The sequence below is a fragment of the Triticum dicoccoides genome, chromosome 3A (assembly GCF_002162155.2).
Source record: "Triticum dicoccoides isolate Atlit2015 ecotype Zavitan chromosome 3A, WEW_v2.0, whole genome shotgun sequence".
NCBI lineage: Eukaryota > Viridiplantae > Streptophyta > Magnoliopsida > Poales > Poaceae > Triticum > Triticum dicoccoides.
Window position 1 is genome coordinate 464,092,673 of NC_041384.1, and position 71,211 is coordinate 464,163,883.

The 71,211-nt window shown below is 45.4% G+C and overlaps 2 protein-coding genes across 2 annotated transcripts; one reads left to right on the forward strand and one right to left on the reverse strand.

Moving 5' to 3' along the window:
* The first annotated feature begins 49,578 nt into the window (after positions 1 to 49,578).
* LOC119268577 lies at positions 49,579 to 54,252 on the forward strand. The gene is made up of 8 exons (XM_037550233.1): positions 49,579 to 49,799; positions 50,230 to 50,912; positions 51,872 to 52,060; positions 52,150 to 52,241; positions 52,691 to 52,750; positions 52,870 to 52,939; positions 53,245 to 53,448; positions 53,602 to 54,252. Exons 2-8 carry the CDS (start codon positions 50,247 to 50,249, stop codon positions 53,983 to 53,985), a joined length of 1,665 nt encoding a protein of 554 aa, XP_037406130.1. The 5' UTR covers positions 49,579 to 49,799; positions 50,230 to 50,246; the 3' UTR covers positions 53,986 to 54,252.
* A 1,158-nt stretch (positions 54,253 to 55,410) lies between these two features.
* LOC119268578 (probable receptor-like protein kinase At2g42960) lies at positions 55,411 to 59,104 on the reverse strand. Its single transcript, XM_037550234.1, has 8 exons — positions 58,755 to 59,104; positions 57,458 to 58,226; positions 57,280 to 57,384; positions 56,853 to 56,975; positions 56,557 to 56,727; positions 56,339 to 56,468; positions 56,038 to 56,247; positions 55,411 to 55,927 (listed from the first exon to the last, which is right to left on the reverse strand). The coding sequence occupies exons 2-8, from the start codon at positions 58,114 to 58,116 to the stop codon at positions 55,841 to 55,843; spliced, it is 1,485 nt and encodes a 494-aa protein (XP_037406131.1). The 5' UTR covers positions 58,117 to 58,226; positions 58,755 to 59,104; the 3' UTR covers positions 55,411 to 55,840.
* Between the last annotated feature and the right edge of the window lie 12,107 nt (positions 59,105 to 71,211).

Below are 71,211 nucleotides of genomic sequence, written 5' to 3' on the forward strand. Positions count from 1 at the left end.
CGCTCGGGCCTGACCTAGTGATCTCCGCATTCCCAGCATCTATTTGAACGAATCCACTCCTCCGCGGCTAATGTGCTTTACCTAGTTACCTGCTCAGCTGACGCCAACTAATGGAGCTGCTCCCAAACGGCACGACGCTTGCGCATGGGTCCGTCCCTGCAACGTCGACAAACCTGGATGGCTGAGCTCTGGCCGCGGCAGCCCCGCATAGCGTCACCTCGTCAAGCCTTCGGTGCCTCACTACCCTTCGGAAGCAACCAACGGCTGACCGTCAATTGTTATGGCAACCCCTTGCTTTTTCTATGATGGACCTGCAGGACCTCCTGAAGGAGCTGCATCAGGCGAGGCTCTTGCTGTGTCTCCTTCGCTCTCGTCCGCGCGAAGCGCTTGCATGTTAAAGGGGGGGTGCCTGAGCATCGCGACTCAGGGCTCCTACTAGCTCTCCAGCCCTCACCCTCTGGCCTTGACCACGGCATCGCGACCTGGCATACTAGCGATGGCTGAGACTCGCTCGAGGGCCGGGACCCGAGGACGTAGAGCAGAAAGGGGAGCAAAGGCAAGAGGGGAGAGACACACGAGGACCTTGCCGAGCAACCTCGCGCCTGTCGATGCACGGACCCGGCCACACACCAGAGAGCGGCCCCTGATCCTCGAGATAAGTTATCGCCCGGACGCGCCAGCTACCGTGGCACCATCCCTGCACCTAATGCTATCCCATGTTAGCAACGTCGCTCCCCTTTCTCACCGAACGACGGCTGCTTGGGCGCCAAAGGGGACCTCCTGAGCATCGTGACTCAGGGGCTCTTACCGAACTCTGGGTCGCTCACCTCCTGGCTTTGACCACGGCATCACGACCTAGCATACCAGCGACGACTGAAGCCGCCTTGGGACTGGGACCTGTCAGCGCAGAGCACCAAGCCCTCGCGAGGTTCGAAAGGGAGGACCGAGCTAAGACAGGATAAGCAACTCGCACAAATCTACGACAAGAGTTATATTAACAAAACAGGATCACAGGCACCTTACAAGCCCCCACGGGGCGCGTTTTTGGTTCCTCGCAGGGAACAGATCCTAAAGAGACGCAAACTGCGCGCATCGCTACAAAAGACGCCATCATCAACAGTGGGCCATCAAGAACCGACGCCAACCCCATCCAGATCAGAGTCGGCGGCGGCCTGACGAGCCTGCCCTGCTCCGGGAGCGGCGCCGGCTCGGGGGCTCGTAGCTGTCGTCGCTCGTCTCCAGAGTCGTGAAGGGCTCGCTGGAGTTGCTGGAGCCTCCGACGTCCCCACCGCCTGAGGAGCCGCCAAGGGAGCGATTGGCGAGCCTAGTCCTTGTCGCAGCAGGGCCCTGGCCGCCTTCACCGGGGCAGCACTCCACCCGGCACCCGTTCGTGTTGAAGACCTTGAGGAGCATCACCGAAGCACCGTCGTAGTCCAAGTGGACCACGAAGATGCCACTTGTCCTGCAAACCCGGGCAATCTCTCTCCAGCCCCGGGTCATGTAGACCTCGCCTGGGGCAACGACCGCGACCTCTGCCTCGGTCGCGAGGGTGCTGCAGCCGGCATGCTGCAGCCAAAGCTCCAGGGGCTCCCCCTGCGGGATGACGGAGGCGAAGAAGGGAGGAAGGAGGATCCAAGACTGAAGAGGAATGGCAACGTGGAGCACGAACTCTTGGGAGGAGCCCTTAGTGTGGGCCCCAGGGGGGACGACCCACACCTTCATGACCTGTCGGCGCCGACGACGGCGCCGCCCGTGGCGGTCGGCATCAGCTCCTTCGGGGCCCTCGACGTGGGCGTACAATGGTAGCGGGAACCCCGGCGGCGCCCGCTCGCCCCAAGGCCTCGACACCACCTGAAGGGCCCCCTCGTCCGGGCCACGGTGGACATGCCGTTTCTTCGGCGGAAGTGGGTCTGGTCCCTCTCGGGGAGCCTTTCCCTTCTCTGCCATTGATAACCGGCGGATCGGAGCCATCGCAGCAAGACGGAGCAAGAATCGGGAAGAAGGAGAAGCAAGGAGGGATGGACTGGAAGGGCGCGCGACGTTCTGTACTTATAGCCGGCGGAGGCCAACCGCCGACCTCCATGATCGCAGGTAATCATGACCCGTTTGCATGCGGGGACTTGTCCAATCCGTGCAGTTGCCGAGGCGCCATGGGGAAGTGGAGGCGCCCACGTCCAGTCAACCGCCACGCAGCACCCAAGGCCGCAGGCTGTTAGGGCCCACGGCGCTTCGCTCTTGCCCTTCCGCCTCCCTGCACGGCCAAGTCCGGGCGCGCCTTGGGCCTGGGGGCTACTGTCGGCGTTCTGGGAACAGGGGTCCCCAGACATGTCTGCCTGCGGCCTGCGGCGTGGCTCAAAGGGGGGCCCAGCACGGCCCATCTTCACCAACTCAAACTCAAGACCCTCACGAGGGGCCAAGCCTCGCGGGGCGGACGACACGGAGCCTCCTCAGGCACGGCCTCATCAGGCAGGCTCACGAGGAGGCAGAGAGATCAAGGCGGGGTACCTCACGAGGTGCCCATGACGCAAGCCATGACGACTCAGGGCGCCAGGCGGGTGCCAGCCCGCGCAGCGTCCTCCTTTCCTCTTTGGTGCAAAGGGGGCAAGCGCAGCCGCGAAGTACCGAGGCATCAGGCAAAGGTTGCCATTCCGGTGCAACGAGACCAAGACCAGGAGGACTACGAGATGGAGGTCACCGTGGAGCCCAAGACGGCGTCATCACCAGAGCTTTGCGCAGGCGAAGACTACTTTTGTCAGGATAGCTGATGCTTGCTGTCCCCCTTCAAATTAGCCCGCCATTGTTGGCTCCCTTCCCGCTCAATATTTGGGAAGAGGACCAGGGCCTCTATAAATAGGACCACCCACCCACACAGCAAAGGGGAGAGGTCGGCCGGTTGGAAGCAGAGAGAGAGAGAGAGAGAGAGAGAGAGAGAGAGAGAGAGAGAAAGGTGACTGAACTCCTCCCAGCAGTTCATCGCCCCAGCCAAGAACAGACCCTCGCAAGGCTGTTCTTCCTTGTATTGTTCATCATCATCAGCCCAAGAGGCAATCCACACACCACACACTGGAGTAGGGTATTACACCACAACGGTGGCCCGAACCAGTATAAATCCTGTGTCTCTTGTGCTGTTCTTCCCATAGCTTTGATCCTAGCGTGGCAGAGGGGTGCAGGTAGGTAGGAGGCGAAATCTCCGCGCGCACCCCGGTGTTCGAACCTCAAGGGTCTGCCGGAACCCGAAATCCGACATAGACAATTAGCAAACTATTGTGAACATCACACGTTTGTCTCGTGTGTTGAACCCCAAAAGGTCTATGAGGCGCTCGAAGATCCGGATTGGCTCAATGCCATGCATGAAGAACTCAATAACTTCGAGCGCATCAAAGTGTTGGTGCCCAGGCCTACGGGGAACCACAATGTCATTGGAACCAAGTGGATATTCAAGAACAAGCAAGATTCTCATGGGATTATCATTCGCAACAAGGCTCGTATGGTAGCACAAGGCTACTCCCAAGTCGAGGGTATTGACTACGGTGAAATCTTTGCTCCCGTTGCTTGTCTTAAATCCATTCGCATGTTAATTGCATATGCTTCTCATCATAACTTTAAGTTACAACAAATGGATGTGAAGACTGCTTTTCTTAATGGTTCTATTAATGAATTGGTATATGTCAAGCAACCCCCCGGGTTCGAGGATCCCTACTTTCCTGATCACGTGTATCAACTCGATAAGGCACTCTATGGCCTTAAACAAGCCCCACGTGCGTGGTATGACCACCTTACCGAGTTGTTACAAGACCATGGTTTTGAAGTTGGGCTAATCGACCCCACTCTTTTTACTAAGAAGGTCAAAGGGGAGTTGTTTGTGTGCCAATTATATGTTCATGATATTATCTTTGGTTCCCTTAACAAAGATTTCAATGAGGAATTTGCTGCTCTCATGACCTCAAAGTTTGAGATGTCTTCCATGGGAGAGTTGAAGTTCTTTCTTGGGTTCGAAGTGAAGCAAGGGAGAGAAGGAACCTTCATCAACCAAGCCAAATGCACTCAAGACATGCTCAAGAGATTCAAGCTAAGTGATGTCAAGCCGGCTTCCACTCCCATGCCCACCAAGTGCCAACTTGACATTGATCCCAATGGTAAAGCGATGGATCAAAAGGTATATCGCTCCATGATTGGCTCCTTGCTTTACCTTTGTGCATCTAGACTGGATATCATGTTGAGTGTGGGAATTTGTGCACAGTTTCAAGCCGCACCTAAGGAAAGTCACTTTGTGGCGGTCAAGCGAATCTTTCGATATTTGGCTCATACCCCAAACTTTGGCCTATGGTACCCAAGAGGAGCAAACCTCAATCTTGTAGGTTATTCGGACTCGGATTGGGCGGGAGACAAAGTGGATAGGAAGTCCACTTTTGGAGGGTGCCAATTTCTTGGTTGCTCTTTGATGAGTTGGTCTTCCAAGAAGCAAAGTTGTGTGTCTCTCTCGTCCACGGAAGCGGAGTATGTGGCTGCCGGTAGTTGTTGTGCACAACTTTTATGGATGAGGCAAACTTTAAAGGATTACGGTGTCACTTGTGACAAAGTGCCTCTTTGGTGTGACAATGAAAGTGCCATCAAGATTTCTCTCAACCTGGTGCAACACTTCAAGACAAAGCATATTGAGATTAGGTATCACTTCATCCGGGATCACATTAGGCGAGGGGAGATCGAGCTCAACTATGTCAACACTCATGATAACCTTGCAGATATTTTCACGAAGCCTTTGATGAAGCAAGATTTCGCGAGTTAAGGCATGAGCTAAATATCATTGATCGAGCAATGTGACTTGAGCCCTTGCTCACCCCACCACACTCAACTTGTTGTCTAGTTTAGGTATAGGCATGGACATAGGGGGAGTGTTGTTCTCTCAATGAACTTTCCCTCCCCCATAATGCATAAACTAATCAAACTCTTTCACTTTAGCCATTTTTGATGGTTCTTTTACTTCAAAGATGAGTGTTGGTCATGGGCCCAAGGTTAAAATCTTCGCGGCGCCATACCTCTGAACTCAAACATAGGTGGCCTTGGCCACCGCCCTCTCTTGGAGAGGTGCGTGTCTCTGTTCTTTTGTCGGTTTTGTGTTTGTGTGTGTTCTGGTCTCGGTTTCTTCTCTTGAGCTAAGCCCTTTTTGGTTGGTCCTTTTTGCGGCAGAGCGGTACTACCGCTGCGTGTGCGGTACTACCGCTGACAAGGGTCAAGCGGTACTACCTCCCACCCCAGCGGTACTACCGCTACGGGGCGGCCGATGGGGGGGTCATGTCGGGGCAGGGGGAGTTGTTTCTCCCCCATACCCATTCGCCCCTACTCGTCTTCCTCGTCGCTCCAGCGACCTCTCACCGCAGGAGGGGCCCGGTCGGCCACTGTTTTCGTGCCGTCCCTCTCCATTTCCTCCGGTGGAGTCGATCCCCACCACGTCCTCTAGCCATGGATGCCGGTATTGCCCCCGTTCCCGTTCTCTATTTGCCTAGAACTTGCATCTAGTTTTTAGGGGCAATAGGCATTGTTCTTCTCGTCTTTTGGCTAAGGCGAGGCTTGAGTAGGATGGAGATGGCATCTAGGCCCTGTGGATTGAAGTTTGGTAGGTTTATTTTTGAATTTGGCATCTCCGGTAGTGCCGGATCCATCCACGGCAGTAGGGAACCTCCGTTCCCCATCTGGCGCGGTACTACCGCCCTCCTCGAGCGGTACTATCGTGTAAGCGGTACTACCGCTTATGGGTCGCGGTACTACCGCTGGATGCCTTATTCCATCTTTTCCTATCAAGTTTTGATCCGTGTTGTGTTGTTTCGTGGCTTATGCTCTTTTCTTTCGTGTTGTTTCTTCTGCTCGTGTGTTTGGTTCTAGGTGGTGATCTTCCTGAGTAGCAGGCCCGCCGTGTCAACCCCGGTCGTGCAACGTCAAAGCGCAACCGCACTTCTGAGTCAGCAGGTGGTTCGTCTAGTGCTCAACCGCCGCCAGCAGGCGCAACCTCAAGTGCTCCACTGCCACCTCAGCACACGAAGAGATCAGCAAGAAAGCCAAAGGGAAAGACTGTGACTGAGATGACTGCCAAGGAGTTTTGGGCAAGGCGTCGCCGCAACCCCTATGAGGAAGACCAAGATCCCACTTTGGTCAACCGCCCGTTCTGGAACCGCTTTCAGTTCGCCATCTTCTTCTATATGCTCAAGGCTAAGAAGAATCACTTTGTTGATGTCCGTTCCACCGAAACCGATCCTATGGAAAAGGATCCTGAGTACTTTGGCGAAGCCCTTCAGATGTGCACTCAGTTGAACATTCTCAGAATCATGCAGTTCAACAAGGACTTTGATGTCGATTTGATATGTCAATTCTATGCCACTGTTCATCTTGGAACTGATGAAGAAAGGACTCTGACTTGGATGACGAATGGGAAGCTGCTCACTGTCAAGTGGAAGGCCTTCATGGAGTTACTTGGGGTGGAAGATCTCAGACTTGAGAATCCAGTCAGCTTTCGTCCTCACCGCAATGACACCTCCACTCACAAGCAAGCTCTCTGGCCCTACTGTACTGAGAAGGTTAACCCCAAGACTAAGAAGGTAACCTATGAGCTGCCTACCTATCTAGACATACTTCACCGTGTCTTCCGAGAGACTCTTTTCCCTCGCATTGGGAATCTGGATATGGTCCACTCCTATCTCGTGGACATGCTTCTCTTCTGCCAGCATGAGAAGGAAGCAAACACTGGAGAGTCCCTGGATATCTCTCATGTTATGTGGTCTGAACTTCTTTCCGCCATTTCTAAGCGCAAGTGCCCGATTTATGGTCCATTCATCATGCTGCTCATTGAGAAGGCCTGGGCACATCACTAACCCAGGACTATGCTGGAAACTGGAGAGTTGACTTCTCATGATATCAAGCGTCTGAGGAAGAAGGACAATTGGGACACCCAGGCCTCTCGTTCTGGTGGCCCACCTTCTGAGGTTAACATGGAGACCAAGGACGAGGCTGAGGCTGATGAGGATGAGGACTATGAGCCCTCTGGTGTGGAGCCCTCATGGGCTAAGAAGATTAAGCGCCAGATGAAGAAGCTCTTCTGCATGGAGTCTCATGGCCAGTATATCTCTCATGTCTCTGAGAAGAAGGCCCGCAGACGTCACAAGGAGCTCATGCAACAGTTGGGTGCCACTGTTAACAGCGGATCTGAGGAGAGGATCACTGACGAGGAGGAGTGGGTTCAGCAGCATTGCCCATGGACCGATTCAGACGCCGAGCAGTTTCCGACCAACGACAGCAGTGCAGACGATCCCGCTGAGATGTGATGTTCAGCTTGCTATCACTTGGAGCCATAGCAACACTTTGCCCTTCTGGTGTCTCGATGCCAAAGGGGGGGAGAGTTTAGGGATTTGTGTTGTTGCCGTGTTGCGAGTGTGTCTTTGTCTTTGTCTTTGTGGTTTGTGGTGTCTTGTGTTTTCTCGTCATTTGCTTGGTTTGGTTTGGTGCCAGTGAGACCTAAGTTCTAGACATATGGTGTGAGACATATGCTACCTTTCTTTACCTTTATTATCTATATCTATCTAGTTCTATGGTATCTTATGAGTTGCATGCTTATCCTGTTATATACCCTGCTCTCTTGTATTCCTTGCTTAGATTGTTGGACTATAAAATATAGGGGGAGTGTTGATCCTAATGTGTGTGTCTTGCATTCCAAAGGCACTACTAACTAGGTGCACACATTTAGGGGGAGCCTGTCTATATTTTTTAGTTCTATTTACGTTCATGACTTATCCTTATGTACATCCCTGGTTGTCATCAATCCACCAAAAAGGGGGAGATTGTTAAGGCATATCTCTCTTGATGTAGTTTTGGTGATTGATGACAACATGTTTGCAGACTAATCGTGTGCTTTGAGCATTTCAGAGTTTCATCCTTTGGCACGAGACGATTTCTTTCCCCTCGGAGTGTTATTCAAGACGGTGTAGCTCTTTCGTTTCTATTTTGGTGGACTAGTTTTCTTAGGAGGCACCGTACTATCAAGAGGGGGTCCGCTTTGGTTTAGATTGGGTGGAATCAACATGTACACATCCTGTTCACACCCTCTAAGCCTTTCCGCTTCAATGGAGTGCTCATTCCCCTTCCTTTGTGCTTGTTTTGGGTCCCAGCGGTAGTACCGCGGTCCCCAGCGGTAGTACCGCTCAAGAGCCACAGGCGGCAGTACCGCTCCGCAGCGGTAGTACCGCCTGTGGGTCCTCAGCCGTAGTACCGCTGTGGTACTGGGCTCCTACCGCGTCGATTCGAGGGGGTCGCCTCTCGTGTCGGATTGTGCGGCACTAAGCGCGACAGTAGATGCGGTAGTGCCGCTCAAGAGCGGTAGTACCGCCCTACCACCGCGGTAGTACCGTACAGCGGCCCGAACGATAGTCCCAATGGTAGTACCACTGCCCACAGCAGTAGTACCGCCCTCTGCGGGGCTGTTCAGGGGGGTAATGGTTGGATTGTTTCCCCCACTATAAAAGGGGGTCCCCTTCTTCTTCATTGACTTACCTCTTCCCCCCAAAACTCCATTAATGCTCCAAGCTCCATTTTCGCCCGATCTCTCTCCCTAGCCAACCAAACTTGTTGATTTGCTCGGGAGTAGTTGAGAAGGCCCCGATCTACACTTCCACCAAGAGAAATTTGATTCCCCCCACTAATCCCTAGCAGATCTTGTTACTCTTGGGTGTTTGAGCACCCTAGACTGTTGAGGTCACCACTGAGCCATAGTCCATTGAGGTGAAGCTTCGTGGTGTTGTTGGGAGCCTCCGATTAAGTTGTGGAGATTGCGCCAACCTTGTTTGTAAAGGTCCGGTCGCCGCCTCCAAGGGCACCAATAGTGGAATCATGACATCTCGCATTGTGTGAGGGCGTGAGGAAAATACGGTGGCCCTAGTGGCTTCTTGGGGAGCATTGTGCCTCCACGCCGCTCCAACGGAGACATACTTCCCCTCAAAAGGAAGGAACTTCGGTAACACATCCTCGTCTTCACTGGCTCCACTCTTGGTTATCTCGTACCTTTACTTATGCAAGTTTTTAGTGTTACTTCCCTTGCTTGCTTGTGTGTTTGTTGTTGTTGCATCATATAGGTTTCTCACCTAGTTGCACTTCTAGACAACCTACTTTGATGCAAAGTTTAATTTGGTAAAGGAAAGCTAAAAATTGTTAGTTGCCTATTCACCCCCCCCCTCTAGTCAACCATATCGATCCTTTCAACACGGTCGTGCCATGAATTTTGCATAAGCCGGTTGTCCAAACAGGGCGTGATACAGGCTTTTGATTTTGACCACCTCAAAGGTTAATTTCTCAGCCCTGGAATCATGCTCATCTCCAAAAGCTACCTCCAGCTCAATCTTACCTACTGGGTATGCCGACTTACCAGGCACCACTCCATGAAAAACAGTGTTGGACGTCTTAAGACTTTTGTCAGTCAACCCCATGCGACGAAACGTCTCATAATAGAGGATATTGATGGTACTGCCTCCGTCCATGAGTACTTTAGTAAATTTATATCCACCAACCTGAGGCGCCACCACCAAAGCCAGATGACCCGGATTGTCAACCCGGGGAGGGTGATCCTCCCTACTCCACGGAATAGGCTGGTCAGACCATCTCAGATAACGAGGAACCGCTGGCTCAACAGTGTTGACCGCTCTCTTATGAAGTTTCTAGTCCCTTTTGCATAAACTGGTGGTGAACACATGATACTGCCCACTGCTTAGCTGCTTTGGGTTACTCCGAAACCCGGATTTCTGCTGCTGCTGACCTCCTTGGCCAGATTGCTGATTATAACCACCTTGATTACCTTGAGGGCCCTGGCCATGAAAACCGCCACCGCCTGAATTGCCGCCCGGGCCATGAAAACCGCCACCGCCTGAGCCGCTGCCAGGTCCATGATTACCGCCGAACATGTTAGAATTCTTGAAAGCCTTCATGATCATACAGTCTTTCCATAGATGGATGGTCGGCTTCTCACCGGTGTCATGTCTTGGACAGGGTTCATTTAGCAACTGCTCGAGGGTGGGACTTGACCCGCCTGACCAAGGAGGTGGCCTCGCCTTACGTCGTTGATTGTTGCCTTGCGCATTCGCCACAAACTCCGAGATGCCTTCGGCCTTACGTTTATTATTACCTCCTTGATTTGCCGGGTTATGCTGAAGACCCTTAGCGTTGCCATTCTTCTTTCCCTTCCCTGTCTTCTCTTCATCAGATGCAGGATCCTTGGTACTATCTGAATCAGCATATTTGACTAGAGCCGCCATCAGCTGGCCCATGTCATTACAATCGCGCTTGAGCCGCCCTAGCTTCTGTTTCAGAGGTTCAAAACAGAAATTTTTCTCCAACATTAAGACCGCGGAGCCGGCATCCATTTTATCAGACAAATGTATTATTTCCTTCACCTGGCGCACCCAATGGGTCGTGGACTCACCTTCTTCTTGCTTGCAATTAGTCAAGTCCACAATCGACATGGGGTGCTTGCATGTATCTTTGAAGTTCTGAATAAATCGGGCTTTTAACTCGGCCCAGGAACCAATGGAATTAGGGGGCAGTCCCTTTAACCAAGTGCGGGCCGTTCCATCCAGCATCATAGTGAAGTACTTAGCCATTGCTGCGTCACTGACCTCCAGCAATTCCATGGCCATCTCATAACTTTTGATCCATGCCCTGGGCTGTAAGTCGGCTGTGTAATTAGGCACCTTCTGAGGCCCCATAAAATCCTTTGGCAAGCGCTCATTCCACAGAGCCGGTACCAAGCAAGGGACACCTCCTATCCTTGTGGCCACACCTGCTTCAACAGAGGTCATCGGATAAACCAGAAAAGCTTGGTGAGCCGCCTGCTCAGCTGCCTGTTGAACCGCCCACTCAGCCTCTTGGCGGATCCTATCCTGGTCAACCAAGTTAACAGCTCCATCATGCGCCGGGTCATGACTGCGCGGCTGGTTACGGCGCTGGGCGTTGCTTGACATGGCTGTTGAATCCATATGCCTGCTATAGCTCGGGCTCCGGCTTGGGCGAGGGGTTGAATGTATCCTGTCTCGACTATAAGAGTATGCCTCTTGTTGTGCCAGAGCTGTGTGAAGGAGTTCTCTGACCCTTCGCGTTTCGATCACCGTCGGAGAGTCGCCCTCCATTGGAGAGCCACCAAACGCGCCGATGTAGCGATCAGATTCTCCAAAGGGTTAGAAAAATGACTCGGTGGTGTCGGTGTACGATGAGGCGGAGCAATATTCACATGAGGGGGTTCCATAGTCCGTGGCTGAACCGGCGCCCCAGCCTCGGGTGTTGCAATCCGATTCACCTCTGGCGGGTTACTGGGACCTACACTGGGTGTGTGGAAGAGGTTCCTAGGATCGTAAGTCAGAGGCAGACGTGATTGAGTCTTCTAGTGCCTTCTCCTCATGACCTTGTTTGATGCATTCAGATCCATCGTGAGACGAAAAGCCTCTGATTGAAGCTACTGAGCCCGAGCATCCAAAGTCGCCCGCTCTGCAGCCATCCTAACGTCCTCTGCCACCAGGTTTTCATTGGCTTGTGCTACCTCCTTGCGTAACCGTGCCACCTCTGCATCATGCTGAGCCAGATCCGCCGGTTCAATCACGGCAGTCAACAGGGCCGTCATCCTATCCATGAGATCCATCAGCACCTGAGCCGGGGGGCGCACGGGGTCTCCTAACCCGGCCGCAGCCGACCCAGAGGTTATTGCTGCCGCAACCGTAGAGTTTTGAGCGGGCTGTGTACCAGCCATGAAGATCCCCGCTCTGTTCGGCGGCTAAAATGGGTCCGGAATACTGCTACCAACGGAACAGCCCCCAAGCCTGCCATCTTGTAGTTGATACAATGAATCCGTCTCACCTGTGGACGACTCGTCATCAGAATAGATGGTCGTCTCACTGCCATCCACAGATCCTTCAGAAAGCTCCCCTCCATGGATGCAACCCACGAAGGCACGCCTCGCGGCGGGCTGAGTCCGGGCGGGTCTCACACGCTGAGCCGTCTCGATGAGGTCGGTGCAGATGTCCAGCTCAAGGCCCGGCTCGCCGATCCGGCCGATGAAGACGTGGATTCCGCCGAAGGGGACCCGGTACCCGTACTCAATTAAGTCGGCGTCGGGGCCCCAGCCTGCGTCGTTGATGTAGAGCTTGCCGCGACGACTCTTGGCCATCCGGCCCACAGCGTATCCCTTGAGCCCTTCAAAGCTTCCCTTCAAGAACTCAAATCCACCGTGTGCTGGCCCCACGGTGGGCGCCAACTGTCGTGGAATTGTCATGGCAGATGTCCTAGTGAAAGGACTTAGTCGTGGAGCCATCACAACTAGGAAGCTTAAAGGGGTTAATCGGGACAAAGGACATGAGAGGTTTATACTGGTTCGGCCCCTTGCGGTGGAGGTAAAGCCTAGTGCAATTGATGTGGTATTGCTAGGTTTTGATGACCAAGGAGCGAATACGCTTGCTTGGCTCTCGATATGTTGTTTTTCTTCCCCTAAGCCGCCGCCAGGTCGTCCCCTTATATACACGGGTTGACGCCCTGCGGCCTACAGAGTCCCGGGCGGCTCGTACAACGTGTCCGGCTCGGTGACATCTCTTACATGCATTGTATTACAAGTCTATTCATACATGTCAGTTTATACTTACGGGCTTTAATCCGCCTCTGGGCTTGGGCCTATTATAAGCCTTATTGTAAACTGTCACCTTGTATACTCTTCGGGCTTCATTCACGTAACCCGCCGTTGTGGTTGACCCGGCCCCTCCTAGGCGGGTCATACCTGGTAGTCATATCCCCAATAGCTGTCGTTTCTTAAATTTTGGGGTTGTGACGCTTATGTGAAAAAGTTTCAACTTGATAAGCTCAAACCCAAATCAGAGAAGTGCGTCTTCATAGGATACCCAAAATAAACTGTTGGGTACACCTTCTATCACAGATCCGAAGGCAAGATCTTTGCTCCTAAGAGTGGATCCTTTTTAGAGAAGGAGTTTCTCTCGAAAGAAGTGAGTGGGAGGAAAGTAGAACTTGATGAGGTAATTGTACCTGCTCCCTTATTGGAAAGTAGTTCATCACAGAAATCAGTTCCACTGATTCCTACACCAATTAGTGAGGAAGCTAATGATGATGATCATGAAAACTTCTGATTACAATCGTTCTAACTATCATTACAGTGCTCGGACTATTTTATATACATGGGGGAACACTACAGATCATATGGTGGTCTACTAGGAATTTTGATCGGTGGAAGACTCCACGATATCCGCTCCAGCTTCGTCTTCATAGTCATCATCACTACCATCGGGGTCGGAGTCGGTGTCGTCGATAATGATGTAGTCTTCAGAACGAATCTCCTTGGGTTCGTCGTCTTCTCCTCCTGGCGCAGGGTCTCCCATAAAAACTCCTAGCTTCCTCGTGAGATTGTCATTCATCTCCACAAGTATTGTCATTTCCTCCTCATAACCATCACGTGTAGACTTGAGTTCCTCTCCTAGCTCTGTGATCCTGGTCATCGCCTTCTTCAAATCTATCATGCTGGCGCACATCTGGTTCTCCTGGTGACGTATGTGATGATTTAACTCCTGGATGAATGCTGCAATGGACATGTCCTTCCTGGTGCTGACCATCTCCCATTGCTCATCTCGGCACCCACATATCTGGTAGATAGTGTCCTTAAGCTCCTTGTGGTAAACTTCGCCGATGCATCCCATGGCGATGTGGGCTGCCATGCTCTTTCCTAGACTCCAGGTTGGTGCATCAAAGGAAAACTTTATGGGCTCAGTGACTGGCGTGAATGTCCTTCCTGGAACTTGAACTCGAATCATCCAACATTCCTCTTCTGGTAGTGTGGCGGTGTAGGTCCCGGTGAAGCTTGGTATTCCGATGTTCGGGTACCTAGTGACTTCCTTCAAGTGTCGTCCAAACGGGGTGTCTTCATCCGGCTGTGCAAACTTGCTCCTTGAGTCTGCCATCCTAAAGAGTAGAAAATGGAGAGAAGAGTGATCTATGGCTCATATTAGTGGTCATGTCCTACATTCAGCGTGTGCTCTGATACCATCTTACAGTGACCCTACCTCAGACGGTCAAGTCTCTATGTTTCAATGTCATCCCTGGATCGGTAATGCTGACACACACAATACTTGAAGGATTTATAACAGAGTAGCAATCACACACTTATTACATCGAATGTTTCAAAAGAGAACTTATTACATTAAATATGGCTTAAGGCCATCTAAAAAAACTAGCAGCGGAAGACTTGGAAGATAAAGTGAGTCCATCAACTCCAACGGCATAGCTAAGTGCACGACAACCGACCTATGGCACCTTACTCGTCGTTTGAAAAGTCTACAACATTATACGTTGCAACCCGAAAACGGGTCAGCACATGGAATATGCTGGCATAGTAACACAGTAGAGCAAAGAATAGATAGATGCTATCACTACATGCATGTATGGCTGGTGGAGGCTCTATGGTTACAATGTTTTTGCGAAAAGTCAATTTTTCCTACAACAAAGGAATATATTTTATTTAACTATCATGGTAGTTGAAACAACATTGAGAATGGTACCCCCATCTCAATCCCAATTAAAAGTAATTATCAACCCAACAAATTAATTTAAAGTGATGAGATCCATAGGATACTTCAATAACCAGATACTCAAGATGTCCATAACCGGGGACACGGCTAATCATGATTAGTTTGTACACTCTGCAGAGGTTTGCGCACTTTTCCCCACAAGACTCGATCTCCTCCGTTGGATTTCTCGCACTACAAGGTGTTTGAGAAACGGATGACCAAGACACGGTCTTTCAAAAGCATTAACTCTAACCCCGGGTAGACCGTACCAACCTACATCCCCAACATCTGCTAGTCTACCATTGGAAGAGGTCATGCAACTTACTCCATTATGCTAGAGCCCATAATAGCTTGTGGCTCCACACGGAAGTTTCAAGCATGAATAATCTTATGATCCCTTTGAGCCTGGGTGGCGGACCATAGGAGGATCACACGGTATAACCCCGGGATCTCCTAGGACAACACTGGTATAACCCCAGGTGCCCACAAGCAATCCACCCAGATGTGTATTATAGTTGCCACCTTAAGTTGAACCATTAATTAACAAACTGACATCTTTCATGGATACTCTCAAACCCAAACCACGTCTATGAGCATAGCATGGCAATATAAGCATAACGTAGAAGTAACTCCCAAGGGTTTGATAATAAACAGGGCAATAGGTTCTATCTCATCAACTACTTCCCAAACCCACATGTTAAGAGTTCCTGCTCATGCAATGTGGGAGGGTTGAAACTAATGCATAAAAACTGGGTATGAAAGAGTATGATCAATGTGTTACTTGCCTTGCTGACGATCTGCAAATCCTAAAGACTCGTAGTAGCACGCTTCGCACTCCGGGAATTCTATCGCAAACAAACAATAGCATACATAAGCAATTAAGCAAAGATGCAAGGGGAAAACTTCAAATAAGAAGATCTAACCAGGAAGTTCAGCTGAAGAACTCCGGTTTGCAAAAAGAATCAAATCAAACGGAGCAACGAAACTCAAGCTACGAAAGAAACAAGATCCGATTACTAATCTGGACTAAATTCAAATTTTACAATACCAAAATATTGTTCAAGTTGGTTAAACAGAAAGATGGCTTCGAGACGAAGATCTGGGCGCTTGTTTCACCCGATTTGGATAAACGAGCGAAAAGATAAACTAAAACAAAGATTAGGGCAGAAATCACGATCAAAAATAATCACGGAAAAACCCTAGAAAATAAAACGAGACAAACAGGCTAACGAACGAACGTTCGTTGTCTGCGCTAACTGACGAACAGCGTTCGTTAAAACGAATGTACGGACAAACGTCCGCTATTTAACTAAACCGAAGAAAAACCAAACAAAAACCGATCTAGAAAAAAATAAAACCAATCTAGGGTTTCTAAAAAAACGAACGGTTAACTGAAAAGAAAAAACGAACGGCGGCGGCGATGATGGATACCTCCAGCGGCGGGGTCGGCGGCGGACGGCGGCGGCGGCGGCGCGCTAGGGTTAGGCGGGTGGGGCACGGCGTGACTTGGGCCTCGGGGCGGCTGGCTCAGGCGGATTATAAAGGCCTCCAGGCGCAGTGTCCTGGACGGACACGACCCGTTAGGTCGGTGGCTTTTTTTAAAATAAATCCTGACATGGAAAAAAAATAAAAGAAATACTAAACGGAGTCCAAAAATCCTGAAATAAATTTTCACAGTCCTATAATAATATTACGGACAAAGTAAACATTTATTTGGGCCTCTAATGAAATTTTAAAAAATGCATATTTTTCCTAATTCAAATAAAATAGCAACAAAAATCCAAATAAAATTACTAATTTGATTTTAATATTTTTCCTCTAATATTTCATTTATTTTTGGAGAAGTCATATTATCTCCTCTCATATATTTTAATTAGAAATATTTTCAGAGAGGAAAATAATTAAAACCAAAATGATCCTTGTTTCGATATTTGATAACATTCAAATATGAAAAACATGAAATCCCCAACTCTCTCCATGGGTCCTTGAGTTGCTTAGAATTTCGAGGATCCCAAAGCAAAAAAATGCAGAAAAAATATGATATGCATGAATGATCTATGTATAACATTCCAAATTGAAAATTTGGGATGTTACGATAAAGATCTTCGTAGAATATGTAGGAGCCAATATGAGCATCCAGGTTCCACTATTGTTTATTGACCGGAGAAGTGTCTCGGTCATGTCTACATAGTTCTCGAACCCGTAGGGTCCGCACGCTTAATATTCGATGACGATTTGTATTATGAGTTATGTGATGTGATTTGATGACCGAAGTTTGTTCGGAGTCCCGGATGAGATCACGGACATGACGAGGAGTCTTGAAAGGTTCTGAGTGGTTCGGGTATTTTTCGGAGTACCGGAGAGTTATGGGAATTCGCTGGGGGAAAGTATTGGGCCTTCATGGGCCTTAGTGGAAAGGAGAGAAGGGCCACAGGGGGAGGTCGCGCGCCCCCCCATGGGCTGGTCCGAATTGGACTAGGGAGGGACGGCGCCCCCCTCTTTCCTTCTCCCTCTCCTACTCCTTCCCTCTCTCCCCTCTTGGAAAAGGAAGGGGACTCCAACTAGGATTGGGAATCCTAGTTGGACTCCCCCTATAGGCGCACCCCTCCTAGGCCGGCCTCCTCTTCCCCCCTCCTTTATATACGTGGGCGGGGAACACCCAAAGGCTCTCCAAGATTTGTCTTAGTCGTGTGCGGTGCCCCCCCCCCCTCCATAGTTACACACCTCGGTCATATCGTCATAGTGCTTAGGCGAAGCCTTAGTCCGGTAACTTCATCATCACCGTCACCACGCCGTCGTGCTGACGGAACTCTCCCTCGGCCTCAACTGGATCAAGAGTTCGAGGAACGTCACCGAGCTGAACGTGTGCTGATTGCGGAGGTGTCGTCCGTTCGGTACTTGGACCGGTTGGATCGCGAAGACGTTCGACTACATCAACCGCGTTACTAAATGCTTCCGCTTTTGGTCTACGAGGGTACGTGGACAAACTCTCCCCGCTCATTGCTATGCTTCTCCTAGATAGATCTTGTGTGATCATAGGTAAAAAAATCGAAATGCTACATTCCCCAACATTTTGTTCCACTCTTGCCGCCGTAGTTTCCGTCATACCGGTGTTATGTTCCTTGATTTTGCGTCCCTAACACGATGAGGGGTATGGGACCCTCCTGACAGTTCGCTTTGAATAAAACTCTTCCAGCAAGGCCCAACATTGGTTTTACCATTTGCCTAATAACAACTAAAACTTGCATAGGGACTTGTCGGCCCCCGAGGTCCTTTAATCAACCCCGGGCCAGTGCTCCACATGAGTGTTGGTCCACCTACCTAGCAGTCGGCGGTGCCACCTTGGGGCAACTCGATGGTATTTTGGCTACCGTCCACTTTGCATAGACGGTGTTGTCCTGAGAACGAGATATGTGCGGCTCCTATCGGGGTATCGACGCACCGGGTAGCCTTGCTGGTTTTGTTTTACCATTGTAGAAATATCTTGTGCACCGGGATTCCGAGTCTGATCGGGTGTCCCGCGATGGAGGATTGTCTCCGTGGATCGTGAGCTTGTCATGGGCTAAGTTGGGACACCCCTGCAGGGTTTAAACTTTCGAGAGTTGTGCCCGCGGTTATGTGGTAGATGGGAATTTGTTAATATCTGGTTGTAGAAGACTTGAAGTAAACTCTTTTAAAATACACCAACTGTGTTTTGTAGCCGTGACTGTCTCTTTTCGGGGAAGTTCGAGAAGAGAACACGATTGGGTTATGTTTGAACGTAAGTAGTTCAGGATCACCTCTTGATCTTTTCTAGTTGGCGACCGTTTGCGTAGTTTCTCATCTTACTCTGGTATTCATAAGTTAGCCACCATACATTGCTTAGTCGTTGCTGCAACCTCATCACCTTACCCCTTCCTTACCCATTAAGCTTTGCTAGTCTTGATACCCATGGTAATGGGATTTGAGTCCTCATGGCTCACAGATTACTACACCAAACAGTTGCAGGTACAGGTAATGCGATGATCATGACGCGAGAGTGATGTTTATTGTTTTGGAGTTCTTGTTCCGCTTCTTCTTCGTTCGAGGGATAGGTTCCTGGTCGGCAGCCTGGGCTAGCATGATGGATGTCGTATGAGTTTATGTTTGTGTTTCATCCATAGTCGGATGTTGATCTTATGCATGATGGATTGATGTATTCTTGTGGTGAAAGTGTGTTATATCGACTAGAGGGGGCTGAATAGGCGATTTTTATGAAATTCTTCACTGAGGAATTTGCCGGTGAGGAAATTCCTTAGCGAAGAACTACTAGCAGCGGAATAAGTACTCAAAAGTAAACATAACAGAATACAAGCATAGTCATCATGATGAAATAAAGACAGACACAGAGTACATGAAGCGTAAGCACAAGATAACACAAGATGAAGACAAACAGACTGAAGAAATTGAACTGAGGAAATTGAGAAAGTCTTCAGTCAAAGTCTTCAAACACAGATATGAACAAACACACAACACAGTTATGAGGAAATGAACGAGTTGAGGGAATAGAACCAGTAAGCTTGGTGAAGACAATGATTTGGTAGACCAGTTCCAAATGTTGTCTCAGTTGTACGTCTGGTTGGAGCGGCTGAGTATTTAAACTCGAGGACACATAGTCCCGGACACCCAGTCCTGAACACGCAGCTCAGGACACCCAGTCCTCACCGTATTCTCCTTGAACTAAGGTCACACAGACCTCATCCAATCAGTCGTGGTAAGTCTTCAGGTGACTTCCGAACCTTCACAAACTTGGTCACTTGGTGATCCACAATTCCTCTTGGATGCTCTAGACCATGACGCCTAACCGTCTGGAAGAAGCACAGTCTTCAAAGGTAACAAGCGTCGGATCCACGCAGGATCAATCTCTTCAGTGATGCTCAATCACTTGGGGTTTGTAGGTGTTTGGGTTTGGGTTTTTCCTCACTTGATGATTTTCGCTCAAAGTCCTCGGAGGATGGGTTGCTCTCAAATGACAAGTGTCAGTTTCTATCGGAGCAGTCAACCAGCTAGTGGTTGTAGGGGGCGGCTATTTATAGCCTAGGGAGCAGCCCGACATGATAAGACATAAATGCCCTTCAATGATATGACCGTTAGATGGAAAGATATTTTGGGACAGCTGGCGCATAGCACAACAACGGTCGAAATTGTGAGTAGCAAAATTCTCAGGGCTATCATGTTCCTCACTGTGTAGGAAATCCGCACTGGCGAATTCCTAACTCCTCAGTCAGAACAAATTCCTCAGAGACCAGAAGAACTTCGTCTCTGTCGCTGAAGAATATGACTGGACTGTATGAGATTTACATTGGCTTCATTCGAAGGGATTGGTAGGTGTAGGATTTTGAGTTGAGCATCACATGGAAATTTTTCCTTAGTATTTCCTCGACCCCCTTTAACAGTACGGTGTTTCCTATGACTCAAGAAAGAGAAAATGAAACTACGAAAACAAAAGTCTTCATGCTTCATGTTCCTCGAATGAATACCAAGTCTTCAAGGTCACACCAATTTCTTCACTTTCAAAGTCTTCAGAAAGTCTTCAGAGATTCAAAGTCTTCAGTCGAAGAACTTCATTTTTAGGGGTCGACTTTCTCTGTAAATATCAAACTCCTCATTGACTTATAAACCTGTGTACACTCACAAACGCATTAGTCCCTTAACCTATAAGTATTCAATACACCAAAATCACTAAGGGGCACTAGGTGCACTTACAATCTCCCCTTTTTGGTGATTGATGACAATATAGGTTAAGTTTTCAACGGGGATAAACGTATGAAGTGTAAATACTGATATTGAGGAATTTGATTGCAAGATATAGAAGAACTCCCCCTGAAGATGTGCATAGTGAGGAATTTGCTTTTGAAGCAATGCACACTTGAAGAGTTGAATCATGGAGATCTCCCCCTATATCTTGTAATTCATACACGCATTTGACATATAACAGTGAAGAATTTGAAATGCACGATGAAATATGGTGACTGATGTAATTCAGCATGCGTGCAATAATATTAACGAGGAATAAGCATGCAGAAAAACGTCTCAAGAGTATCAGAGCACCATCGGGTTTAAGTTTACAACTCGATCCAATAAAGTCTCAGAAGAACGAGAGTTGTAACTTGAAAAAATGCCCATATAGAAAGACCCGCTTGAAGACTAACTCAAAATTCTCCCCCTTTGTTATCAAATGACCAAAAGAATCAAATATGAGGACTAACGCCCCTGAAGAATATCAAGTTGATGAAGGAGCGCCAGCGTTGTTGGGGTCGTTTGTCGTAGTAGGTGTAAGTGCATCTAGTGCCACCCCTAGTTGGTTTTGGAGTATTGACGACAAACCTAGTTGAGGGACTAATGTGTTTGTGAGAATTGCAGGATAACACAAGTAGAAGTCCCTCATTGATTCGGTTTTCCTACCAGAGATGACCCCTAAAAATGTATGAAGACATTGAAGTCAAAGGTGGTATGTGAAGACATTCACATTGAAGACTATGACAAGAGAAGACATCGCGTGAAGACTATGGAGCGCGAAGACTTAGCAGTTTCGTCGTTTTGTGTTTTTCTTTGTTGAGTCATAGGAACCACCGTACTGTTAAGTGGGGTCCAAGAGAACCAGTCAGAATGACTGAAGTGATGCTTAACCAAAATCCTATATCTTCAATTGAAGACTATGAGAGCAAATCTTGTCCAGAGTTGGATAAGTCAGCTTTGCTTGTAGCCCAAGTAAAGTTGTCGTGTGTGTTTGAAATCTGACCATTGGAACACGTGTCAGTTCCTTAGTGACCCAGGGTCATTTCGGACAAATCAGGTGAGGTTGCCTAGTGGCTATAAATAGCCCACCCCCTACAACCATAAATGGTTGGCTGCTCAGAGTTAGAGTACGGCTTTTGTCGTTTGAGAGCAACCCACCTCGAAGCCTTTGAGAGAGAATTCCTTGCGAGGATAAAGCCCTAACCACCCAGAGCCAAAGAGTGTTAGGCATCACTTAAGTCTTCTTGTCTGTGTGATCTGAAGACTTATTACACTTGAGGACTGTGAATCCTCCAGCCGGTTAGGCGTCGCGTTCTGAGCATCCAAGAGTCATTGTGGATCGCCGGTGAACGAAGTCTGTGAAGGTTTGGAAGTCTACCTTGAAGACTTACCAGAGTGATTGGGCGTGGACTGGGTGTCCTTAGCTCAAGGGGAATAAGGTGAAGACGAGGTCTTCTGAGTTGAATGTCAGCCTCCCTAACCAAACGTACAGTTGTCACAGCAACTGGAACTTGTCAAACAAATCATTGTCTTCAACGAGTCACTGGTTTCATCCTTCCCCTCCCTTTACTTACTGTTGGTCCTTGTGAAGTCATTGTATGATTGCATCACCATTTGGCTTCACTCAGTGATTACTTGTTCTGATTGGCTTCACAATATCTTCCTACCTGATCCTTACTGCCTAGCTGCTATTAGTCATTGTGCTTTCACTTCATTGAATACTTGACTATGGTTTGCCTAGTGTAGTCTACCTTCCGCTGCATGGTAATAGGTTTATTTCTATCATTTGTCTTCGAAACTTACATGTTTTGAAGACTTTCATAAAATCGCCTATTCACCCCCCCCCCCTCTAGTCGATCACTATCACTTTCAATTGGTATCAGAGCAAGGTACTCCCTTGTTCTGTGTGATTCGGTTTAACCACCTGGAGTTTTAGCTATGTCGACTGCAAGGATAATTAAAGTCTCCGCTGCGTGCCCCGTCTTCGATGGACTGAATATCCCTACTGGAAGAATAAGATGCGCATGCATCTTAAAGCCATTGATGTCGACCTATGGTATATCGTCAAGAATGGCGTTCCCAAGGCTGGAGAAGGTGTCACTGCTGCTGATGTCAAGAAGTTCGTTCAACTGGACTCCACTGCCAAGAATATCATCTGTGGTCATCTGACCAAAGGACAGTATGGCCGCGTGAGTGCTCTGGAAACATCTAAGCTAGTCTGGGACTGGCTCTCCAAGGTCAACGAAGGCGTCTCAACCCAGAGAGATCAGAGAATCAGTGTCCTTCGCAACCTCTTCAACTGCTTTAAGAGAAATGACAATGAGAATGTCCAGCTCACGTTTGATCGACTCACTGACATCACAAATGAGCTTCAAGCCCTCGGCGCTACTGAGATCACCAAGCATGAAGTCGTCAAGACACTACTGAGATCACTTGATAGTTCGTTTGACACCCTAGCCCCGATGATTCAAGAACGTCCTGATTTCAAGACACTTGATCCGTCTGACATACTTGAGAGGCTCAACTCACACGAGTTTCAGCTTTCTGAGAAAAGAGACATCTACGGTCCCAACTATGGGCGAACTCGTGCCTTGAAGGCAAAGGTTGTCTCCTCATCTGAAGAAGAATCTGACAGCAGTTCTGATGATCCTGAAGACATTGGAAAGGAGCTTTCTATGCTTGTGAAGAAGTTCCAAAAATTCACCAAGAAGAAAGGCTTCAGAAAGTCTTCACTATCAAGCTCAAGGAATGATGAAGCTTCTGCTCATGACTACAAGAAGAGAACATGTCACAAGTGCAAGAAACCTGGCCACTACATCTTTGAGTGTCAACAGTGGGACAATGAGAACAACAAGAAGAAGAAGGGCAAGGAGTATGACTCTGACGACAAGAAGAAGAAGAAATACTCAAAGTCTTCTTCCAAGTCTTCCTCCAAGTCTTCACCACACAAGAAGAGCTCATCTGGCAAGGCACGTGCGTATGTTGGCAAGGAAATGGATTCTGAGGAGGAGTCCACTTCTAAGGAGGCGGAGGTGGAGTCTGAGGAGGAGTCCGATTCTGGCGTTGCGAGTCTGGCTACAGCATACGTTGCAAGTCCATCTTCAACACTGAAGACAATGACTTCGTCACCGACACCGATGCAAATGACAAGGACTACTCCGCTCCTTCCTACTGCTTCATGGCACGCGGTGCCAAGGTAAATACACGCACCACTCACTATCAAACATCTAGTGACGATGACTCTGATTGTGGTTCCAAACCCAGCTACAAAACACTTGCTAAAATTGCAACTGAACAACAGAAAGCTATGGAACACATTCAAAGACTGTTAGACAAAAGCGATGATCTGTTAGACGCTGAAATGACTCGATCTCAGTCCTTAATGAAGACATAAAAAATCTTCATGTTAAGTATGAGGAACTTGAAAGTCGTCATGAAACGCTCTCAACAACTCATGAAAGGCTTTCCTATGATTATCTTCAAAGGAAGCAAGATCTTGAGAAATTGAGAGCGGCTCATGAAGATCTTCAAAAGGAAAACGAGTCACTTCGCGTCGAACAGATCAGTTCAGCTCAGGAAGGATTTGAACCACCATGTCTTAAATGCATTGAGCGTGATAATGCTACTTCTGTTGCTGAATGTTCTACTGCTGCTACTATTGCAATATCTTCAACTGTTGATGTGGTAACTAACCCCTCTGCTGAGGATACCACTACTATTGTTGATGAGAATGCTAGGTTGAAGACACTGCTTGAAACAGGAATGTACAAAAGTCTCAAAGGGCATCATACACTATGTGATGTCCTTAAAAGGCAGATCCTGAACCGAAACCCTAGGAAAGAGGGTGTTGGGTTCGAAAGGAAAATGAATGTTGATGGCTCTTACTGGAAACCTGAGCAGTACCCCAAAACCACATGGGTTGCTGCAAAGGAACCTTTAGCAGATCCATCCACCCTATCTGGCTTCACTTGTGCTAATCCCATTGTTATTGATGAATCCTTTGATGCAAACTATAAACTGTTTAAGAATCAGAATGGTGAAGTGTTTGCCAGGTATATTGGTACTAACTGTAGGAATGGACTGCCTATGAAGAAGATCTAGGTGCCGAAAAGGTGTTTGGAGAATCTTCCTATGAATGTCATCATGACACCACAGGTGAAGAAGACAAACCCCGGACCACAGGCTTCATACGGTCCAAAGGCCTCATACAGATAGAGGACTCACCTGAGTTGCACTAACGCGAGAGGACTCACCTGAGTTGCACTAACGCAAATGTTTTGCAGGGAAACCATACTCAGGCCTGTGAATATGAGCGCGTTTCATCAAACCGCCATGTTCATAAGACCAAGAACTATTCTGCTTATTCTTATGAGTACTATTGTCCACCTGCAAGACTTTTTGCTAGGGCTCCAAAGCCAAAGTTCTCAGATGCTGCACTTAGACTCATTGCTTCGAAGCCACCCTTGAAGATGTGGGTGGCTAAGAAAGCTTAACTCTCTTTTGCAAGGAAAGGTCTCCAGCCGAAACCCAAAATCGTCTGAAACTATTGCTGGGGACCTTAAACATCTTGTAGGGCGCAAGATCAAATGCCCAAATGGTATTATTATGAACTTTGTTCCTGAATCGCTTGCTACTTGCCCTATCAATCCTAATCTCTATCTAAGCTTTAATAATCCACTGGTTCATCAAATGTTTTTGCTTCACAATTCTCTTCGTGAAGCCTATCCCCCTAACTGCACTGTAGGGTACGACACCAGCAGCTTCAGAATGGATTATTGATAGTGGGTGTACCAATCACATGACTGGCAAGCGAAGCCTTCTCACGGACTCAACTTTACGTCCATCTGACAAAAGTCACATCACATTTGCTGATACTGGTAAAAGCAAGGTATTGGGTCTAGGTAGAGTTGCAATCTCAAATGATCAACACATGATAAAGTCATGCTTGTTGAATCCCTTGGTTTCAACTTAATGTCTGTCTCAATGCTTTGCGATTTAAACATGATTGTGATATTTGGAAAATATCGCTGCCTTGTCCTAATGGAATCTGACAAATCTCTAGTGTTTGAAGGGTATCGGAAAGATGATTTGTACGTGGTAGATTTCTCAGCAGTACCACAACTTGTCGTATGTCTTCTAGCAAAAGCTTCTGAATGCTGGCTCTGGCATTGAAGGCTAGGGCATGCTGGCATGAGGAACCTCCACACCCTTGCAAGGAAGAAGCATGTCATAGGCATCGAGGGCGTCAAGTTCAAGGAGGATCACTTATGCGGTGCCTGTGAAGCAGGAAAGATGACGAGGGCCAAGCATCCCTCGAAGACAATCATGACAACGACTCAACCCTTCGAACTGCTCCACATGGATCTTTTCAGTCCCACTCATTACTCAACTCTTACTACTACTGCTTGTCTCTATGGCTTTGTCATTGTTGATGATTATTCAACATATACTTGGGTGCATATAATCCTCTATAAGACTGAAGTGCAGGATGTCTTCAGACGCTTCGCCAATCGAGCAATGAACAACTATGGCGCCAAGATAAAGCACATCAGAAGTGACAATGGCACTAAATTCAAGAACACTAGCCTAGATACATATCTTGGTACCTTAGGCATCACACATGAATTCTCAGCTCCGTACACGCCACAGCAGAATGGCGTCGTCGAACGCAAGAATAGAACACTTATTGAGATGGCCCGTACGATGCTTGATGAATACGAGACTCCAAGAAAATTCTGGCCGGAAGCCATTGATACTGCATGCCATATCATCAACCGTGTTTATCTTCACAAGCTTCTGAACAAGACATCCTATGAGCTCCTTACTGGCAAGAAGCCAAATGTCAGTTACTTCAGAGTATTTGGCGCTAGGTGCTGGATCAAGAATTCACATCACACCTCAAAATTTCCACCAAAAGCACATGAGGGTTTTATGCTTGGATATGGAAAGGATTCGCACTCCTACAGAGTCTTCAACCTTTTTCACTATAAAGTGGTTGAAACAGTGGATGTGCGGTTTGATGAGACGAACGACTCACAAAGAGAGCACCTGCCAAATGTGCTAGATGAAGTTCCATCCGGTGAATCAATCAAACTTATGGGAACTGGAGAAATCATACCGTCTGAAGCTCAGCCTGAAGAGGAACTTATCATCTCCGCACCTAATCAACCTGAAGACAGTGCTCAGCCTGAAGACAATCCCTCTAACGATGACAATGATCAGCAAGAGCAAAATCTTCGTCCTGTACATCCTCGTGTTGCAAATGAAGTACAGATTGAGAGAATAATTGATAGCATCAATGCACCTGGTCCACTCACTCGTTCAAGGGCAACACAACTAGCAAATTTCTATGGGCACTTCGCATTCGTCTCAATATCTGAACCCAAGAAAGTTGAAGAAGCCCTCATGGAACCTAAATGGATTCAAGCTATGCAAGAAGAGCTTCAACAGTTTGAGCTGAATAATGTATGGGAACTGGTTAAGCGTCCTGATCCTCGCAAGCACAATATAATAGGCACCAAATGGATATATTGCAACAAGCAAGATGAGCATGGTCAAGTTGTCAGAAACAAAGCTCGTCTCTTTGCTCAAGGATACACTCAAGTTGAAGGGATTGACTTCGATGAAACATTTGCTCCTGTGGCTAGACTTGAAGCCATACGCATACTGCTAGCCTATGCAAATCATCATAACATTCTTCTGTATCAAATGGATGTGAAGAGCGCCTTTCTCAATGGCAAGATTGAAGAAGAAGTGTATGTTGCACAACCGCCTGGCTTTGAAGATCCAAAACATCCTGACATGGTGTACAAGCTCAACAAGGCACTGTATGGCCTCAAACAAGCCCCTCGGGCTTGGTATGACACACTCAAAGACTTCCTGAAGAGCAAAGGCTTCAAATCTGGTTCCCTCGACCCCACTCTCTTCACGAAGACATATGATGGTGAACTGTTTGTGTGCCAAATATATGTGGATGGCATTATCTTCGGCTGCACCAATCAGAAATACAGTGAAGAGTTTGGATATATGATGCAAGAGCAATATCAGATGTCCATGATGGGTGAGCTGAAGTTCTTCCTTGGTCTTCAAATACGTCAGCAACGCAACGGCATCTTCATATCTCAAGAGAAGTATCTCAAAGATTGCCTAAGGAAATTTGGTATGCAAGACTGCAAAGGCTTCACGACGCCAATGCCAGCCAAACATCATCTGGGCCCCGACGAAAATGGTAAAGAGTTCGATCAAAAGGTATACCGCTCCATGATTGGTTCTTTACTTTATCTATGTGCATCTAGGCCAGATATTATGCTTAGTGTTTGCATGTGTGCTCGATTCCAAGCGGCACCAAAGGAATCGCATCACTTAGCTGTGAAGCGAATTCTTCGATATTTGGCACCCCAACACTAGGATTATGGTATCCAAAGGGCTCAAAGTTTGATCTGGTTGGATTCTCGGATGTTGATTATGCTGGTGACAAGGTGGATCGCAAGTCTACATTAGGCACATGTCATTTTCTGGGACGATCACTTGTATGTTGGTCTTCAAAGAAGCAGAACTGTGTATCTCTCTCCACTACTGAATCTGAATACATTGCTGCTGGATCTTGCTGCGCTCAGCTTCTATGGATGAAGCAAACACTCAGAGACTACGGCATTCATCTGAAGCAAGTGCCACTCTACTGCGACAACGAAAGCGCCATCAAGATTGCCAACAACCCAGTTCAGCACTCAAAGACGAAGCACATTGAAATTCGTCATCACTTTCTCAGAGATCATGTTGTGAAGGAAGATATTGATATCATGCACGTCAACACTGAAGAGCAATTGGCAGGTATCTTCACCAAGCCCTTGGATTAGAAGAGATTTTGCAAGTTACGGTGTGAGCTAAATATCTTGGAATCCTCAAATGTCCTGTGATCAGGCACACATCCTAACACTTATGCATATTGATGACTTAGATGTGCAACACATGAAGTAAAGTATATCTTCAATCAATGAAGACATACATTCTAAGTGTGAATACATTAATGTGGAATTTGACTTCAGAGCGCCACGATAATTGTGCGCCGTGTCTGGGTCTAATAGTTCCTATACGGTGGGTAACGCCACCACCAAATTCTTCTGTTTGAAGTGTTTCACCCATGCGTTGCATTTGCTATGTCTTCACATTTGGTTTGGCTTCAATCTCAACCTGTCTTCATGATTATCTTCACTATGTTGATTATATATATATACTAGTGTTCTGTCCTCTACAACATTCACTTATAGCTATGTCTTCTTGTTGAATCTTTTGAACTAAGTGAATGTGATCGGACCCTAACCTCTCTATGCTTTCCATCTCAAACTCTATCTCTCGAAATCATATGCATTCTCTTGAAACTGTTGAATGTCTTCTCTGCGTCCTTGTCGGCAGAAGATACAGAGACAAACATTAAGTCCGCTTTCAATGCTAATTCCTTCACCTGAAACCCGGAGAAGTGGGAACGACCACCCGACAATCCAGGCGTGCGTGGGAACGTGGAACAACCTCCGATATGTTGCATGATGGCCACGTGTCCTTCAGATGTGAATTGCTAGGGGCACCTGTGTAATAACACTGTGTCGTCCCTGTCCCTATAAATACACGTCTCACCACAGTCATTATCCTTTCTTCCACTCTCGCACAAACCCTAGCGCCACCGCTAGCCCTCGACGACGCCGGCGACGAAGCTCTTAGCTGCTGCGACCTCTCCGATGCCGTCTTCACGCCGGCCGCGGACATCGTCTTCTCCGCCGTCGCCGTAGGTGTCCTCCGTCGCCAAGTTAGGGCACGGACAATCGAACTGCTCGGCCTCCTCTTCCACTCCATCTAGCAGTTCTTCGTGTGGTAAATATAACTTCCTATTCACGGCCCCTTTGATCCTATAGATTCATCACTTTCTGCCACAAGAAGTTTCTATTCACACAAGTTGGATCTATTTCATACTGCATCTCATAATATACCTAGTATGTTCACTTATGCTTCACAAAGTAGTTAGATTCCTCACTTGTATTGATCCATGGATTCGTACAAATCTGGAATCAACTCTTTATCTATGAGTGAATGTCTTCGCACGTTGAGGTCAATGTCTTCTAAACTGATTTATCTTCAAAATCTTCTGAGAATGCATATGACCTCTTCCCCTTCCCTCGCACCTTAATGTTGTCACAGGTACATGTCCATGGGAGAATCCCTTGATTCTCATAGTCTGCATTCATTTGCAAAATTCTTATAGCATCATATAAATTCTCCTAAAGCCAGTTCCTGTTTGTCCAGCAAGCGAAAGCCTTTGAAGCCTTTGAACGTGTTGAAGCCATTCAGTTTAAAGTTCATGGCTGCAGAGAAATCAGTAAGGAAGGGTGGCAGAAAGCGTCGAGGTGAAACATCAAGAGATCTGCCTGATGACCTCTTAGAGCTGTACAAGACAGATCCAAAAGAGGATTACAATCAGCGCAAGACACGAATCCAATGGATTCGACGATATTGGGCAGAACAGTGGTTCAAGTACAGATTTGTGACCAAGGAATATGCTGAGAAGAATAACATCAAGCGACCATGGGGAGACATCCTATACAGAAATCTTCAACCCAGGTCCAGAGATGAAGCCATTGAACAAGGCTTCTATCCCTGCATGGTCCGTGGACCACAACCTGCGGATGCTGACCCATCGTCATTGCTATGGTGTCGTGACGACAATCTGTTCAAGCGCAACTTCCAGTTTGCCCAGAATTCGGTGAAGCAGAACAAGAAGTCATTGGGACTAGACTTCAACCCTGGTCCCTCTGCTCCCCGTGCCGATGGCACCCGCGAAGCTGAACCCAATCTTGTTGGGCCCTTCTACAACCTGGAAGGTCTCATCACTCATATCATGGTTCAAGGGACAGCCGTGGATGAGCCTGCAGATGACGCTGAATCTGATGAAGCGCCTGCACCGCCGAAGCCAAAGAAACTGAAGCAGCCTAAAGCTTCAAACCCTGCCTCAGCACCAAAAATCTCACGGGCGAAGCCACTGGCTACTGCACCTCCTGAAGATAGTGTGCAGTCTGAAGATTTGTCACGCATCTCCAAGCCCTTGAAAGTAAAGATGCCTTTGCAACACACTAGACAAGAACTGACTGCTGCTGCTATTATGCGCAACGACGCTATTGATCTGTCCAGCAATGAAGATCTTGCAGATGACGCTCTTGAGAAACTGATCAAGAGCAAAGAAGAAGCAGAAATCTTCAATGATTTGCCTCTCTTTGACGTGGCAATCATCCACAACTTCATTGATGAGTGGTTTGACACACCCAACCTCAGCTTTGATGATCTGCAACTTCCAATTGGCCTCAGTGTCGCCTTCCATGGCGCCATTGCTTCAGAGCTAGCTCTAGCTCAGCGCATTGTCGAACTGAAGCAAAAGATTGACTTTGAGAAAGCTCAGTTCAAGAAGCACATGGCCAAGCTCAGCGTGCAAGAGGTCAAAAACTTCAAGATCATGTTGCACGAGCTCAAAGAAGCCTTTCTCAAGAAGCGTGAAGAAGCTCAAGGTTCTTGTGAGCGCATGAAGAGCCTGGCTGACAAGTGTGTGCAAGCCTACAATGAGGCTGAGAAGCGCAAGGCTCTTGGTCGTCCTGGCATCGATCCCAGGATGGCTGCAAAGAAGAAAAAGAAGCCAGCTATGGCCGAACCCGAAGCCCCAAGGCAGGAAGCACATCCCATTGTCTTCCCAGCTAGCATGACCGGCTCAAAGCCAAAGGTCAGGTCAACCGCTTCAGAACTGAAGAAGACGAGGAATGCTGAGGCTGAAGAGAGAAAGAGGAAACATCCTGAAGCCTCTGATGCTGCTCCCTCCAAGAAAAGCGCAAGACCAAGAAGGATCGGGCTGCTCCCACAGAGCCCTTAGTTGTTGAACCTATCTCCATGGTTCGCCCTGCAGCTGAACATCAAGAGCGCCAACTGACTGTCCATGAGCCTGCTTCCACAGAGGCTCATGAAGCTGAAGACATTCTAGCAGCTGATCCCACTGCTGCTGAAGACATTGGTCACCATGACAATGGTGAAGATGATGTAGTCCTTCCTCAGATCGAGCACAACTTGGTATCATCGCCTGTGCTTACGCACAGCGAACTCATCAGCATTGGTCGTCCTCTGACGCCAATTGCTCAGGATGCATCATGGGCTGATCACCCACAACAACAAGTCACACCACCCCGGCAAGAAGAAGAAGATGACTTTGAGGCCCAGCCAACTCCATCTCCAGAGGTGTCGCCAGCGTTACGCAGGCTTTGCAAAGGACCAAGGTCTCAAGTCCCTCTTTCGAGCTTTCCAGAAGGAGAAGTGCCCCACCAATGTGTTGCACGCCAAGTGTTTCCAGATGCCACTCCTACTGTGAATGTCTCCGAGTTTGAGGCTGAAGCTGCTGAAGACATTCCGGCTGCATCAGCCGACGACACATGAGAAGAAGAACATGTCCCTACTCCCCCATTACTAAAGAAGCTGTTCTCGAGGAGAACGTGTCTGTGCCCGACCCTCCAGCTCATCAAGTGGAGGTTGAGAATCTTGAGGCTGCCACCACCAACACAAATGAAGCCAATGACGTTGTCATGGCTGAAGCAAATGTGGAGCCTGCACCAACCAATGTGCCAGAAGTCAGTGAAGCCAATGATGCTACTGCTCCTATTCCTGCGCCTGCTGCTGGTCCTTAGTTTGACTATCACGTTGAGCACAGGCCTCAGGTACAGAAGCCAATGCCAAGGTTGCCCAGGTTTCCAAGTCCTGCATCAGCACCCGGATCCGTTAATGTCAGCGGCTTCAAAGCAGACAACACCTTCTTCAATAGCGCCAAGAACCCCTACTCAAGGGAAAGAATATCTTCTGATCGGTTCTGGAGCTATCCGTAGTGAAGTTATTACTCATGCATTCTGTACAATCAAGGTCGCATTTTCCCTCATATGCGTCTTGACACTGAAGCCATAACTGGTTTGCCTTGCTTGGAAGAAGCTCTGGATTGCTTCAGAGAGTCTGGATTGTTGCCTTTCGTCACCGACCAAGAGCACTGGAATGAAGAGTTGCTGCTTCAATTCTATGCCACTCTTCACATTCGTGGCTACAACAGAGATCCGAAGACTTGGGTCCTTGAGTGGATGACTGGCAATGTTCATCACGAAGCCAAAGCCTTTGATATCATTGAGCTCACTGGTCTGCCACTCCTGGAGATCTTTATGAACCTGGTTGTCAGCTTCACAGTGCAGCTATGGAGAGCATCTTTTAGAAGCCTGAACCAAACATGAGTCAGATGCTTAGCATGATGAAGCCTTTGCCTCCAGATGCTGCATATCCTAAGGAGTTCTTTGTTGAAGACCTTGAGTATCTGCCACGCACTATCTATCACATTATCAGGCGAACTCTCTGGCCCATCAAAGGACATTCTCCACATGCAAAGCTGGAAGGTGTAATGAAGACTTTGGTCTTTTATATTCTTCACAGCAAATGTTTCAATGCACAAGACTTCTTCATCCGTCAACTTGCTGCATCAGGATCTGATCTTTTTGGCTTGAAGTTTTACGCTTCATGGATAATGCGGCTGATCAAACTACACTCAGCTGTCTCATATCAGCCCTCTGCTCACAATCATCAGATCTTTCTGCCTGACGTTGATATGTCCATTGAAGACATCTATCCAGAGCCTGCCAAGGAGCCTCTTAGTCTTCAGAATGCTGAGCATCAATGTTTCTCTCAAAACATTGAAGGAGTTGAAGTAGTCACTCGTGTTTATCCTCTGGCTGGTACTACACGTGCACCTCATCGTGCCCTCACTGAAGCCACTGAAAGCACTATTGCCCAACGGCCCAAGAAGCAATCTCATGTTCTCAATGACCGAGAGCTTCTGGTTGCCCTTCATCAGAAACAGGATAGGCATCATGACTGGCTGAAGCGCCAAATGCAAAGCCTCTTGGTGGATGTCAACCGCATTCGCAATCTTGCCACCAAGAATGCCTTTGTTGCCCATGAAACCTGTCGGCATACATGGAAAGGGCTGACGCTTATGTGTTCTGAAGATGATCTTCAAGAGGATGGCTTCTCTGAACGTTTCAAGTTTGACTCCACACCTCCAAGAAGGACTGTGCTGCGATGAACTCCATCTCTTGAAGACTCTGAGTTCTCTTCCTCCGCGGCAACTGTGAATGCCAGAGTGATCGAGGACGAAGACGATGCCACTTCACCGCTCCCTACTTCTACACGCATCGACACTGCCCCGAGTTCGTCTGCACCGCCGAACAACACCAACGACCTTGCTGCTTCACCTACTCCTCATGGGAACGAGTAGATGCTCTATGTCTTCAAACCTTTTTGGTCCTTGCTGACAAAAGGGGGAGAAACATATGAGTTTGATAGTCTTCAAGCGGGTCCATATGGGCGGTTACTTTATGTTTTGCCTAGTGTTTACAACTCTCGTTTTGATACATTTGGTTCTTTGAGTTGTAACACTTAAACTCGATGGTTGTCTGCTACTTATTTGCTATTCCGTGATGCGATGATAAATTCCGCATGTGCGACGATAAATTCCGCACTTAGATCATTTTGCAGACGTCCATTTTTCATTATGCATGTCATTATCTTCACATACTTTTCATGCATGATGAATTGTCATCATAAGTTGAAGAGGATCTCCACAAGTACAACCTGCCATGTGCATTTGCATTCCAAAAGCAAATTACTTATATGCACATCTTCAGGGGGAGCCCTTGCAACTTATGAAGACAATTCCCTATCCTTTACAATTTCACATATTATATTCCCCGTTGAAAACTTCAACTAGTTTGTCATCAATCACCAAAAAGGGGGAGATTGTAAGTGCATCTAGTGCCACCCCTAGTTGGTTTTGGAGTATTGACGACAAACCTAGTTGAGGGACTAATGTGTTTGTGAGAATTGCAGGATAACACAGGTAGAAGTCCCTCATTGATTCGGTTTTCCGACCAGAGATGACCCCTAAAAATGTACGAAGACATTGAAGTCAAAGGTGGTATGTGAAGACATTCACATTGAAGACTATGACAAGAGAAGACATCGCGTGAAGACTATGGAGCGCGAAGACTTAGCAGTTTCGTCGTTCTGTGTTTTTCTTTGTTGAGTCATAGGAACCACCGTACTATTAAGTGGGGTCCAAGAGAACCAGTCAGAATGACTGAAGTGATGCTTAACCAAAATCCTATATCTTCAAGTGAAGACTATGAGAGCAAATCTTGTCCAGAGTTGGATAAGTCAGCTTTGCTTGTAGCCCAAGTAAAGTTGTCGTGTGTGTTTGAAATCTGACCGTTGGAACATGTGTCAGTTCCTTAGTGACCCAGGGTCATTTCGGACAAATCAGGTCGGGTTGCCTAGTGGCTATAAATAGCCCACCCCCTACAACCATAAATGGTTGGCTGCTCAGAGTTAGAGTACGGCTTTTGTCGTTTGAGAGCAACCCACCTCGAAGCTTTGAGAGAGAATTCCTTGCGAGGATAAAGCCCTAACCACCCAAAGCCAAAGAGCGTTAGGCATCACTTAAGTCTTCCTGTCTGTGTGATCTGAAGACTTATTACACTTGAGGACTGTGAATCCTCCAGCCGGTTAGGCGTCGCATTCTGAGCATCCAAGAGTCATTGTGGATCGCCGATGAACGAAGTCTGTGAAGGTTTAGAAGTCTACCTTGAAGACTTACCAGAGTGATCGGGCGTGGACTGGGTGTCCTTAGCTCAAGCGGAATAAGGTGAAGACGAGGTCTTCTGAGTTGAATCCCAGCCTCCCTAACCAGACGTACAGTTGTCACAGCAACTGGAACTGGTCAAACAAATCATTGTCTTCAACGAGTCACTGGTTTCATCCTTCCCCTCCCTTTACTTACTGTTGGTCCTTGTGAAGTCATTGTACGATTGCATCACCATTTGGCTTCACTGAGTGATTACTTGTTCTGATTGGCTTCACAATATCTTCCTACCTGATCCTTACTGCCTAGCTGCTATTAGTCATTGTGCTTTCACTTCATTGAATACTTGACTATGGTTTGCCTAGTGTAGTCTACCTTCCGCTGCATGGTAATAGGTTTATTTCTATCGTTTGTCTTTGAAACTTACATGTTTTGAAGACTTTCATAAAAATTGCCTATTCACCCCCCCCCTCTAGTCGATCACTAGCACTTTCAGTAGGGCCTGCCGTAGTGTCATCCAAGTCTTTTATTTTCATCAGTGTCGCGCGATGAAGAATATGAGCTGGCCACTAAGGAAGGAACCTTAACCTTCTTGAATTTCTTCGGTGGAGGTGCAGACCAGTCAAAATCTTCCTTGAGACCCATTTTCTTCAGATTGTCTTCACCATACAGATGTGACAGAATGGCCCAGGTGCGACCGAACACTTCATGGAGGTAGTAATGGTTTTTCCTTCACTGCATTGTGTGTAGCAGTCATGTTGTCAAGAAATGAACCAAACTGACGCTTAACCCATTTATGATTTCGATCGACCTTCTGGTGAAGACTAAGCAGAAGCTCACGATCAGTCATCACACGAGGAGCAGTGGCTTGAGGAGTAGACTTGGGTGCATTGGCAGAGTCATCATCGGTGGAATAAGAGGCAGCTTTGCGAAACTGTCCATCCAATGGACGAATGCCTTCATCGATAACAGTTGGTGCCTTGCCCTTTTTATCAACTGAGGAATAGGTCTGCTTGAGGACTTCAATCGAGGGCAAGTAGCTGAGGTGATTATGAAAATCAGCTTTGTAGTTGAGTGAAGACCTTGTCCTGAGGAATCTCATAATCCAAGGTGCATAAGGCTTCAGCTCAAACGGAGGCAGTGCAACATTTGCCAGAGTCCTCATGAAGAAATCATGATAATTGACAGGAATGCCATGAACGATGTTGAATACCAGATTCTTCATGATGCCAACAATTTCCTCATCAGATGAGTCGTGGCCTTTGATAGGACTCATTGTCCTCGTAAGAATACGATAGACAGTTCTGGGCACATAAAGTAATTCCTTCACGAGGAATTTGGTTCGTGGGGCCTGACCTTGCTTCAAAGGTTTCATCAGAACCTGCATGTAGTGATTTGTAAGCTCAGGTTCACTGTAGATGCAACGAGCTTCTTCAAGGGGAGGATTGAGTGGTAAGGTACGAAGCAATTCAGAAGCTGGTGCAGTGTAGTGAGTGTTTTCAGACATCCAGTCCAGCACCCATGAATTCACATCTTCGGCATCTCCTGTGATGTGCAGCGTTGCATAAAATTGAAGAATCGGTTCTTCATTCCAATCGCAGATGTCAGAGCAAAAATTTAACAGTCCAGCGTCGTGAAGAACACTGAGGACTGGTGCGAAGCACGACAGAGATTCCATATCCACGTGAGGAATATGCTCATGGTAGAAGATTTTCTCTTTGTTAAACAGCACTGAGGAATAGAAATTGGCTTGACTAGCAGTCCAGCAACGCCTCTTTCTAATGTGAGCAGAGTTATAAGGGTTGTAGTCTTCGAAGAATACATGCTTGCCGAAGAAATCATCAGCCTTGAACTTTTGCTTGTGTGAGAATGGATCCTTTGGCTTGGGTAGAGGAGTGTCAGTGAGTTGCATCACGACCTCAGGAATCGCAATCTCAGGTTCTTCAGGCTGAGGAATTTCTGGTTCCTCTTTAGTGGCAGTCTGCGTCTTCAGATGTTCAGCAATAGCAGTTTCTTCAGCACTAGTGGTTGGAATTTCCTCATGTACAGATAAAGTGGGGTGAGTTTCTTCAGAGCCCATTTGAACAGTTTGTGCGGGGGACTGAGGTATTTGCTGCAACGGTGTGAACATTGGAGAGTTTGGATGCTGACTTTCCCAGAATTCATCACTCATCACGGGTGTGGAGCAGCCAATGTCCACATCTTCATCTTTCATTTCTTCAACACCAACCTCTTCGGCTGTGAACTGAGGCATAGGCGAGGAGATAATAGGTGTTGAAGGGATCGTATCCACTTCAATTTCTTCATCAATCTGCTCTAACGAAGCAGCAAAATGATTTTCTTCATCAGATTTGCTAGGGATCTCATATTCTTCTCCAAAAGGAACAAGGTCTTTTGATGGCATGGTTGAGATTGGAACAACATCAATGGGATTAGCAAATGAACTGATCAAAGGCTTCATCTTCTTCGGAGCTTAAGAATCTGAAGTAGCCGATGCTTTCCTTTTCTTCACTGTTGCATGCTCTGCAGCCTTGGTCTTCTTCACATCTGATGCAGATGGCAGGATCGTAGTTGGTGTTGGCGCAGGAGGAGCAGAGGAATCTGGTTGATTTTCTTCAGGCACAACTAATGTAGTTGCCCTGATTTCTGCAGTTTCTTCAGGCGCACCACTAGTGGATGCCCTGGCAATTTCTTCAGCGGCTGGAATGCAGTCATCAGTCCTGGAACTCACATTTTCTTCAGCAGTCTGATTTTCATCAGCGGTGCTGGCATGTTCTTCAGTCGGCTGAGCAGATGCTTCAGCCTGAGGAACTTCCTGTTGCGTTGGGGCAACAACATTGGAAGTGAAGTTATCCGCAAGTTTCACAAAATGAACCTTGGCTCCAAGCTAATCAGCATGGTATGCGTCAAATTCATCATTGAGTTTCTTGATCTCAGATTGAGTAGTGACAAGTTCTTCGGTTGTCATAGAGACAATGTTTTTCTTCAGATAGCGCTCCTTTTTGTACTGCGCTTTCTTGATCTGCCTGGCCTTCTCATATTTCCATTTTTCTTCTTGGATGAAATGGGTCAGCATGTGACTTTGGCCAGGAGTCAACTTGAAATCAGGCATGGGAGTGTTGGGGTCCTTGTGCCAAACATCAATGTATTCGAGGATCAACTTGGGATCCAAAACTAGTGGCACATCTGTTCCCTTGGCTCTAGCGGCCCTGACGGCACTTGGAAGGCGACTTGCTTCTTCTGAGGACTAGGGCGAGGACCTCGTCCAACAGTGGCCTTTGTCTTCAGTAGAGAGGGTCCCATTGAGGAATTTGGTGCAGCTGAGGAACTAGCTGAAGTTCCTGAAGGAATTGAGATGCCTGCAGTCCTTTGGCACGAGGAAAGATACACAGGTGCAAAGGACTTTGTCAGAGCTGAGGATTTTGGAAGAGCAGGAGCAGCATGAGGAATTGGCCTTGAGGGCTTTGAGGATTCTGGCCGTGAGGGCATTGCTGAGGAACTTGGCCTTGAGGGCACTGTTGATGAAGCACTTGGCTTGCGCGCAGGCTTCTTTGACATAGCCTTCTTCGGCTTTATAGCAGAGGCCTCAGCAGAGGCAGCAGCAGCAGCAGCAGAGTCTTCATTAAATTTCCTCACTGCTTCTCTGGCTTTCTTAGCCAACTTGGCTTGGCGCTTGGCCCATTCATCAGGATAGTCCTCACCACGCTTGAGGCTGGTGGGATCAGCTATTTGGCCAGGTGCCAATGGAGGTCTTGGGCATGGAGGATTGAGTGCGAATTTCTTCATGTATTTGGGAGTGACATATCTGTACTCCCTTCACTCTCTAGCCCATCTCCTCTCTATCTTCTGAATGCGCACCTTGCGCTCATTCTTGCTTTCCTCAGGAGGTGTGCATTACCCAGCATATATTTCATCAGGGATCTCAAACACTGTATTGACCTCAGTCTTCTTTCCTCCTTTCTGTGGCTTCTTACCGTCAGCCATTTTCTTCTGTTGAGGAATTTGAACAATTGAATTCTCTGAAGAAGTATGCAACTTCTCTTCGAGGAACGCTGCAAATGAGTTAAGTTGATGAGAACCTAGTGATTCAGCAGCTGACATGAGTACCTGTGAACAGAGTATAGTTGCGAGGAATTTGGAGGTCATATGCGTTCTTAGAAGGTTTTTCAAAAAGGAACAAGTTTGAGGAATTTGACCAGATGAGTCTTGAAGAATTTCACTAAGCGTTCTTTGTCTTAGGTTCTAGAGTTGTATAGATAGAAGATCCACACAATTGAGGAATGTTGAAGAAAAATGATGCTTAGAGAAACAAATCAGGAACAGATGACTTGTGAGGTGTTCAGTGTGTGAAGATATGAATAAAAACACCTTTGAAGATTTTGTAGATAATAATTCGAATCAATGAGGGAAGTAAAAGTAAATTTTAATTACCCTGGATGAAGAACACGACGAACAGTGAAGTGGAGAGGTGAAGTTCGTCTGTGTAGATCTTCCACGCCCTAACTCGGTGGAGGAAGACGGCTACGGCGGTGGCGGAGTGAAGATTTTCGCAGCCGGCGCGAGTACGGCGGCGACGAGGTCGAGGCAGTGAAGCTCTTCCTCATCGGCGATGATGAAGTAGCAGCGGCGCTAAGGTTTGAGAAGTTCGAGCTGGAGAGAGGTCAAGCGGAGTAAAAGAAGTGAGGAAGGGAAAGAGGGGTATTTATAGCCACGGTGAAAAATTGTTCGCCCGAAGAAATTGGAAACGTGCCCCTGACCCTTCTCATTCGCTTGACATGTGTCACCCACGTACTGAGAGGTGGAGATCGTGTGCGATCATGGGTGAATGGATAAGTGTATCATGGGATGCGGAACGGTTTGAGCGACAAAGCCGAAAATTTAGATATGATAGGTTTTAAAGTTTTGTTCGCAATTTCTTCAGCTGACAAGGACAGAGTGAAGATTTTGAACGAGTTTCAAATAGAACGCACATGAAGAATTTGTGAATAGATTGGGTTGAGTATAGCATAGAGGGGAAGGGTCCAATCACATTCACTTAGTAGAAAAACCAACTTGAAGAATTAGCAATAAGTGAATGCTGTAGAGGACATAAACACACACATATATATAGCCAATGAAGAAAAACGACGGAAACAGTGAAGACAATGCAAAGTTGAAGAATATGAACAATTGAGGAATTTCAACTTCTGGTGGTGGCGTGACTCACCGTATAAGAATGATGATTTTAGACACCGCGTACAATTATCGTAGAGTTCTAAGGATCAAATTCTTCGTTAATTTCTTCACACTTAGAGTGTTATTCTTCATTGATTGAAGAAAAACGTTTCTTCATGTGTTGCACATCTAAGTCATCAATTGCATAAGTGTTAGGATGAGCGTCCTTTTCAAAGAACATTAGAAGATTCTAGGATATTTAGCTCACACCGCAACTTGCTAAATCTCTTCTCACCCAAGGGCTTTGTGAAGATATCGGCTAGCTGTTCTTCAGTTTTCACATGCTCAATAGAAATGTCGCCCTTCAACACATGATCACGAAGAAAATGATGACGAATTTGAATGTGCTTAGTCTTCGAGTGCTGAACTGGGTTGTGAGAAATCTTGATGGCACTCTCATTGTCACAGAAGAGAGGCACATTCTTCATGTTGACGCCGTAGTCCTTGAGAGTTTGCTTCATCCATAGCAATTGAGCACAACAAGAACCAGTGGCAATGTACTCAGCTTCAGCGGTAGATAGTGATACGCAGTTCTGTTTCTTCAAGGACCAACAGACCAAAGATCGTCCGAGAAAATGACATGTACCAGATGTTGACTTGCGGTCCACACGATCACCAGCATAGTTAGAGTCAGAATATCCAATGAGATCAAAAGCCGAGCCCTTGGGGTACCATAATCCAAGTGTTGGTGTGTGAGCTAGATATCGAAGAATATGCTTCACAGCCTTATGGTGTGATTCCTTCGGTGTACCTTGAAATCGGGCACACATGCAAACACTAAGCATTATGTCTGGCCTAGATGCACATAAGTACAATAAAGAGCCAATCATGGAGTGGTATACCTTATGATCGAAGTCAATACCATTTTCATCAGTGCACAGATGGCCATTTGTGGGCATAGGAATTTTGACGCCTTTGCAATCTTGCATGCCGAATTTTCTCAGTACATCCTTGAGGTATTTCTCCTGAGATATGAATATGCCACTGCGTTGTTGACGAATTTGAAGACCTAAGAAGAATTTCAACTCTCCCATCATAGACATTTGATATTCTTCACTCATCATATAGGCAAATTCATCACTATAACATTGGTCAGTACAGCCAAAGATAATATCATCAACATATATTTGGCACACAAACAATTCACCATCATAAGATTTAGTGAAAAGAGTAGGGTCGAGTGAACCGGGTTTGAAGCCTTTCTTCATGAAGAATTCCTTCAAGGTATCATACCACGCCCGTGGGGCCTGCTTGAGGCCATAGAGGGCCTTGTTGAGTCTGAAGACTTTGTCAGGATTCTTTGGATCTTCAAAACCTTGGGGTTGAGCAACATATACTTCTTCCTCAAGCTTACCATTCAGGAATGCACTTTTCACATCCATTTGATATAAAAGTGATATCATGATGGTTAGCATAAGCAAGTAATATGCGAATAGCCTCAAGTCTAGCAACAGGTGCAAAAGTTTCATTGAAATCAATTCCTTCAACGAGCCGTGCCTTATTCCTCACCACAAGGCCATTTTCATCTTACTTGTTGCGGTAGATCCACTTTGTGCTAATGATATTGTGCTTGCGAGGATCTGGACGTTTGACTAGTTCCCAGACATCGTTGAGCTCGAACTAATGTAATTCTTCTTGCATGGCCTGAATCCACTCAGGCTCCAGAAATGCTTCATCTACCTTAGTGGGCTCTATGATAGAGACAAAAGCATAGTGCCCACAAAAGTTAGATAAATGTGAAGCTTTTGAGCGTGTGAGAGGACCTGGCGCTTTGATGTCATTGATGATCTTTTCAACTTGCACTTTTTTTGCAATGCGAGGATGAGCTGGTTGTCGTTGAAGAATTTGATCAACATTCTCTTTAGCACCATTTTCTTCAGTATTTTCTTCAGGTGCATTAGCTCGACGTTCTTCATGTTCTGGAATGAATTCTTCAGCTGATTCTTCAGTAGGAATGACATCCTCGGTAGCCTTGAACTTGATAGTTTCCTCAGGTGCTGGTTCATCTATCACAGTAGGTAGGTGCTCTCTTTGCAAGCCATTAGTTTCATCAAACCGCACATCTACAGTTTCAACAACCTTGTGAAGAACGTTGTTGAAGACTCTGTAGGTGTGCGAGTCCTTTCCGTAACCAAGCATAAAACTTTCATGTGCTTTCAGTGCAAATTTTGAGTTGTGATGAGGATCTCTAATCCAACATTTAGCACCGAAGACTTTGAAATAACTTACATTGGGTTTCTTATCAGTGAGGAGTTCATAGGTAGTCTTCTTGAAGAATTTGTGAAGATATACTCTATTGATGATGTGGCACGCAGTATCAATTGCCTCAATCCAGAACCGACGAGGCGTTTTGTATTCATCAAGCATAGTGCGAGCCATCTCAGCAAGAGTCCTGTTCTTGCGCTCCACGACGTCGTTTTGCTGAGGAGTGTAAGGAGAAGATAACTCATGAGTAATGCCAAGTTTGTTAAGATAGTCATCGAGACCAGAATTCTTGAACTCAGTGCCATTGTCACTTCTGATGTGCTTGATCTTCACACCAAAGTTGGTTGAAGCCCTCGAGGAAAATCGTTTGAAGACTTTCTGCACTTCATGTTTGTAAGTAACAAGGTGTACCCATGTATAACGAGAGTAATCATCAACAGTAACAAAGCCATATTGAGATGCATCATTTGAAACAGCAGAATAATGATTAGGACCGAAGAGATCCATGTGAAGCAATTCAAATGGGCGAGTAGTGGTCATGATAGTCTTCGCTGGATGCTTGGCCTTTGTCATCTTCCCAGCTTCACAGGCTCCGCATAGGTGATCCTTGAGGAATTTGACATTCTCGATGCCAATGACATGCTTCTTCTTCGCAAGTGTGTGCAAATTCCTCATGCCCGCATGACCAAGTCGCCGATGCCAGAGCCAACCTTTTGAAGCTTTTGCAAGTAGACACACGGCTGGTTGTGGTCCTGTAGAGAAATCAACAATATACAGGTCTCCTCTCCTAAAGCCTTCGAAGACTTTGGAATTGTCAGCTTCCATAACCACAGCACAACGGTACTTGCCAAAGACAACAACCATATCAAGATCACAAAGCATTGAGACAGACATAAGGTTGTATCCTAAGGACTCAACAAGCATGACTTTGTCCATGTGTCGATCCTTTGTGATCACAACCTTACCTAGACCCAATACCTGACTTTTGCCTTTGTCGGCAAAGATGATATGCTTCAGATGCGACGGAGATAATGGAGCACCCATCAATAGATTCTTGTTACCAGTCATGTGATTAGTACATCCACTATCGAGGACCCACTCAGTGGCTTTGGGTTGATCATCCTGCAGATGAATTAGTGCAGCTTACAAACTCATATTCTTCATCAGTGAAGAATATGACATCAATTCATCAGATCAATTTCATCAAGCAAAAGAACAGATAAAGCAATATGAGGACGTGAGAAATGAAGGTTCATTTCTTCATGATTAGCCTGCGTCCTATCAGGCATGCTCAGGTCTCCAGTAAATTCTTCAGACGATTACGTACGTGTAGAGACCTGATCCTGCAGAAGAGATTAGTTCTTTTTCTTCACCACCCACATCTGAAGGGGTGGCAAAGAGTTCATCATTCTGCGAGCTCCATACGAGAAGGATGGCATAGAATCCAGTCCATTTCGTTTCACATAAGAGGGGTTAGAGTAAGCATAAGAGTAAGCAGAGAAATTCTTCGAGGACTTATGGACATAATGATTTGAAGAATAATGCACATATCCATAATCCTTAGGTCTTCCCTGCGAAATAGACGGGTTAGCATGATGATGTTCATATGAGGACTTTGATCCTTTTGAGGAGTATGATCCATGTGAGGAGTTTTGGTCCATATGAGGACTTGGATCCATATGAAGAATTTGGTTCATATGAAGAATTTGATCTGGGGTTCCTATTCTTCACAGGTGGCGTCATGATGACATTCACCTGAAGATTTTCAAGGCATCTTTTGGGAACTCAGATTTTCTTCATAGGGAACCGTTCCTGCAGTTAGTGCCAACATATCTAGCAAATACTTCACCATTCTGATTTTTGAACAGTTTATAGTTGGAGTCAAATGACTCATCATCAGAACGAGGAGATTCACATGCAAATCCAGATAAGTTAGATGGATCAACTGGAGGTCCCTTTGCAGCAACCCATGTAGTTTTGGGGTACTGCTCAGACTTCCAATATGTACCATCAGCATTGAGTTTCCTCTCAAAGGCAATACCCTCTTTCCTAGGTTTCCTGTTGAGGATCTGCTTTTTAAGCACGTCACAAAGAGTCTGATGCCCTTTGAGGCTTTTATACATGCCTGTCATGTACAATTCCTTCAGCCCTGCATCATCAGTGATACTAGCAATGTCCTCAGATGAGGAATTAGTGATAGCAGAGGCATGTGAAGAATTTGAAACATTAGCAGCATTTGAACATTCAAGTGAAGAATTAGCAGATTCACGTTCAATGCATTTCAAACAAGGAGGAACAAATTCTTCCTGAGAAGCGTTGATTTGTTGAGCAAGTAATGAATCGCGCTCCTTCTGAAGATCTTCATAACTCACTCTTATCTTCTCAAGGTCTTGCTTTCTTTGAATAAATTCATAAGAAAGCTTCTCATGATCGGATAAGAGAGTGTTATGATGACCTTGAAGATTGTCAAACCTAGTCTGAAATCTCTGAAGATTTCCAGTCAAGGCTTTAGTGCGATCCATTTCTTCACCCAACATATCATCACCTTTGTCTAGCATGTTTTGAACCTTTTCAAGAGCCCTTTATTGTTTTACAGCAATCTTAGCAAGTTTAGAATAGCTGGGCTTAAGGTTTTCATCAGATTCATGCTCACTGGATTCAGAGGAGGTATATTTGAGTACCTTGACACTGTTTACCATGAAGCAATAGGTGGGAGCGTAGTCATCATCGCCTTCATCAGCCTTGTTGGTGAGGTCATTTTCTTCAGTGTTGAAGATAGACTTGCTAACGAATGCAGTAGCGAGAGCTAGGCTCGCCACTCCGGATTCGGACTCCTCAGATGTCTCCTCTTCCTCATTTTCTTCAGATTCAGCCTCAGAGTCCATTTCCTTGCCAATGAATGCCCTAGCCTTCTTGGAGCTGTTCTTCTTGTGATATGAAGACTTTGAGGATTTTGATGATGAAGATTTTGTGGATTTCTTCTTTTTCTTCGCATCATCAGAACTGTAATCCTTGTATTTCTTCTTCTTTGATTCCTTTTCCCACTAAGGACAATCTTGAATGTAATGTCCAGGTTTCTTGCACTTGTGACAGAGCCTCCTCTTATAGTCATTGGATGAGGAGTCATTGCTCCTTGAGGGTCTTCCAAGGCGACCACGTCTTGAGAACTTTTGGAACTTCTTCACAAGCAAAGCCAGATCATGGCTTAGTTCTTCAGGATCACCAAGGCTGCTACCAGAGTCTTCATCTTCGGACTCAGATACTGCCTTGGCCTTCAGTGCGCGTGATCTGCCATAGCTCGAACCATAGAGATCTCTTTTTTCAGCAAGTTGGAACTCATGAGTATTTAGCCTCTCGAGAATATCAGCAGGATCAAGTGACTTGTAATCAGCACGTTCTTGTATCATCAATGCCAGAGTGTCAAATGAGGAATCAAGCGATCTCAGCAATTTCTTCACCACCTCATGGTCGGTGATGTCAGTGGCACCAAGTGCTTGAAGCTCATTTGAGATGTCAGTGAGGCGGTCGAAGGTTTGTTGAACATTTTCATTGTCGAGTCTTTTGAAGCGATTGAAGAGATTGCGAAGAACATCAACTCGAGAGTCACGCTGTGTTGAGACTCCTTCATTCATTTCGGACAACCTGTCCCAGATAAGCTTCACTGTCTCCAAAGCACTCACTCTGCCATATTGTCCTTTGCTCAGATGGCCACATATGATATTCTTCGCTTGAGAGTCGAGTTGCTTGAGTCTCTTCACATCAGCAACATTCAGAGAAGGTGTGACTGAGGGAACACCATTTTCCATAACATACCAGAGATCGTTATCAATTGCCTCAAGATGCATTCGCATCTTATTCTTCCAGTAGGGGTAGTCCGTCCCATCGAAGGTAGGACACCCAGCAGAGACCTTGATCATACCTGAGGTCGACATAACTAAAACTCCAGGCGGTTAAACCAAAATCACACAGAACAAGGGAGTACCTTGCTCTGATACCAATTGAAAGTGCATTATATCGACTAGAGGGGGGTGAATAGGCGATTTTTATGAAATTCTTCACTGAGGAATTTGCCGGTGAGGAAATTCTTTAGCGAAGAACTACTAGCAGCGGAATAAGTACTCAAAAGTAAACATAACAGAATACAAGCATAGTCATCATGATGAAATGAAGACAGGCACAGAGTACAGGAAGCGTAAGCACAGGATAACACATGATGAAGACAAACAGACTGAAGAAATTGAACTGAGGAAATTGAGGAAGTCTTCAGTCAAAGTCTTCAAACACAGATATGAACAAACACACAACACAGTTATGAGGAAATGAACGAGTTGAGGGAATAGAACCAGTAAGCTTGGTGAAGACAATGGTTTGGTAGACCAGTTCCAACTGCTGTCTCAGTTGTACGTCTGGTTGGAGCGGCTGAGTATTTAAACTCGAGGATACACAGTCCCGGACACCCAGTCCTGAACACGCAGCTCAGGACACCCAGTCCTCACCGTATTCTCCTTGAACTAAGGTCACACAGACCTCGTCCAATCACTCGTGGTAAGTCTTTAGGTGACTTCCGAACCTTCACAAACTTGGTCACTCGGTGATCCACAATTCCTCTTGGATGCTCTAGACCATGACGCCTAACCGTCTGGAAGAAGCACAGTCTTCAAAGGTAACAAGTGCCGGATCCGCGCAGGATCAATCTCTTCAGTGATGCTCAATCACTTGGGATTTGTAGGTGTTTGGGTTTGGGTTTTTCCTCACTTGATGATTTTCGCTCAAAGTCCTCGGAGGATGGGTTGCTCTCAAATGACAAGTGTCAGTTTCTCTCGAAGCAGCCAACCAGCTAGTGGTTGTAGGGGGCGGCTATTTATAGCCTAGGGAACAGCCCGACATGATAAGACATAAATGCCTTTCAATGATAAGACCGTTAGATGGATAGATATTTTGGGACAGCTGGCGCATAGCACAACAACGGTCGGAATTTTGAGTAGCAAAATTCTCAGGGTTATCATGTTCCTCACTGTGTAGGAAATCCGCACTGGCGAATTCTAACTCCTCAGTCAGAACAAATTCCTCAGAGACCAGAAGAACTTCGTCTCTGTCGCTGAAGAATATGACTGGACTGTATGAGATTTCCATTGGCTTCACTCGAAGGGATTGGTAGGTGTAGGATTTTGAGTTGAGCATCACATGAAAATTTTTCCTTAGTATTTCCTCGACCCCCTTTAACAGTACGATGTTTCCTATGACTCAAGAAAGAGAAAATGAAACTACGAAAACAAAAGTCTTCACGCTTCATGTTCCTCGAATGAATACCAAGTCTTCAAGGTCACACCAATTTCTTCACTTTCAAAGTCTTCAGAAAGTCTTCAGAGATTCAAAGTCTTCAGTCGAAGAATTTCATTTTTAGGGGTCGACTTTCTCTGTAAATATCAAACTCCTCATTGACTTATAGACCTGTGTACACTCACAAACGCATTAGTCCCTTAACCTATAAGTCTTCAATACACCAAAATCACTAAGGGGCACTAGATGCACTTACATGTGGTATTTGTATGCCTTGTATGTATCCCCATCTATTATATAATGGTTTGATGTAATGATATCCACCTTGCAAAAGCGTGTCAATATGCGGTTCTATCTTCGATGGGCCTTCGAGTCTCGTTAGGATAGTATCGCATATTGGGCGTGACAAGTATCTTGATGAATAGCAACTCAACCACACATTTAAATACGAAATCATCGGATGTTCAACAAGTTTTTTAAATTCATTGATCCCAAATGCAAATGAACAGTTTGTTTGTGCCAAAGACCTTGATATTTGTTCTCTCAAAAGCGGCCTTCATCTTAAACCTTATCTCCTTGAGCTTGAACCTATTCCTCGGCACATGCTTTTTAATAGTTATGCCATTGAGAACAATGCATTGACCTGGTCAACAAGTTGCAGCATTGAGCAGATCAATGAAATGACCAACACATAGAGCAACAGGAAGCAAAACTTACTAGCTCACGAGTGACATGTCCCTTGGCCACCTTCTTTCCACTTGTGCAATCACACCGTGATACCTGCTTGACGACCTTTTGAATGGTGTGCCATAGATGGAGTAGCAACCGCGTCGTGATCATGGATCACTTCCATGTTGTGGGGCATGTAGTTATTTTACTCGTTGAACCAAACATGCACGCTTTCACTTTGCCAAAAATGCTACATTTCGCTTCATTCCTTGAAACTCCACACCGTCGACCACGCCTCACACAACAATTCATTCTTCTTCACCGAGTACACAACCATTGTGTTTCCTTTAAAGTCAACAACAACAACACCAAAATATCAAGTCAACAACAACAACACCAAAATATCCCACAAAGGCATTTGGCTGAACACCTAGTGAGCATGGCGTGCACCATGGATGATAGTGGCAGGTGCAGATTGAACCTGGGCTTTGGCAGAAACGGTGACGTAGGCAAAGGCGGGGCAGGCGCTGGCTGGAGCGGCGGAGGTCCTGGGTTCGGCAAGGCATGAGCGGCGGCGGTCTCCGAGTGTGCAGATACAAAGCACAGGGAAGAGATGGAGCGGGGGGAAAGGGCTTCGGGTGAGGTATTTTGGTGCCGGATTGTCCGAGTCCGACGTGACGGATGTCCGGACCCCGCAAACTTTCGCAGGTTTGGTGTTGGTTTGCGGGATTTCGAACGTCCGAACTCCCTCCAAACCTTCCTAAGTCGCATCCTTTTGATGACCGGCGTTGAATGGCAAAAAATGTTTTAACCCTCAGATCGGAACATTTTGCATATGATTTGATGTTCCGCAGAGAAGATTTTCGGTCTGGACAAGTTAATACTAGTGATATGTTTCCTTAAAAAATCCAAATGATAAGTGCCACACATGTAGCACGAAGTAACACCGTTTGCGGTTTTTTACACTAATAAAGTTGCCATCCGAAAAAACAAAGCTAAAAAATTAAAAGTTGCTATGCTTCACAACTAAAATTGCCATCCTCTTATAACTAAACTTATCATCAAAAAACGTCAAAACAAAATTGCTTCGTGTCTCACGTGTAGCACTTGTAAAAAAAAAAAAGCAGTGTCAAGATCCTGATCCTGGTAGAAAAGGAGTGGTCGCGGCAAAGCAAATCAAGCATTTGCATCTCCCTTTTCTCGAAGCGCCCGCTCCGCTCCACTCCACTCGGCCGCTACTCCCTTCTTCCGCGATTCCCCCGCCCCCGCCTCTTCCCCCCTCCTGCTTTCGAAACTACTCCCTTCCGCCGAACTACCAGGGCGGGCTTGCGCGAGGGGGCGGAAGAAGCGCGCAAGCTTAGCACATGCGGACACCGTCGGGGCCCCGCCGCGAAGCTTGAAAGGTAAGGTTCCATCCCGGCGCGGCGTCGTGTCGGCAGCGAGTGCCGCGATCTGGTTCCGGCGTGCGTATTTAGCAGGCCCCTAATCCGCTCGAATATTTGCTTCACCTAACCCATCGCATGCCCCCTACCTGCGAACGAGCCCGTCCCATGAACTCATGCTTGCTGATTGCGCCGTGCTGGATGTGTCGAGCGTGCGAATTATGGAACCCTACAATATTTGCTGTGTGTTTGATTTGATCCGACCCTCGTATGTGGTGTATACGGAGTACAATGCGAGGGAGATAGACTTTTGAGTAGAGGACAAGTCATAGTACATGGTTATGGTTTAAACCTATTCTATCTCTAACTTAAACACAATATACTTGTAATAACATCGAGAAATCAGTATCGGCTTCTCTCACGTTCCCCTGCTGAACCTATCCGCACGCAGGTATAATTGGAAGGGGCATGGCTGGCGTGGAGGGGCAGCCGCCGCCTCAGATCAGCAGCATGTCCAACTCCAAGCTGCAGGACGGTGGCACCAAGCCGAATCTGGTCAAGGAGCACGTTCCGGGGAGCGAGCTCTGGACCGATGGGCTCATCTGTGCTTTTGAGCTCGTCAAGGGTCACAGGAAGCTGGTTCATCACAAATCGTTGCCAAAGATTGATCTCGCGCACATGAAGAACCAGGCAGCTAGGAATGGGCATCGCGTTGTGAGCCCGGCACCGAATGAGGGAGGTGTGCTGGAAATCCCCGGCCAGGTGGAGCTTGGCATCGATCCTTTTGCGGTCAAAGACAGGCCATCACATGCTGGAGATGTTCATGATCACAAGTGGGTGCCGATTGGATGGTCAAGGATTGCTGAGCTGAGCCAGAGGGTTCAATCAGATGCTAGCTGGGAGAATGAACATGTGCCGATAAGCGACAGCGAGGATGATTACACTGTAGCCGATGTTGCCGCTCCGTACTGGCTGCGTCCTGGGGGACCTACATGGTGGTTCCATGTCACCGCAGGCCATCCTTCCGTTGACGCATGGTTGGGTAGTGCTCACTGGATGCATCCAGCTATCAGAACTGCACTGAGAGATGAAAGCCGGCTGATAAGCGATCGGATGAAGTACCTTCTCTATGAGGTTATCTTTCTCATTCTCATTTGTGTATGCACATTTTCTGCCTGCAATTTTATGTTGATATAGCTATTCTTTGATATTTCTAATGAATTCAGGTTCAACATTTTATAACTAACTGTTAATTATTGTTTCTTATGGAATCTTTCCAAAATTAACTGATGGCCTACTATTGATTCTTAAGAGAGCACCCAACATGTCTTCACAATCTTTTGATCGCCTGTATTTTCCATGTGAAAATTATCTGATTGCTTCAGAGTTCAAACCCTGTTTGCATAATAAGTATCATGACAGCCACCTTTTCTCCTTGAATGTTGTGGTGACATATCAATCATGCGCTGGCCTAATTTGGTGGTTCAGTTCATACCAGCTGGAATATAACTCTAGAATTCATCCTAGATTTATCACTGTTCATGAGCTTTCACTGGTGCTACACCTCAGGAGAAAAGTAATGAACACTCAGAATACGTAAGACACCATTACAATCAAGATTGCATCGACTCCCATCTAGTATGCCCAATACCAATCTGCAAATAGCGCGTGGTCTGTGTTTAAAAAGTTGCCCCTTTGTTATAAAAGGAATGCAATGGTAACTCGAAGTCAAACAACTTGAGTGTTTGTTTTCATGGGTTTGCATTTTTGGTAGGTGTCTACTCATGAACTATGCATCTCTTCTTCTGATAATTGTGCATGAACAATCTGGGAAGTAGGAAATCTGAATGTTGTGGTTGAACTGTTCTACCTTTTTCTCTTTGCAAATTATAATGGCTGATGTCAGATAGTAGTTTGTCCAACTATATTGGTAACTGCTATTTTCAGTATGTTTTATCTACCTCATCACATGTTACAAATAAGAGAATTACTCTGATGATGATGATGTGTTCATTACTTCGATGTCTTGCATATGCTGTGTTCATATGATCTGGTTATCATATTTATCATATAAGTTTCTGTTTGCTATTCAGGTCCCAGTTAGAGTTGCGGGAGGACTGTTATTTGAGCTTCTTGGTCAATCAGTCGGGGATCCAAATCATGAAGAGGAAGACATACCCATTGTACTTAGATCGTGGCAGGCACAGAACTTTCTTTTAACTGCAATGCATGTGAAAGGTCCTTCAATCAATGTAAATGTTTTAGGAGTGACTGAAGTGCAGGTATCAACTAAAGTTTTTGTTTATTGCTGAAAAACTGAAGTTCAGCGGTTTAAATATCCTTCTTAAGATGCTTATGGAAATCTGTCCAGGAGTTGCTTATTTCTGGTGGAAGTCAAACACCCAGATCAGCTCATGAAGTGATAGCACATTTGGTCAGTCGTCTTTCACGATGGGATGACAGGTAATTTTAATATTTTATCATCACTTCCATTTTTCTAACTGTGTCGGGTTGTAGGATTCATCCTCATCGGTAAGCTCAGCTTCTTAGGATGCAGAGAAGTACGACTAGTTAATTGTCCTTGGAACTGCATAGTGCACAGTAGTTAATGTTCTTTAGAAATAGTAATGCTTGTGAGACTAATATTTTGCATACCATAGGATTGTGAAGGAAAGGCTTATACAAGGGGGCAAAAAAGAAATGTCGGGATTGGTTCTTCGTAGAGGCATGTATTTAGGAACTACATTTGAAATCTTAGAATATCATTTATTCAGGAACGGAGGGGGTAATTTTCTTATTCATCTTGGGTCTTCTGCAACTGTTATTATTATTATATATAATACCGCTGTTTACTCAAAATAATAGTACTCTAGAGGTGTGTAACTACTAACTTGTGTTTATGGTGTTCCCAGATTATTCCGTAAATATGTCTTTGGGGAAGCAGATGAAATTGAATTGAAGTTTGTGAATAGGTAAGAAAGCCCAACAAACATGTTTGAACTCCCAGAACATTTATCTGAATTGATGTCAGTGCCCTTATATGGAATGGTTTTATTACATTATAAATTAACAACTGAAAATCAATTTACAGGAGAAATAGTGAAGATCTGAACCTAGTCAGCATCATATTGAATCAAGAAATCAGGAGGTTAGCAACACAGGTAATTATATTACCGAGTTTCCCTTTTCTATTACTTTTTCCTATCGTGAAAATAGTAATACTCGTCGAATATCTTCTCACCAATGTAGTGGAGTTGCTGTCGTGCCTGCACTATTTATAATATAACAGTTGGATCAGATAAATCCAAAACAGAAACAGGTTCTGGTTGGATACTGTTAGGAAATTTTAACATATGGTTAGCATATTTAACAGGATGAAGCTTTCACGCACACGTTCATGCATGCTATTCTCCATTTTCTGGTATTATGATCTGGAATGTATAAGGACATAACATGGCTGCTACAGGTGATCAGGGTTAAATGGTCACTGCATGCAAGGGAAGAGATCATACTTGAGCTTCTCCGACATTTAAGGGGAAGTGCCACAAGAATCATTTTAGAGAGAGAGAGGAAGTCTGCAAGGGAGATGTTGGAGGAGCAGGAAGCTGTCCGTGGCCGCTTGTTCACTATCCAGGATGTTATGCAGAGCACTGTTCGTGCATGGTTACAGGTACGCAAGTTCTGCGGCATGGCATTTTCAACAAAGTAGAGTTTAGCTATTCCTGTGCTCTTTCAGGTAGTTTTCATTAGCTTAGGCATTCCTTTGTTCTTGAGGTAGTTTTAAATTGAAACTGATACAGTGCCAAAAATTAACGTTCTACAGGACAGAAGCCTTCGTATCACCCACAACCTGGCTATTTTCGGCGGTGGTGGCATAGTTCTATCCATAATCACCGGTCTCTTTGGAATCAACGTGGATGGCATACCGGGAGCTCAGAATACTCCGTACGCTTTTGGGCTGTTTGCGGGGCTTCTCTTCTTCCTCGGGATCATCCTTGTTGGCGTTGGGTTGATGTACCTTGGGCTGACAAATCCAGTGACCAGTGAGAAGGTGAAGGTGAGGAAGCTGGAGCTCCAGCAGCTGGTATCGATGTTCCAGCATGAGGCGGAGCAGCATGGGAAGGTGAGGGAAGGCCTGAGCCGGCACGGCTTGTCGCCGAGTTCAGCTGCGGCTTCGGGCGATGAAGGCTACATCCTGATTTCCTGATCCTGCTAATGCCTCAAAACTCTGAAATAGTGTAAGCTTAGGCCACGCTGGGGAACCTGGTGTTTTGTCTTTGAGTAAAATCCCGGCTATCCCCATCCCCATGGGAAGTAAACTGATTCCTGTCCGATTGGTTCATGTGTCCTCAACAGGCGTATAGAAAATGATACACCTAACAGAGTATCTTGTGTGATGATTGTCACTGAGGAGTTGGTATAGAAATATATAGAGAGATGATCAATGCGATCTGAGTAACAGATTGGTTCTTTATTTGTGTGTGTGTGTGTGTGTGTGTGTGTGTGTGTGTGTGTGTGTGTGTGTGTGTGACTGGTGTTGCTAATGCCTAATGGTAATTCATTGTTGATGAGACTGATAGTGATAGGCCGGAACCTCCAGTCTGGTAATAATAGCCTGGGACGGTTGGTTGCCTCCGGTCTGAATTAAGTTTGTTATATATCCAGCGAGCCACCAGTTGGAGCGACCATTGTCAAGGCTCCAACGGCAGGTTGGAGCTTGCACGCCCTGTCGGGGACAGAGCAGCTAAGGATGGTGGCTGCCGGCTAAGCCAGCCCTACCTTTCTGTTTGTTTCAACCTCCTGTTTGAAAAAAAAAACTTTCTGTTTGTTTGTACCATAAAGTACTAGCAACTACTTTCCCTAAAAAAAAGTACGGGCATCTTCATTCCTAAGTACACTCTCCGCAGCACTAACTTGATGCTATATACATCTATTCGAGGAACCAGCTTTTTTGGACGGAGGGGGTATAAATCTTTTTAGAGATTTCAATACGAACTACATACGGATGTATATATACATATTTTAGAGTGTAGATTTACTCATTTTGCTCAGTATGTAGTTTTATATTTGAAATCTCTAAAAATACCTATATTTAGGAACAGTGGGAGTACTTATCGACATAAGATTTGTGCACCTAAAAAGAGGTAGGAGCCTTGCTGAATGGTGCGTAGATTTGTGAATTCCAAGGAGTGCAAGTTGGACAAGTGCAGCAACAACTGCACCAATGATCAACGAATGGTCCATTAGAAAAAGGAGGGGGAAGCTGGCCAAGCTTGCAAAACAAGCAGACGCTGATCATTGGCACCCTGCAATCATGTGCACAAGCCAAAAATTATAGCCACCGAACGCAATGACCAAACAGATGTCTTTCAGTTTTCGCAATCAAAGGTGGAAGTTCCAACATGTGAAAAACGCAAATGATTGGCCACGGCCACTGACACCAGCTCATTCCCCACAACAGAGTAAGTGTACTGCAGGTGTTCCTGGGTTCTCCCATGGAAGATACACCCTGCACGCGCAATCGCATAGACACCTTTGGCCGCAAGTAAATAAGGCTTCTCACAAGGTACACCAACAGATTTATGCTTTCATTTCATGGTAGAACTGAAGACCCATACAAGGATTCTATACATCGGCAAACGCAATCCGGTATCTATATATATAGTCATGCATTTCAATCAAATCAGTTCCTCCTGGTAGCTCACTGAGACACTGACAATAACTCAAGACGAAGAGAGTGCTTGCTTCTATGCTCCCCTAGAAGAAGACTAGACAAAACACTAAAGCAAACGAGTTATAGGACTCATCCACAGAAAACAAACAGTAAGGCAACTCTTTCAGGGGAGCATAGAAGCAATCCTCGGAAACCACAAAAAGGAAAAAAAACACGGAAACAAGCAGCTTGCACCTAACTGAATTCAACAACCTCGGTATCTGCAAGCAAATTGCAAACCTGTTTCACTCACTCTACTCAAGTATTGAACATGTTTGATCAAATCAGCTGTCACTATCAAATAACTTAAGGTTTCCTATTTCTTTTGGGTTTGTTCACAACTGGAGCTTCAGACATCAGCACTGTTTGATAGCTCCTCTACTGACTGCTGCGACTCTAGATCGATGCTTCCCATCTGGCTGTGCTTCTTCTCATCCTGTTATTATTTTTTGACAAAAGAGGCATACAGTTAGTTATGTGGCAAGAGTAAAAGCTCTGAAATTCGGTGGTAAAGACAGAGAGAACACGGATAAGAAACCGACATACTTCTTGGTATGCTTTCTGGACCGCTTCAAGCATTTGGACAACATGGCTCATCTTCGGCCTCTTGTCGGCGTCAGGATCAACACACTTGAGGCCAACCAAAATTGCCCGCTTAAGGGCACGCTTAGGTGGTTTAACCTCAAGGCCTGGGTCCACAACCTCCTCTGCCCTCTTTGTGCTAACCATCATTTTAAGCCACTCCACAAGGTTTGACTGAAGCAACAGAAAAAATGAGGTGTAAGGGCCTCTAAGAGAAAGGGCAATTAGATCAAATTGCTTGAAATGGGATAAGCTTTGCCTCTACCTCATCTGCAGGCTTACTGTAGTCAACTGGATCCCTAGCTGTAATGCATTCCAACAACACAACTCCAAAACTGTAAATATCACTCTTTTCATTCAGCATCCCACTATTCGCGTACTCAGGCGCGACATACCTATCATCAGCTCAAGAGGAAGATTAGGAGATGTGTTTCCAAAAGCACAGAAAAAATTAGCGGGGAAGGAGTAGAAAGAGAGCTATACCCATATGTTCCCATCACTCTTGTATTGATATGGCTTGCGTCGGAATCCAGAAGTTTCGCTAACCCAAAATCAGAAACCTTGCTGTTGAATTCGGTATCAATTAAGATATTACTTGACTTGATATCTCGGTGGACGACTTTGGGGTCTATTGCTTCGTGAAGGTATGCAAGCCTGAAAATCATGAACGAAAGTGCATTAGCATGTAGTACTAGTCAACAGTCTCATGTGAAATTTATCTGTTCATTTAACATGATATCAGGAGATGGTCGTAAAAGAGGTCCACATGCCAAACTTACGCTTTTGCTGTCCCAAGCAGAATCTTCGTACGGCTTTCCCAACTAAGGATACCATGTTGACCCATGGCCCCATGGAGCCATTGTTCTAGGTTGCCATTGTTTACATACTCATACACAAGCATCCTGCATGTGAGAAGAACTATGCTTTAGTTCGGAGTCGTTTATCTGGTAAGGAATAATAATCTTGAAACCAGATGACAGGAAAAACACAAACTAGCTAGGATTATCGCAAAACGAAGGAACACAAACAATGTCCTTCTCATGGTATTAATTATCCATTTTTAATCACGATTCTTCAGAACAAGAAGTCTAGCGGAGATATGATGATGAACTTGCACAAGGTGGATGCATTATGCACACAAGCTAATTCTAGTAGCTTCTAGAATATTTCAAAATGAAAGCAAAATAAAGGGAAGAAATGTGTCACCTGTGTATCCCTTCAACGCAGTAGCCCAAAAGCCGCACCAGATTCTTATGCCGAACATGACCTATGGCTTCAACTTCAACTCTAAATTCCTTCTCTGCTTGCCCTCTGGAAACCCAACTAATAAATCTTAGTTCCAAGTTAATATCACAGTAAATTCAACAAGATAACATACACTTACACATTGTTTAGGATCTTCTTCACAGCCACCTCAGTCCCATTCATAAGCCGGCCTTTGTAGACAACTCCATAGCCGCCCTCCCCAAGGATATTACTCTTGGCAAACCGATTTGTCGCAAACTCCAGGTCCCTCAAGGTAAACCAGTGGCCCCAGCCCAAATGTGATAGCTCTGGCAGGCCAACCAGCGGCGAGGTTGATGTGAATCCATATGGTGAACTGCCTGCCCTCTTTGGACCTGAGCTGTTGTAATCCTCAGAGTATGAGCTTCCAGCCTTTTCTATGTTGTACACTGAGCTGCATTGGCTGAACGCGTCGACGTCGACAGATCTAGTCTCTGCCAAAGGTGGCACACTCTTCATCTGTGTGTATTTGTCATGAACTGGCATGAAGGCCACTTCGCTGCTGTCATTCGCACTCTGTGAGTCAACTCCTTTGTCAATGTTGATTTCCTTGGACACAATAGGGATTTCTGTTTGCGATGTAGTGTCGATTCCGTTCACCGCCTTGTTCTTCCTTCGGATGGAAAGCCACAGTACTATGATGAACAGGATTGCCATCAGGATTCCAATGCCAATGGCAATCAGAACCCATACTCTCAGGCTGAACACAGGTGTTGTCCGCGACAATGCCGCGGTGATGGAATTGTCGGATGACGACATGTTCTCTTCGGTTGGTCTGACGAACAAACGTATGGGATGTTTGCGAAATTCAGAGTCCTGTGCCGTTTGCCAGAGGAGTTTATTTTACAAACTTATCCTGACTGATTTATCTGTACCAAGAAAAAGGTGCATTAGCCAGCAGGGGAATCCAAGGTAGCACATGCACAAAACTACAAAAGTAAAGGGGTAAATTTGTCTCTGCAAGAAAAAAGGCGCCGCACATGATAGCACAATTCTTCCATCCTGGAGAAAGAAATTATCACTTGCATATTGATGGAGAAAAAGTTTGGAGCAAGCAAACCAATCAAACAGCAAGAGAACTCGTGATGAACTCTGGGTGGAGTCTGAACCGTGAATCCAACAACCGCGCATAAAAAGGTAAAAAAAACATCAAACGAAACACGCAGGGCGCTTGAAACAATCTAGACAACAATGTACTAGAATGGATTTCAGTTCCGGTCCAACACAACATGAATCGCAAGAACCAACACGATTCAGATGAACAAGTCAAATCTTTAGAGAGAGATAGAGAGAGAGATAGAGAGAGAGAAAGAGAGAGAGAGAGAGAGGGAGAGGGAGATGCGGATGGGTTCGAGGAAGATCAACGGGTCGGGGAGAAGGAAGAATCAAGAAAGTACCTTGACAGGACGCCCAATCCAGCCCCATTGGACAGGGATTCCGTCAGCAGGTCCAGCTCCGCCCCCTCGGAAGTCAGAACTGGAGAAGCCCGGTGCTTGGTGGGCGCTGCTCCCGCTTGTGTGGAGTGGCGGAGAAATGCGGAGACGGGGGAAGGGCAAGTGACCTTTGCTTCTCGGCGAGAGAGAGGGAGCCGGAAAGACGAACACAGCACACACATGCACACATGAAGAGAGAGAGAGAGAGAGAGAGAGAGTAAAGGGGAAGCAAAGGGGAGGGGAGGAGGAGAAGAGGTTGCAGTGTTTGGAGTTAAAGGCGAGGAAAAAAGATGGAACCCATTAAAATGGAGGGGGTAGGAAAATAAGAATGGGGGAAGGAGGGAATTAATGGTGGGTTTGGTTGAGGACTGCATGTGGCCATTGAGGCGAGAAGAGAAGATTACACAAGGCAAGTCAAACGTCCAGGGGCTCCCTCCGCTGGCTCCACTCATGGAAACGCCAATCCTATTGGGCAAATCAAAATCACATTTTGTTGAGATTAATTGACTACTTCCCTAGACCCTGTTTAGGATGCCATTTTTTTAAAACTCCACTGGAATTACGGCCTGTATTATTTCAAACTACCGAGGGTTGCACCAATCCTAAAGCGGCGTGGTTTAGAGGAGAATATTGTTGCGGGCGGCGCCTTTGCCCGGTTTATAGTTCTTAGTGCGTCACTTGGTCAAAAAAGATTTTTGTTTGAACCTCATCGGTTGCTTTGAGATATTGTGATAAAGGTCCATGACATATGGTGATACTTGGGTCTGTGGTCGATGAAACACCTGGATTTCTCTGGTTTCGTGTATATCGCTACCATGACGTATGGTTTTAATTGTCCTTCTATTAGATGAGTCAATGTGATTTGACCATCTATCGTTTATGGACGTAGAAAACACCCATCAAGTTGACGGATAATGTTGGATAGTGACGCATTCATCATCGGTCATATGTGTTATTGTGGCATACGAGTTTATCTAATTCTTTCGATCGGTTAGACAAATATATTGGAACACTACAAAGCATCAATGTAAAAGATCGATTTCATCGGTTCGCTTTTTATTGTGTAGATAGATACATTGAGAGGACGAATTTTTATGAGCGGCACCTTTGCCTAGTGTGCATCACTTAATGAGAAAATATGCTACCATGAGCTGTTGTGACGTAGGTGCATGGCAACATATTGGTAAAATCACACTTTAGGGATTAATTGACTACTTTCTTAGACCCTGGCTAGGATACTAATTTTAAAACTCCACTTTAATTATGCCTTGTATTGTGTCAAAGTACCGAGAATTGTACGAATCCTAAAGCAGCATGGTTTAGGGTGTCGGGGATATATACCCCGTAGTATGACCCGGCTAGAGCTTGGAGACTCATTGGTGACCCGCCCGGAGCTTGGCGACTCACGGATGACCCGCCTGAGCCTGGCGACTCACGGATGACCCGCCCGAGCTTTATGCATCATTAGTGACCCGGCGAGCGGGTCAGACAGACGACAAAGACCTAATAGCCCATAAGGCGGCTCATGGGAAGGTCGACTCACATTATGGTGGGCCGACTTGAGAAGGAAGGCAAAAGGAATAATTCCCTTACAAGGGAAGCAAGATTAGGATTATACTTGTAATAAAATAGTCCTAATCCAATTAGGACTCCACATGTAATCCGCCCCTCCAACTTATATAAGGAGGGGCAGGGCATCCCAAGAAGGACAAGTGAAGATAGACAAGTCAACAGCTCCTAAGAAAGAGGTAGCAAAAGAGCACCCTTGTAATCGTGAGTATCACCATGATCAATATCAATAAAGCAGGATGTAGGCTTTTACCTTCACCGTGAGGGGCTAAACCAGGGTAAAACCTCGCGTCTCTCGATTCCGACCAACCCCTCTCAAGCTACTACCTAGTTGCGTTAGCCTCATGACTAAGTCGTCACACTAGGACATCTACCGTGACAAATCCATGACAAGGGGAGAAATTGTTATGGGCGGCGCCTTTGCTTGGTTTATAGTTCTTAGTGCGTCACTTGGTCAAAAGGTTTTTTGTTTGAACCTGATCAGTTGCCATAAGATATTGTGGCAAAGGTCCATGACGAATGGTGATACTTGGATCTATGGTCGATGAAACACTTGGATTTCTCTGGTTTTCGTGTATATCGCTACCATGACGTATAGTTTTAATTGTCCTTCTATTAGACGAGTCAATAGAATTTGACCATCTATCGTTTATGGACATAGGGAACACCCATCAAGTTAACAAACAATGTTGGATATTAAAATATCTGCATCCATCAACGGTCATATGTGTTATTGTGGCATACGAATTTATGTAGTTCTTTTAATTGGTCTGACATATACATTTGAACACTACAAAGCATCAATGTAACAGATAGATTTCATCGAATCGTTTTTTATTGTATAGATAGATACATTGAGAGGAGGGATTTTTGTGAGCGGCATCTTTGCGTAGTAATATGCTGCCATGAGTTCTTGTGACGTAGGTGCATAGCAACGTATCGGCAAAATCACACTTTGGGGATTAATTAACTACTTTCTTAGACCTTGGTTAGGATACTAATTTTGAAACTCCACTTTAATTATGGCTTGTATTGTGTCAAACTACCGAGAGTTGCATGAATCCTAAAGCAGCATGGTATAGGGGAGAAATTGTTAAGGGTGGCGCCTTTGCTTGGTTTATAGTTCTTAGTGTGTCACTCGGTCAAAAAGATTTTTGTTTGAACCTGATCGGTTGCCATGGATATTGTGGTAAAGGTCCATGACGTATGGCGATACTTGGATTTGTGGTCGATGAAACACTTCGATTTCTCCGGTTTTCATGTATATTGCTACCATGACGTTTGGTTTTAATTGTTCTTCTATTAGATGAATCAATAGGATTTGACTATCTATCGTTTATGGACGTAGGGAACACCCATCAAGTTGACATATAATGTTGGATATTAAAACATCTGCATTCATCAATGGTAATATGTGTTATTGTGGCATACAAGTTTATCTAGTTCTTTCGATCGGTTAGACATCTACATTTGAACACTACAAGGCATCAACATAACACATAGATTTCATCTGATCATCTTTTATTGTATAGATAGATACATCCTTGGTGTGCATCACTTAATTAGAAAAGTGTTGGGGAACATAGTAGAAAACAAAAATTTCGTCCTACGATCACGATCCCGGGAACACTACGAAGATGCATTAAGAGGTTTAGATCAGATCGTTACCAACAACGAGTTGCAGCGAAAGTAGGTGTAGATCGTTGATGAAGTCCCTCAAACTGTTCACAAAAGATCCTTCAAACCGAAGACCGAAAACACGGCCTCTCCATGGATTGCACGCGTACGAGGTTCACGATCCAGCGGCGATTCGCCGCCGTGAGCTAGAGGAGGGAGAAGAGAAACTCAGGGGGCTTCTCTATTATGAGGATTAGAGAAACTAGAACTAGATATAATCAAGATCAACTAGACAAAACTAGGTGAGAAACTTGTGTCTCAAAGGGGTCAAAAACCTCTAGTATATATAGGTGTAGGGGAGAGGGGAGGGGTGGCCGACTTGGGGAAGAGTTCTCCTTCCCTTGCATCGGCCCTAGGTCCAGCTCCACCTCCCAATTCGGCCTTAGGGCCCATTAACTCTCTCCTAATAGGCCTTTATGTATTTTCTTTAGCTCGTTGACTTTAAACAAATCCCCGGGACCTCACAATAATATTGTAGCCCTTTATAATTTATATTTAAGTCCATGGAAACAATTTCCACCTATATATTAATTCCTGGTATTACCTGGTACTATCCGAAACACTTCCAGTAATCCCGAAGCGCTTCTGGTTTCTCTCAAAACTATTTATTTTATTCCCAAAACTATTAGGGTAATATTTTCTCATATTCCTAACTCCTATAGAACTCAAAAGATCGTAATCCCTTAAGCGCGTGACCCTGCAGGTTCGGTAAGATATAGAAATGAACGAAAACACCTTTCGTTCAATGATCAATAACGAAACCGTGGACATCCATAGTGATACCTATACTTACACGAACGATATCGATTGAACCATTGGTTATCATATGTCATTCCCTTTACTTTATCACCTGTGTCTTCTATTAGATATCGATTGACCAGCTTAGCGATACCTGCAACAATTTCTCCCCTAAACCAAGCAAAGGCGCCACGAACTATAAACCAAGCAAAGGCGCCACCTGCAACAATTTCTCCCCTTAACCCAAGGTGTATCACTAAGTTGGTTATCGATTGACCAACTAAATCACAAAACCCGAGGTGAGATATATTGGTATCCCCGCGAGTCATTCACATGCTCACTATACCTATCTCCTCGTTACCGGTTTTGTTCTTATTTCTGGTTGCCATGTTCTGGCATCCCTGTGACATAGTCACCTGTGTCTGGCCAGACGATGATGGATGTCATCACACTGAGAGGGCCCTAAGAATATCTCTCCATGGTCAGAGGAGTAAAAGCCAGTCTCGAGCTATCTAGTATCTCGTCATACGTTTTGGATGAACCCGTAAGTTGCCAATATGATCACCCTGTTAAGGATGACTTTGGAACAACCCCAAGGAGCAATGTCCAGTATGGAGTGACTTGCTACTCTCATGGTCTAATGAATCATACATACATTAACTCTCGTGTTATGAACTAGAGACTCTGACCGATATAATTTCTTAAGTATAACAAACAACTCGCGTCAATTCAACACGAGAGTTCTACCAACATCGTGCTCTCAAATATTATTAGCATATGCCTTTGATCAGGAAAACAGAATCACCATTGTAACACTTGACTAGTCATAGAGTCAATACTAGGAATCAGGTTTACCATTTATGCTTCTACACGTGCTTATTTGTTTTCCTCTGAATCACATATTCAAGAACCATAACAGTTATAGCATAGAGTATAAACATTAACTACAAACTTGGAAATAAATAATACAAATATTATTGTCTCTAGGGCATATTTTCAACAAAAAGATGTTGCCACGAGTTGTTGTGACGTAGGTCTATAATGCTAATGCCCCACAAGTATAGGGGATCAATCGTAGTCCTTTCGATAAGTAAGAGTGTCGAACCCAACAGGTGCAGAAGGAAATGACAACTGATTTTCAACAAGGTATTTTCTACACGCACCAAAAGTAACAGTAACAAATAGTTTTGTAGTAGGATAATTCGTAGCAAGTAACTAGTAACAATGGTAATAAGGTGCAGCAAGGTGGCCCAAGCATTCTCTTATAATAAGAAAAGCGTTCCCGAGGACACATGGGAATTGTCGTCTAGTCACTTTCAACATGTTTAGTTGATTCACGTTCGTTACTTTGATAATTTGATATGTGGGTGGACCGGTGCTTTGGTGATGTTCTTACTTGAACAAGCAACCCACTTATGATTACCCCCTCGCAAGAATCCGCAACTACGAAAGAAAAAATTAAGATAAATCTAACCATAGCATGGAACATATGGATCCAAATTAGCCCCTTACGTAATAACACATAAACTATGGTTTAAGCTTCTGTCACTCTAGCAACCCATCATCTATTTATTACTCCACAATGCCTTCCCTTAGAGCCAAGCATGGTGAAGTGTCATGTAGTCGATGTTCACATGACACCACTAAAGGAAGCAACATCATAAATATCATCAAAATATCGAATGAATACCAACATCACATGATTACTTATAACAAGACTTCTCCATGTCCTCAAGAACAAAAGTAACTACTCATAATTCATATTCATGTTCAAGATCAGAGGTTTATTGAATGTGCTTGAGGATCTGAACATATAATCTTCTACCAAATAAACTAACTAGCATCAACTACAAGATGTAATCAACACTAATAGCAACCCATAGGTATCAATCTGAGGTTTTGGGACAAAGATTGAATACAAGAGATGAACTAGGATTTGAGATGAGATGGTGCTGGTGCAGATGTTTATGAAGATTGGTCCTCCCATGATGAGAGGATCGTTGGTGATGCCGATGGCTTTGATTTCTCCCTCCCAGAGGAAGTGTCCCTGGTGGAATCGCTCCCCCGGAGAGCAAAAGTGCTCCTGCCCAGGTTCCGCCTCGAGATGGCGGCGATTCATCCCAAAAGTCTTCTCCTTATTTTTCTAGGGAAAATGGCTTCATATAGCAGAAGATGGGCACTGAAGGCCTGCCAGGGGGCCCACAAGCTCATCGGGTGCGCCCCCTGAGCTTGTCCCTCCTTGGTGGCCCCCCTCCTAGTATTTCTTCCACCAATTTTTTTATATATTCTAAAATAATTCTCTGTAAATTTTCAGGTCATTTGGAGTTGTGCAGAACAACTATCTCTGTTGTAGCCTTTTCCGGTCCAGAATTCCAGCTGCCGGCAATCTCCCTCTTCATGTGAAACTTGCAAAATAAGAGAGAAAAGACATAAAAAATACATCATAAGGTGAACTAATAATTCAAAACATAATAAATAATAGTAGGAAAACATGATGCAAAATGGACGTATCAAATGCATGGCAACATATTGGCAAAATCACGCTTTGGGATTAATTGTCTACTTTCTTAGACATGGTTATTTTACTAATTTTAAAACTCCATTTTAATTATGGCCCCTGTTATTTCAAACTACTAAGAATCGCACAAATCCTAAAGCATGGTTTAGGGGAGAAATTGTTGCAGGTGGTGCCTTTGCTTGGTTTATAGTTCTTAGTGCGTCACTTGGTCAAAAATATTTTTGTTTGAACCTGATCGATTGGCATGAGATATTGTGGTAAAGGTCCATGGTGTATGGTGATACTTGGATCTATGGTGATGAAATACTTGGATTTTCTATTATTTTCGTGTGTATCGCTACCATGACGTATGGTTTTAATTGTTCTTCTATTAGATGAGCCAATACGATTTGACCATCCACAGTTAATGGATGTATGGACATCAATCAAGTTGATGAATAATGTTGGATATTAAAACATTTGCATTCATCATCAATCATATGTGTTATTTTGGCATATGAGTTTCTTTCGACCGGTCAGACATCTACATATGAACACTGTAAAGGATCAACGTAACAGATAGATTTCATCAGATCACCTTTTATTGTATGGATAGATACATTTAGAGGAGGGATTTTTGTGAGCAGCGCCTTTGCCTGGTGTGCATCACTTAATGAGCAAAGATGTTTCCAAGAGCGGTTGTGACATAGGTCCATAACGCATGCCAACATATTGGCAAAATCACACTTTGGGATTAATTGACTACTTTCTTAGACCCTGGTTATGATACTAATTTAAAAACTCCACTTTAATTACGACCTCTGTTATTTCAAACTACCGAGAATTGCATGAATCCTAAAGTGACATGGTGTAGGGGAGAAATTGTTGCGGGTGGTGCCTTTGCTTGGTTTATAGTTCTTAGTGCGTCACTCAGTCAAATTGTTTTGTTTGAACCTGTTCGATTGCCATGAGATATTGCGGTAAAGGTCCATGATGTATGGTGATACTTGGATCTATAGTGATGAAATACTTGGATATTCTGTGATTTTTGTGTATATCGCTACCATGATGTATGGTTTTAATTGTTCTTCTATTAGATGAACCAATACGATTTGATAATATACTGTTAATGGACGTAGGGAACATCCATCAAGTTGACGAATAATGTTGGATATTAAAACATTTGCATTCATCATCAGTCATATGTGCTATTTTGGCATACAAGTTTCTTTCGACCGGTCAGGCATTTACATATGAACACTACAAAGGATTAATGTAACAGATAGATTTCATCAGATCGCCTTTTATTGTATGGATAGATACATTTAGAGGAGTGATTTTTTTGAGCGGCGCCTTTTCCTGGTGTGCATCACTTAATGAGCAAAGATGTTGCCAAGAGCTGTTGTGGCATAGATCCATAACGCATGGCAACTGGCAACATATTGGCAAAATCACACTTTGGGATTAATTGACTACTTTCTACTCTGGTTATGATACTAATTTTAAAACTCCACTTTAATTACGGCCTCTGTTATTTCAAACTACCGAGAATCGCACGAATCCTAAAGCGGGATGGTGTAGGGGAGAAATTGTTGTGGGTGGTGCCTTTGCTTGGTTTATAGTTCTTAGTGCGTCACTCGATCAAATTTTTTTTTGAACCTGATCGGTTTCCATAAGATATTGTGGTAAAGGTCCATGACGTATGGTGATACTTGGATTTGTGGTCGATAAAACACTTGGATTTATTTGGTTTCTGTGTGTATCACTACCAGGAAGTATGGTTTTATATCGTCCTTATGCTAGATGGGTCACTAGGATTATACCATCTACTAAACATAGGGAACATCCATCAAGTTCACGAACAATGTTGGATAGTGAAACATCTGCATTCTACATCTGTCATACATGTTAGTTTGACATACGCGTTTATCTAATTCTTTTGGTCGGTCAGACATGTACATTTGAACACTACGAGGCATCAATGTGACAAATAGATCTCATCGGATTACTTTTTAATGTGATAGATATATCTAGAGGAGGGATTTTTTCAATGCCTTTTCGTGGTGTGCATCACTTAATTAGAAAAGATGTTGCCATGAGCTATTGTAACGTAGATCGCATGAAAACATTTGGATCAGTTTGGTTTCCATGTATCGCTGCATCGGTGTAAGGTTTTATACCCTGCCCCCTCTTTAAGATGACGAGTCAATAGGATTTGACAATCTACTATCGTTTATGGACACATAGAACATCCAATCTAGTTGACAAAACATTCAATCATCCCATGATGTTTGTCAACTAAAGACTCACATGAATATTTTTGGTTAGTGAAACATGTGGCATTCGTCATCAGACATATGTGTTATTGTTTCTTTGGGTTGGTCACACACATAGATTAACCACTGCAATGCATCAATGTAACATATATTATGACCTGCTTTTCCATAGACCATTTTATATGGAGACATACCCATAGGATTCTTATGAGCGGTCCTATAAGCCCATAATGCATCATCAAGTTTCTGTAGTGACCCAACACATAGCAATACACATCATACTCACGCAGAACATGCAAGTATGTGCTGGTACAACATGGAATCACAACATAACTCTATGACTCAAAGGTATTTTATTTAAGAGGCCCTGAAGAGCCATACATAGTATGATATTACAAACATGGGTCTCATGACCCAACATACAACGTCATACAAGCAACAAGCAGAAGCATAAACCTGCCTGAGTACAAACAGCTGAAAATAAGGAAGGCTAGAAAATGTTTCTGTCTACAAGACCCTTCATAGGAACCAGACCTTTGTCTGGGATTCCCAAGGTAATTGTTGAAGCCTATGTGGAACTACCAGTGAGACTGGAGTCTCCTATGCAAAAACATAAATTAAGCAAATGTGAGTACAAATGTACTCAGGAAGACTTACATCAAAACTAACTACTTGTGCATTAGTATCAACAAGGGGGTTGTGGGGTTTAAACTACAAAAAGCTAGCTTTGACTCGGTGGCTATCCTGTACTACGACTACCAGTAACTTCTTTGAGGTGAGAAAGCGAACACGAGTCCACATATTCACCATATCAATACACCACTATGGACCCGCTCCCGTCTCCTTACGAGAAGGCCATCCATAGCACTCATGCTTATCTTGCGCATTTTAGAGTATCCATTTTGACTTGTCTATGAACGATGTAAGCTTTCCAAGTAGTCCACATCCGAGGACGCGGATATTCGAATAGATCATTTTACCCTGCAGGGGGTGTACTTCTTCACACACGCTCTCACCACTTATCACCATATACACGTCATGTATCTCGACAACCTTCAAGCCGAAGCCCGGCGAGGGTGTCGGCCACAACCTGACTAACCACGCAAGACTCTAGTCTAGGTTTATCGCCTATCTAAGAACTGACCCACAATGGAAGTCCCGCCGAAGTATCCATTATGGCCTCAAACGATGTGTACAGGGTTCCCAAGCCCACCAAACGGGTGACGCTTGGTACACCCGACCATGGTGCCTATCGTAACAAAGCCTACCCCTTTGGTCAGTGCTAAGTACGGCCCCCAGCACATCCTACAAACACCAAAAACTAGTTGCAACTCCTAGATAGAGATCAAGGTTATTAATAAGTCGAGAGAGCTTGGAGCGCCCGGAGCCCAATGTGTGGTAGTAACTGACTTGGATCACAAACACGAAACTCAGTTCCCGAGGATGGTCTCAAGGAGACAACCCACCATGTACTCCTACATGGCCTCTCATCGCTACCTTTACCAAATTGTGTTCACACACTTAGCCCTCAATAGTAGCCAATCCATCCCAGATGAATCATACCTGACACAACTCTAAGCAGAGCAGGCATAGCAAGCAAGCATGAATGACTAGGCACATCATGGCTCAAACAACTCCTACTCATGCTAGTGAGTTTTACTATTTACTGTGGCAAAGACTGGTGATGCAAATGAATTGGTTCAACTACCGAGAACAAGTAACAGTTGAATCATTGTTGTCCTAATGCAATAAAAGAGAGCAAGAGCGAGAAAGTGGGATTATATCGGAATGCTCAGGGGGTTTGCTTGCCTGACACTTTTGAGGATGATACTGCACTTCATCAGTGTAAATGGTCACTACATCGGAAACATTTGTTACCGAGAAGGAACAAACACCAGCAACAGAAAAGGAACACAATCAATGCAATGCGACAACCAAATGAATGGCATGTCATGTTAAGGTACTGAATTGACCTAATGCAGTAGTAAGCTGATACGTCTCCAACATATCTATATTTTTGATTGTTCCATGCTATTATATTATCTGTTTTGGATGTTTTATATGCATTAATGTGCTATTTTATATTATTTTTAGGACTAACTTATTAACCTAGTGCCCAGTGCCAGTTGCTCTTTTTCCTTGTTTTTGCTTTTATAGAAAATCAGTACCAAACGGAGTCCAAACAGAATAAAACTTTACGATGATTTTTCTTGGACCATAAGAAACCTAGGAAGCTTTGGGAGGAGGCCAGAAGACCTACGAGGAGCCCACAAGCCTAGGGGCGCGCCCCTAGGCTTGTGGGCCCCTCAGAGACCTTATAACCCTAACTCCAGCACTATAAATTTCCAAATATTCCCCTTACGTCAGAGGGCACACAAAAAAATACTTTTTCGCCGCCGCAAGCTTCTGTTCTCGTGAGATCCCATCTTGGGGCCTTTTCCGGCACTCCGCTAGAGGGGGATTCGATCACGGAGGGCCTCTACACCAACCTTGCTACCCTTCTGATGAAGTGTGAGTAGTTTACCACAGACCTATAGGTCCATAGCTAGTAGCTAGATGGCTTCTTCTCTCTCTTTAATCTTCAATACAATGTTCTCCTTGATGTTCTTGGAGATCTATTCGATGCAATCTTCTTTTGCGATGAGTTTCTTGAGATCCGATGAATTGTGGATTTATGATGAGATTATCTATGAATATTATTTAAGACTTCTGCGAAATATTTTATGCATGATTGAGATAGCTTTGTATTTCTCTCCGATCTATCGATTTGGTTTGGCCAACTAGATTGGTTTTTCTTGCAATGGGAGAGGTGCTTTGTGATGGGTTCAATCTTGCGGTGTCCTGACTTAGTGGCAGTAGGGGTAGCTAGGAACTTATTGTATTGTTGCCATTAATGATAAAAGGGTGGGGTTTATATCATATTGCTTGAGTTTATCCCTCTACATCATGTCATCTTGCCTAAGGCATTACTCTATTCTTATGAACCTAATACTCTAGATGCAGGCAGGAGTCGGTCGATGTGTGGAGTAATAGTAGTAGATGCAGAATTGTTTCAGTCTACTTGTCACAGACGTGATGCCTATATTCATGATCATTGCCTTAGATATCGTTATAACTTTACGCTTTTCTATCAATTGCTCAACACACTACAAAAAAGACACATCCGTGACATTTTGGGCTGAACGAAATTTTTTCTGTCATGCTTATGACACTTCTATGACGATAATTGTGACAAAACCCGGTATCATCATAGATGTGGTGGGCTCCTACTTCTATGACAAAAACTCATGATAGAAAATGGGCTTTTCATCCTGGGCGGGCCGGAGACGCAGCTTCATGACATTCTTTGGGCCGTCCATGACGAAAAAAACCATGGTAGAAGCGAGGGCGAGGAAAATATCGGGGAGTTCCCGGTTACGGTGGGTGGTCAGGGGCCGAGCGATGCGCATTTCTCTCATACACGTACGCGCGTGGGTGCGAGGCGTTGGGCTCTAACTGAACCCGAGCGAGGCATTCGCCTAACTGAACCCGAGCGATTGCACTGTAGGCTGCGTGTTACTGAACCCGAGCGATCGATCGATGGCTGTTAACTGAACCCGATCAAGCGATTCCTTCGCTACTGCTGCTAAATGAAGCCGATCGATGCTGCCTCTGGATGAATAGT

Coding starts and splice junctions, on each gene's coding strand:
- LOC119268577 (XM_037550233.1), top strand. CDS start 50,247: ATGGCTGGCGTGGAGGGGCAGCCGCCGCCTCAGATCAGCAGCATGTCC. Junction 52,061..52,149: donor TAGGAGTGACTGAAGTGCAG/GTATCAACTAAA, acceptor AAATCTGTCCAG/GAGTTGCTTATTTCTGGTGG. Junction 52,940..53,244: donor TCAGGAGGTTAGCAACACAG/GTAATTATATTA, acceptor TGGCTGCTACAG/GTGATCAGGGTTAAATGGTC.
- LOC119268578 (XM_037550234.1), bottom strand. CDS start 58,116: ATGTCGTCATCCGACAATTCCATCACCGCGGCATTGTCGCGGACAACA. Junction 56,728..56,852: donor CTGCTTGGGACAGCAAAAGC/GTAAGTTTGGCA, acceptor CATGATTTTCAG/GCTTGCATACCTTCACGAAG. Junction 56,248..56,338: donor ACAGTAAGCCTGCAGATGAG/GTAGAGGCAAAG, acceptor CTGTTGCTTCAG/TCAAACCTTGTGGAGTGGCT.